At 38.8% G+C, this 72,089-nt stretch overlaps 2 non-coding genes across 2 annotated transcripts; one reads left to right on the plus strand and one right to left on the minus strand.

The window, feature by feature from the left end:
- The first annotated feature begins 15,034 nt into the window (after positions 1 to 15,034).
- LOC112793348 (small nucleolar RNA R71) lies at positions 15,035 to 15,142 on the plus strand. The gene has a single exon (XR_003198045.1). It is a non-coding gene; the product is annotated as a small nucleolar RNA R71 (small nucleolar RNA).
- A 24,277-nt stretch (positions 15,143 to 39,419) lies between these two features.
- On the minus strand, positions 39,420 to 39,523 carry LOC112793093 (small nucleolar RNA R71). The gene has a single exon (XR_003197802.1). It is a non-coding gene; the product is annotated as a small nucleolar RNA R71 (small nucleolar RNA).
- Positions 39,524 to 72,089: the final 32,566 nt, after the last annotated feature.

A 72,089-nucleotide genomic window follows, 5' to 3' on the forward strand; every position in this document is an offset into this window, starting at 1 on the left:
ATGTGGGCACCTTAAGCATACTGATAACCCCCGGTTTTCATCCCATACAATATTGTTGTTTTTCAGATGCAAGTTGAGAAGCACCACTATGTATTCTGGAGACGCTGATGAAGCGAAGAACTCTTAGGACTCAGGGTCGTATTGATGATTAGATTTTTGACAGTTTAGAATTTCACAAATGAAATCTCGTTGCAAGTATAGTTTCCAAACCAATCACTAATCCTTTCATACAAAAATTTGTTTGTCACAAGTACAAACCCCTAAAATCTATAAACCGAAGTATTTAAACCTCGGGTCGTTCTCCCTAGGAATTGTAATGAAGTGTCTTATTATTGGTTAGAAATGTGTTTTGGGGTTTTGGATAAAAAGCATGAAAAATAAATGGCAATGAAAATAAACTAACAACTATAAAAGGCTCTTGGCAAGGTATGAAAATTAGAAGTCCTATCCTAGTTATCCTTCTCAATTGTGATGAGAATTGTTCATTGCTACCACTTAGTTAACCCTTACTAAATAAAGGAAAGTCAAGTGGATGAATTGACTTGAGCCACAAGTCCTAGCCAACTCCCAAGGAAAGACTAGCTTTAGTGCACTCCAAACCAATTAGCAATCTCTCTAATTACCAATCAACAAAGGAATTAGATAACTCAAGTGTCACTAATTACTCTACCTAGGCCAAGAGGAACAAAATCTATACTATATCTATAAGAGACATTTCAACAAACACATAAAGTGCAATAGAAGTAATCATTATTAAATGCAAGAATTAAAGGAATCTACAACTACAAAAACAAGAGATCAACAATAGAAAAGCAAAGAAGATACATTTAGTATGAATTACCTCTTATTGAATTGGAAGAATGTAGAAGGAACAATACTAGATCTACAACAAAATATAAGAACAACATAATGGGAATTACAACAAAAGAGTAGAAGAAGATGAATGTAGCAACAAAGAATTGAGAGGTAGAAGTGGAAGAAAGCAAAGATTAAAACCTAGATCTAAGAACTAATCCTAATCCTAATCCTAGAGAGAAGTGAGAGCTTCTCTCTCTAGAATCTAACTCTAACTACTAAACTATGACTAATGGTAACTAGCTTCTAAAGCATGAAAGTATCTTCATTCCCCCTTCAATCCTTGGCTTAAATAGCATCAGAAATGAGTTGGATTGGGCCCACAAGACTTCTAAAATCGCTGGCCACGTTTTGCTTTAAGTGAACTAGGTGGCAGCAACGGCGCGTGTGCGTACTATGCGCGTGCGTGCCACCATACGTGTAGCAACTATGGCAAATCTTATATTGTTTTGAACCCCCGGATGTTAGCTTTCCAACCTAACTAGAACCGCATCATTTGGACCTCTATAGCTCAAGTTATGGTCGTTTAAGTGCGTAGAGGTTGGCTTGACAGCTTTCCGGTTCTTTCATTTCTTCATGAGTTCTCCAACTTTTCATGCTTCTTTCTTCATTCCCTTGATCCAATCTTTGCCTCCTAAACCTTAAATCACTTAACAAACATATCAAGGCATCTAATGGAATCAAAGAGAATTAGATTTAGCTATTTTAAGTCCTAAAAAGCATGTTTTCACTCTTAAGCACAATTAAGGGAGAAGTTATAAAACCATGCTATTTCATTGAATAAATGTGGGTAAAAGGTCATAAAATCCCTTAAATGAAGCATAAGATAAACCCTACAAATGGGGTTTATCACGTATCTTTGTTTATATTTATGTATGTATATAAGATCTCCACCTTGTATTTTATGTTTGTCCCTCTTAGAGGTTGACTCGAAGAAACAGGTTGTCAGTTTTCTATTTTGGTTTACTTTTGGGTTTATTTGTGTATATGTATATATGCTTTGGTCGGTTCTAGCTTTGCGAGCCGAGTCGAAAGCCTTGCTATATGTATCTTTGGAATTCTTCTTTCATAGTTAACGTTTACGCGAGTGATGCGATTTTCTGTTTAACGCTTTGCTTAACTCTTCATCACAGGCTTCTAGTTAAAATTTCTTTCAAATTACATACATATATTTTTACTTTTACAGGTCGTGATACCTTGCCACCTCAGCTTTATGACTTAAGCATAAGACTCTGTGTGGTAGGGTGTTACAGTTTTGACATTGGTTTGGAACATCTGATTTGTATGGTTTGGTTTTGAATTGATTTAGAAACTTTATTTGATTAATTCAATTTAAGAAAACAATGATTATTAAGGATTTCCAATGAACTTAAGAAAATGATATTGGTTTTGGTTTTAAAAGAAAAAGAACAGAAAAAGAGGATTATGTAAAAGGAATCTCTGCCATAAAAGAGCAGAGAACAAAGATTAAAAGAACCTAACGAATCTCTGCCACAGGAGAGTGGTGCACAGAAAAGAAAAGAATGTATTAACTAAAGGGATATCTGCCACAGGAGAGCAGATTTTTGACACAGGAGAGCAGAGGGCAAAGTTAAAGCTTTAAGAGATTGTTTGCCATAGGAGAGCATATGCGACTTTGTTTGGGCCTTAGTGCCAAATGTATAGTGGGGACGCCTACACACTGAGAACTGTTTTCCAGATATAAGCACATTGAAAAACATTTGAAAGTCACATTGTATGCGGCTGATGAATCCATATTTGACAATATATTTTGGTTTGATTTGAATGGGTTCCATCATATAAACCTACATTTATTCATCCAAATAGCATACTTTTGTGTTCTCTCCCTAAATTGAGCTTACTTGTAAAAACATGCTGTTTTGTGCCTAATTTAATCAATTTATCCCACTTTCATCCTATTCGATGCCTTGATGGTTTTGATGAGTGATTTCAGGTGTAATAGGTTGGAATGACTTGATAATGGTGGAAGAAAAGCATGGAATTGGGAGAAAACATGAAGAAAACAAAGGAGAAAAATATTTCAGCCTGTCACCACGCACAGAATGGAAATCAGCACCTGTGCCCACGCACAGGAGAAAAATTAGCATGTGTGCGTACGCACACACCTGTGTGTACACACAAGTCCTAGCGCGTGACTCACTTAATGCAAATCGCTGGGGGCGATTTCTGGGCCTCAAGAGCCCAATTTTGGGACTTTCTGAAGCTGATTATTGCTATATCAAAGAGGGCCTCTTTCTATGTGAAAGGGGGGAGCAATTAGGGTTAGTTTAGCATCATGTAGTTCATTTTCTAAAGGGAGAAGCTCCCCCTTCTCTCTAGAACCTAGGGTTTTTAGTTTAATTTCTTTGTAATTTCTACTTTTAATTCTTGTTTTCATCTAGTTTCTTCTACCTTTTCTTGTTCTATTGTCTTAATTTCCTTAGTTTATCTTGTTATTTTCTCATTTTGGTTACTTTTTATGTTAATGCACAGTCTTGTTATTTTAATTTACATTTAATGTAATTTATGTTTTCATGTTAATTTTTGCTTCCTTTAATTGTTATTGTTATTTTCTTGCTTTTGGTATCTTTAGAATTTATTTTCATTACATTTTAATTTGATTTTATTTTCATGCACACCAAGTGTTTGACAAAATGCTTGGCTTAGTATTTACTTAGTTTTTCTTCACTCTTGGCTTGGCATTGATGACTTTGGTGACCCTTGAGTCATTGATGTCTATTCTTGGTTGATATATTAGAGTAGTTAGTTAATTTGGTTTCCACTAACTCTAAGTCTTCCATTAATAGTGTTGACTAGGACTTGTGGATTGGAATTAACTTTGCATATTTGACTTATCCTCGATGTATGGTTGACTAAGTAGGATTAACTTTTCATAATAATCATATGTTTGTGGTCAATGGCTAGGATAGGTAACCTTAGCTCTCAATTACTTGCCAAGAGGTTTCTTAGCACTTAAGTCTTCCTTTCTCTTGATTAATTGTCTTGATTTTAATTACTTTTGATATTTAATCCCTTGCATGTTTATTTAATTTCTTGCTATTTACATTTCTTGCCCCTTTCCATCAACCCCTATTTTCCCTCAGAGCCAATAATTGATCACTTTAATTGCAACTCCTAGGGAAGACGACCCGGGAGTCTAAATACTATTGGTTAATTTGATTTAAATTGTGACATCTTTAGAATTAAAATTTGATTAGGGTCAATTGTTCGTTTGGAGCTATGCTTGCAACAAAAACCTATTTTGTGAAACTCCTAACTTACTTAGCCGTAAGACTTATAAGCACACTGTATGCATCTGGAAAACCATATCTGGGACATGTGCCTGGGTAATGTCGAGAGCGGGTAGACAACCGACACATGAGCTCATGGCCTGCATAGGACTAGACATGCATCATGCTTGTTTGTGCATATCTCTGTGCTATGTAATTCTGTGATTGTGTGTGTGCTGCATGACTGCTTGACTTTTGTGTTCTTCTATTATTTATGCTTATATGTGTTCTGCTATTAGTTTCGGTTGGTTAATAATAGCAAAATGAGCTTAACTTTTAACCCCGACCTACTAAGAACTCCCCAGTTCTTACCCCCTATCTCCACCCCTCTCAGCTATAGGTGCAAAGGTTTAGTGCAGAGCTACAGGAACATAGAAGATGATTTTTACAAGTTGATTGTTTAGAATTTATTTTTCCCTCGTCATTTATTATTTTTGTTTTTAGAGGGGTTAGACTTGTAATTGAGGCTCTTTGAAATATGTCTATGTATATAAAGCTATGTGAATATATATACTTTTGCGATTAAGTAGTTTAAAGTAATGTAAGGACCTTTCGTTTTCATGACTAAAGTTTCTGTTTGTATTCACAAAGGCTCAATATTAAATAAACATAGTATATAATTAAAGGAATAGAGATAAGTAGCGCTCGGACTTTTAGTACGATCATGAGGTGCTAAAAGTTAGGGTATTATATTATGGTATCAGAGCAGTTCATTCCTGTTAGAGCCTTGGAAATGGACTGACTATGCTTCACTGCATACTCTGAGTGTCTGTCATGCAATAGGACTTGTCCTAATAACAAGAGTTTGAGTTTTAGATGCATGATTGTCTATTGATTAATGCTATTAGTCGACCATTGGATTCCTCATTGTATTTGGTCTGGCCAACTTAATACTAATAATTCATGTATATGGAAACACTAATGGATTATCATAGACGAAATAGAAGCAGTAGGTAACACAAATCACGGAATTTGGGAACGTTAGAAGTTAAGATTTAAGGATACGTTTCGATGTATACTCTTTATTCGTGTTGTGTGACTTGGTGTCATCTCATCTTTCATTGTTTTCATTGAATTCTTTGTTTTGGATTTCGTCCTTAAAATATGATTTGGATGTTTCCTTCAGCCATTCCTTATCATTCATGTATATCTTTTCTTGATTGTGATCCTATCTGCTCACTTGAAATCTTTTCGAGTGTTCATCTTTGATGTTGCTGGTATTTTTCTCAAGAACCTAGTTTCTTTTTTGTAGAGTTCAAACTTATTTTATTGTATCAATTTTTGAGGGTGAAAATTTTTCTAAGGTCGGTAGAATGTAACGTTCCACATTTTTGAAAAAATCTAAATATAAATAAGTTATAATTTATTTAATTAATTGGAGTTCCTTATTTTTAGAAATTATTTTATTAAAAGTAATTAAATTAATTTTATAACTATTTGAGCTCAATTAAATTTAGATTCTTATATATATTTTTATTAGGAAAAAATATTTTACATAATTAAAAGTATAATTTTAGTAATTTATAAATAATGAAAATTATATATATATATATATTAATTTTAGTAATTGATATTTTGAATTTAAGAATAAAGTTTAGTTAATAATATTTTTATCGAGCTAGACATTCGCTGATATGAGTAAATATTGGTACTCTTCAGTGAACGTATCCTTGCTAATGCTTTACCATATATCTTTTATTATTATGTTGTTAATATCATTTATATTAGTAACTCATATACATTATTACTTTTGTTTTAATATATCCAATTTTCATAATTATCCGTTTTGGATATTTATAACTTGAATCGTTGACTCAATAGCTTGAAACCGTGACACCCAACCCCCCTCTAATGACATGTACCCCCTCTAACTCACTATATAATTATTATCATCAGCCATTAATCTTCCTTTTTCACCACTGAAAGGAAGGAAACAAGCAAAAGAGAGAGAGAACGTGAGAATTCCATTGCACCGTAAACTTCTGGCTTCGATTTTTTGAGATCCGTAACTACAATAAAAGTATTCGTATCCTCCTCCTCTACACGTTGGCATTACTTTTGTCCGGCGGAAGTTGACGGTGACGTAGCTCCCATTCCCTTTGAGTTCGGCCAATTGGAGTTCTAGGAGGCACAGACGATTTGTGACGTTTTCTTCTTCAGCAGCTCAATCAAAATGCTTCTCCAAAGTTTCCGTTATTTTGATTTTGTACAGAGGTAAGGTTTTGGTAACTTTATAATAACTAAATGTGAATTTGATATGTGATTGTTTGTTTCATTGATTATTGATGGAATTTGACTGAATTTATGTTGAATTTTTGTGATATATTGATATTTCTGATTAGTTTAGGGTTTGGTCAGTTTAAGTGCATCCAAGAACCGAATTATTTTGATGAATTCGGGACTGGAATGTTGTTGGTAATCAAGTGAAATTGGTGAGATTTGATGATGACATTGAGATTTAATAAGAAATAAATTGATGACATGCTTTGTGTAACACCCTTGATGCAGGTGGAAATTGTCTCTCAACAAATTTCCTTCGGCAAGTGTACCGAATTTTGTCGTCAAGTAAAAACTCACAATAGAGTGAGGTCGAATCCCACAGGGATTGATTGATCAAGCAACTTTGATTAGAAGATTGTTCTAGTTGAGCGAATTCAGAATTTGGGTTGAGAGTTGCAGAAAATAAAATGGCGGGAATGTAAATGACGGAAAAGTAAATGCTAGAATTAAAGAACTGGAAGTAAATGACTGAAATTAAATTGCAGAATTGTAAATGGGAATGGGGTGTTTGCTCATGAAAATAAATGCAAAAATTAAAGAGAATGGGTGAGATCAGAATTGGGGAGTTCATTGGGCACAGGAGATGTTGCAATTCTCCGGATCAAGTTCATTTTCATCTCTTCCTCAATCAATGCACTCATTGATCTCCTTGGCAATCTTAATTGATTGAATTACAATTTCTTGCAATTCAATCTCTCAAATCTTGATCAATAGCCAATTCCTTGGTCAATTGCTCATGAGAAGAGATGAAGTGTGGTCACTGATTATACCACATGCATTTCCCAAATCAAGTTTTGAGAGGATTATAGTCACATATCCATCCAAACCCAATTTGGTCCAGCATGAGAAAGCATTTCTAGCTTGATCTCTTCATTCCTCTTTCAAGGTTCAGAAGGGATCCAAATTTGAATAGTTTCTTTTCCAAGATAACTACCCAATGGGATGAAGATCGAAAGCTTTCAAGTAAAATCAAGAGAAAAGATAGAAGAAGAATGAAGAAAACTAGTATTGATCCATCAAATTACAACAGAGCTCCCTACCCAATGAAATGGGTTTAGTTGTTCATAGCTCTAAAAGATGAAAACAAAGATGGAGAATACATTCTGAACTCAAAGAGTAGAGAAAGTAAAATAGAGAGTAATGCTTTTTCCTTCAGAATCCTCCTCCCACTCTCCACTCTCCAAAAAACTCCTTAAATAATTCAAAGCTACTCTTATATATACTACTCTTCCATTCTTCTAGTTGATTCTTCAAGTCTTGGGCCTTTGGATCTTCAGTTTGGAGCAGTTCTCTTCTTCACTTGGGCTTGGTTTTACTTGCAGAGAGAAAGTGTGAAGTGGGCAGCGACTTTAGCTCAAGACGTTAGAGGTGTTAACATTCAGTGAGAAAATGGGTTCGAAAACGTTAGTGTCATTCAACTTTTTCACTAACGTTTCATACCCAAGTAAAGGCCACGTTAACTTCAACGTTAATGGCACAAACGTTGCCACTAACGTTGCCTCTTTGTCCTTCGCACACGTTGTTGGGATTCAACTTTCCCAATAACGTTGAGAGCCTCCCCTTTTCCCACGTTAGAGTCCACGTTAACTTAGTTAACGTGGCTCTTTTAACGTAGGCATGCCAATCTTTGAGAACGTTAATGACACTCAACATTGTCATTAACGTTCCAATATGCCCCTATTCACGTTAGAGTCCACGTTAACTAGGTTAACATGGCTTCTAACGTGGCTTTGCAAACCATTTCCAACGTTAGTGACAATGTTGAGTGTCACTAACGTTGGCTCATCTTTCACTCATTGCCGTTAGCTTCCATGTTAACTAAGTTAACGTAGAAGTTAACGTGGCTCCTTGGGGTTTTGTGGTTGCTTCCAATGTTAGTGACAATGTTGGGTGTTGCTAACGTTGTCGACCATTCTTGCCTCTCACGTTAGCTCCCACATTAACCAAGTTAACGTGGAAGTTAACGTGGTATATTGCACCTTAGGCCAACGTTAGTGACAATGTTGAATGTCACTAACGTTGGCTTCCTTCCCCTTGTTAACGTTAGAGGCCACGTTAACCAAGTTAACGTGGACTCTAACGTGGCCACTTATGATCATTGGCCAACGTTAGTGATAATGTTAAGTGTCATTAACGTTGGCTCAAAATCCTTTCTTTACGATAGAGCTCACGTTAACTTAGTTAACGTGACTCTTAACGTGGGCAATGATGGCTTCGAGAGCGTTATTGGCAATCACTTTTCTCATTAACTTTGCAAGTGGTTCCTCCTTGCTTCCTTTGGTCCTGAAATCAAGCAATAGAGTGCATCAAAGTTCTAGTCCAAGTCATGGGTAATGCAACATACAATTTGTCACTAAATTCATGCAAAATCCTCATGAAATCATGTAAAATGCACAATGTATGCTTGAATCAAGGTGTAAGTGAATATCTACCCAAAACTAGCTTATTTCCTAAGGAAATGCATGAAACAACCCTAAAAACAGTAAAGAAAAGGTCAGTGAAACTGGACAAGATGTCCTTGCATCACAACACCAAACTTAAAGCTTGCTTGTCCCTAAGCAAGTACTGGAACAAGAGAATGATGAATGGAATTCCAAGAGAAATGAGTCATTCTTGTGGAGTGGTGCACGAAATTGTGATCACTACTTTTCACAAATCAATTAATCCCCGGTAATGAATCCAAAAACTTGGTATTCAGTACCATGGCATAAACACAACTTCGCACAACTAACCAGCAAGTGTACTGGGTCGTCCAAGTAATAAACCTTACGCGAGTAAGGGTCGATCCCACAGAGATTGTTGGTATGAAGCAAGCTATGGTCACCTTGTAAATCTTAGTCAGGCAAACTCAAATGGGTATGGTGATATACGAATAAAACATAAAGATAAAGATAGAGATACTTATGTAATTCATTGGTAGAAACTTCAGATAAGCGTATGAAGATGCCTTCCCTTCCGTCTCTCTGCTTTCCTACTGTCTTCATCCAATCCTTCTTACTCCTTTCCATGGCAAGCTTAAGCAAGGGTTTCACCGTTGTCAGTGGCTACCTCCCATCCTCTCAGTGGAAATGTTCAACGCACCCTGTCACGGCACGGCTATCCATCTGTCGGTTCTCGATCAGGCCGGAATAGAATCCAGTGATTCTTTTGCGTCTGTCACTAACGCCCCGCCCTCAAGAGTTTGAAGCACGTCACAGTCATTCAATCATTGAATCCTACTCAGAATACCACAGACAAGGTTAGACCTTCCGGATTCTCTTGAATGCCGCCATCAGTTCTAGCCTATACCACGAAGACTCTGATCTCACAGAATGGCTGGCTCATTTGTCAGGCGAGCACTCAATTGTCAGGCGATCAACCATGCATCGTGTATCAGGAATCCAAGAGATATTCACCCAATCGAAGGTAGAACGGAGGTGGTTGTCAGTCACACGTTCATAGGTGAGAATGATGATGAGTGTCACGGATCATCACATTCATCAAGTTGAAGAACAAGTGATATCTTAGAACAAGAACAAGCGGAATTGAATAGAAGAACAATAGTAATTGCATTAATACTCGAGGTACAGCAGAGCTCCACACCTTAATCTATGGTGTGTAGAAACTCCACCGTTGAAAATACATAAGAACAAGGTCTAGGCATGGCCGTGAGGCCAGCCTCCCAATGATCTAAGAACTAGATGTCCAAAGATGATCTAGAGATCTAAAAGTGATCAAAAGATGAAAATACAATAGTAAAAGGTCCTATATATAGAGAACTAGTAGCCTAGGATGTACAGAGATGAGTAAATGACATAAAAATCCACTTCCGGGCCCACTTGGTGTGTGCTTGGGCTGAGCATTGAAGCATTTTCGTGTAGAGACTCTTCTTGGAGTTAAACGCCAGCTTTTATGCCAGTTTGGGCGTTTAACTCCCATTTTGGTGCCAGTTCCGGCGTTTAACGCTGGGATTTCTGAGGGTAACTTTGAACGCCGGTTTGGGCCATCAAATCTTGGGCAAAGTATGGACTATCATATATTGCTGGAAAGCCCAGGATGTCTACTTTCCAACGCCGTTGAGAGCGCGCCAATTGGGCTTCTGTAGCTCCAGAAAATCCACTTCGAGTGCAGGGAGGTCAGAATCCAACAGCATCTGCAGTCCTTTTTAGTCTCTGAATCAAATTTTTGCTCAGGTCCCTCAATTTCAGCCAGAAAATACCTGGAATCACAGAAAAACACACAAACTCATAGTAAAGCCCAGAAAAGTGAATTTTAACTAAAAACTTAATAAAAATATACTAAAAACTAACTAGATCATACTAAAAACATACTAAAAATAATGCCAAAAAGCGTATAAATTATCCGCTCATCACAACACCAAACTTAAATTGTTGCTTGTCCTCAAGCAACTGAAAATCAAACAAGATAAAAAAATAAGAGAATATGCAATGAATTCCAAAAACATCTATGAAGATCAGTATTAATTAGATGAGCGGGGCTTTTAGCTTTTTGCCTCTGAACAGTTTTGGCATCTCACTCTATCCTTTGAAATTCAGAATGATTGGCTTCTTTAGGAACTCAGAATCCAGATAGTGTTATTGATTCTCCTAGTTAAGTATGATGATTCTTGAACATAGCTACTTATTGAGTCTTGGCCGTGGCCCAAAGCACTCTGTCTTCCAGTATTACCACCGGATACATACATGCCACAGACACATAATTGGGTGAACCTTTTCAGATTGTGACTCAGCTTTGCTAGAGTCCCCAACTAGAGGTGTCCAGGGTTCTTAAGCACACTCTTTTTGCCTTGGATCACAACTTTATTTCTTTCTTTTCTCTATTTTTTTCGAATATTTTTTTTTTCTCGAAATTTTCTTTTTTTTTTCATTGATTTTTCTTGCTTCAAGAATCATTTTTATGATTTTTCAGATCCTCAGTAACATGTCTCCTTTTTCATCATTCTTTCAAGAGCCAACATTCATGAACCACAAATTCAAAAGACATATGCACTGTTTAAGCATACATTCAGAAAACAAAAGTATTGCCACCACATCAAAATAATTAAACTGTTATAAAATTTAAAATTCATGCAATTCTTCTCTTTTTCAATTAAGAACATTTATTATTATTTTTTTTAAGGGAGATGATGGATTCATAGGACATTCATAACTTTAAGGCATAGACACTAAGACACTAATGATCACAAGACACAACATAGATAAACATAAGCATAATTTTCGAAAAACAGAAAAATAAAGAACAAGGAAATTAAAGAACGGGTCCACCTTAGTGATGGCGGCTCTTTCTTCCTCTTGAAGATCCTATGGAGTGCTTGAGCTCCTCAATGTCTCTTCCTTGTCTTTGTTGCTCCTCTCTCATGATTCTTTGATCTTCTCTATTTTCATGGAGGATGATGGAGTGTTCTTGGTGCTCCACCCTTAGTTGTCCCATGTTGGAACTCAATTCTCCTAGGGAGGTGTTTAGTTGCTCCCAATAGTTTTGTGGAGGAAAGTGCATCCCTTGAGGAATCTCAGGGATCTCATGATGAGTGGGATCTCTTGTATGCTCCATCCTCTTCTTAGTGATGGGCTTGTCCTCATCAATAGGGATGTCTCCCTCTATGTCAACTCCAACTGAATAACAGAGGTGACAAATGAGATGAGGAAAGGCTAACCTTGCTAAGGTAGAGGACTTGTCCGCCACCTTATAGAGTTCTTGAGCTATAACCTCATGAACTTCTATTTCTTCTCCAATCATGATGCTATGGATCATGATAGCCCGGTCTATAGTAACTTCGGACCGGTTGCTAGTGGGAATGATTGAGCGTTGGATGAACTCCAACCATCCTCTAGCCACGGGTTTGAGGTCATGCCTTCTCAATTGAACCGGCTTCCCTCTTGAATCTCTCTTCCATTGGGCGCCCTCTTCACATATGACTGTGAGGACTTGGTCCAACCTTTGATCAAAGTTGACCCTTTTTGAGTTTGAAAGGGATCTTGGGGATCACCTTTTTCAAGGCCACAACTTCATAGAAGTGGTCTTGATGCACCCTTGAGATGAATCTCTCCATCTCCCATGACTCGGAAGTGGAAGCTTTTGCCTTTCCTTTCCTCTTTCTAGAGGTTTCTCCGGCCTTGGATGCCATAAATGGTTATGGAAAAACAAAAAGCAATGCTTTTACCACACCAAACTTAAAAGGTTTGCTCGTCCTCGAGCAAAAGAAGAAAGAAGAGAGTAGAAGAAGAAGAAATGAAGGGAAAAGGGAATGGCTTGTGTTCGGCCAAAAGGGGTAGAAGTGGTGTTTAGGTTGTGTGAAAATGAAGGAGTGAAGAAGGGTTTATATAGGAGTGGGGGGAGTCATGGTTCGGTCATGTATGGGTGGGTTTGGGAGGGAAAGTGGTTTGAATTTGAATGGTGAGGTAGGTGGGGTGATTGGTGAATGGGTGAAGAAGAGAGAGAGAGTGGTAGGGGAGGTGGGGATCCTGTGGGGTCCACAGATCCTGAGGTGTTAAGGAAAAGTCATCCCTGCACCAAATGGCAAGCAAAATTGCGTTTTTAGCCAATTCTGGCATTAAACACCGGGCTGGTGCCCATTTCTGGTGTTTAACGCCAGCTTCTTGCCCTTTTCTGGCGTTTAACGCCAGTTTGGTGCCCCTTTCTGGCGTTAAACGCCCAGAATGGTGCCAGACTGGGCGTTAAACGCCCAACAGCTAACCTTACTGGCGTTTAAACGCCAGCAGGTTCTTTCTCCAGGGTGTGCTATTTTTCTTTCTGTTTTTCATTCTGTTTTTGCTTTTTCCATTGATTTTGTGACTTCTCATGATCATCAACCTACAAAAGACATAAAATAACAAGGAAAATAGATAAAAATATAACATTGGGTTGCCTCCCAACAAGCGCTTCTTTAATGTCAGTAGCTTGACAGTGGGCTCTCATGGAGCCTCAGAAATGCTCAAAGCAATGTTGGAACCTCCCAACACCAAACTTAGAGTTTGAATGTGGGGGTTCAACACCAAACTTAGAGTTTGGTTGTGGCCTCCCAACACCAAACTTAGAGTTTGACTGTGGGGGCTCTGTTTGACTCTGTTTTGAGAGAAGCTCTTCATGCTTCCTCTCCATGGTGACAGAGGGGTATCCTTGGGCCTTAAACACCAAGGATTAAGATTCACTTGAATGATCAACTCTCCTCTGTCAACATCAATCACAGCCTTTGCTGTGGCTAGGAAGGGTCTGCCAAGGATGATGGATTCATCCATGCACTTCCCAGTCTCTAGGACTATGAAATCAGTAGGGATGTAGTGGTCTTCAACTTTTACCAGAACATCCTCTACAAGTCCATAAGCTTGTTTTCTTGAGTTGTCTGCCATCTCTAGTGAGATTTTTGCAGCTTGCACCTCAAAGATCCCTAGCTTCTCCATTACAGAGAGAGGCATGAGGTTTATACTTGACCCTAAGTCACACAAGGCCTTCTTGAAGGTCATGGTGCCTATGGTACAAGGTATTGAAAACTTCCCAGGATCCTGTCTCTTTTGAGGCAGTTTCTGCCTAGACAAGTCATCCAGTTCTTTGGTGAGCAAAGGAGGTTCATCCTCCCAAGTCTCATTTCCAAACAACTTGTCATTTAGCTTCATGATTGCTCCAAGGTATTTAGCAACTTGCTCTTCAGTGACATACTCATCCTCTTCAGAGGAAGAATACTCATCAGAGCTCATGAATGGCAGAAGTAAGTCCAATGGAATCTCTATAGTCTCATTTTGAGCTTCAGATTCCCATGGTTCCTCATTGGGGAACTCATTGGAGGCCAGTGGACGTCCATTGAGGCCTTCCTCAGTGGCGTTCACTGCCTCTCTTTCCTCTCCAAATTCGGCTATGTTGATGGCCTTGCACTCTCCTTTTGGATTTTCTTCTGTATTGCTTGGAAGAGTGCTAGGAGGGAGTTCAGTAATTCTCTTGCTCAGCTGACCCAGTTGTGCCTCCAAATTTCTAATGGAGGACCTTGTTTCAGTCATGAAACTTTGAGTGGTTTTGATTAGATCAGAGACCATGGTTGCTAAGTCAGAGTTATTCTGCTTAGAACTCTCTGTCTGTTGCTGAGAAGATGATGGAAAAGGCTTGCTATTGCTAAACCTGTTTCTTCCACCATTATTATTGTTGAAACCTTGTTGAGGTCTCTGTTGATCCTTCCATGAAAGATTTGGGTGATTTCTCCATGAAGAATTATAGGTGTTTCCATAGGGTTCTCCCATGTAATTCACCTCTTTCATTGAAGGGTTCTCAGGATCATAAGCTTCTTCCTCAGATGAAGCTTCCTTAGTACTGCTTGGTGCATTTTGCATTCCAGACAGACTTTGAGAAATCATATTGACTTGTTGAGTCAATATTTTGTTCTGAGCCAATATGGCATTCAGAGTGTCAATCTTAAGAACTCCTTTCTTCTGACTAGTCCCATTGTTCACAGGATTCCTTTCAGAAGTGTACATGAATTGGTTATTTGCAACCATTTCAATCAGCTCTTGAGCTTCTGTAGGCGTCTTCTTCAGATGAAGAGAGCCTCCAGCAGAGCTATCCAAAGACATCTTGGATAGTTCAGAGAGACCATCATAGAAAATACCTATGATGCTCCATTCAGAAAGCATATCAGAAGGACACTTTCTGATTAATTGTTTGTATCTTTCCCAAGCTTCATAGAGGGATTCTCCTTCCTTCTATCTGAAGGTTTGGACTTCCACTCTAAGCTTACTCAATTTTTGAGGTGGAAAGAACTTTGCCAAGAAGGCATTGACCAGCTTTTCCCAAGAGTCCAGGCTTTCTTTAGGTTGTGAGTCCAACCATGTCCTAGCTCTGTCTCTTACAGCAAAAGGGAATAGCACGAGTCTATAGACCTCAGGGTCAACCCCATTAGTCTTGACAGTGTCACAGATTTGCAAGAATTCAGCTAAAAACTGATGAGGATCTTCCAATGGAAGTCCATGGAACTTGCAATTCTGTTGCATTAGAGAAACTAATTGAGGCTTAAGCTCAAAGTTGTTTGCTCCAATGGCAGGGATAAAGATGCTTCTCCCATAGAAGTCGGGAGTAGGTGCAGTAAAGTCACCCAGCACCTTCCTTGCATTGTTGGCATTGTTGTTGTTTTCAGCTGCCATGTGTTCTTCTTCTTTGAGGATTTCTGTTAGGTCCTCTACAGAGAATTGTGCCTTAGCTTCTCTTAGCTTTCACTTCAAGGTCCTTTCAGGTTTAGGATCAGCCTCAACAAGAATGCTTTTGTCTTTGCTTCTGCTCATATGAAAGAGAAGAGAACAAGAAAATGTGGAATCCTCTATGTCACAGTATAGAGATTCCTTGAGGTGTCAGAGGAAAAGAAAATTAGAAGACAGAAGTAGAAAATTCGAACTTATCAAAGAAGATGGAGTTCGAATTTTGCATTAAGGAATAGTGTTAGTCCATAAATAGAAGGATGTGAGAAGAAGGGAAGTGATTTTCGAAAATTAAGTAAAAGATTTTGAAAACATTTTGAAAAACCTTAATTGATTTTCGAAAACTAAGAGTGAGAAAGAGGTAAAGTGACTTTTGAAAAAGATATTGAAATTAGAAATCAAAAAGATATGATTGAAAGCTATTTTGAAAAAGGTGTGGTTAAGAAGATATGATTATTTTAAAAAGATGTGATTGAGAAGATATGATTTGAAAAACATTTTAAAAAAGATTTGATTTTGAAAATTAATGACTTGGCTATCAAGAAAAGATATGATTCAAACATTAAACCTTTCTCAACAGAAAAGGCAATATACTTGAAATGTTGAATCAAATCATTAATTGATAGCAAGTATCCTTAAAAATGGAAAGAAATCAATTTTGAAAACATATGATTGAAAAGATATGATTTGAAAAAGATTTGATTTTGAAAAATTTTGAAAACTTGAAAAAAAAATTGCATTGAAAACAAAATCTTCCTTCTTGTGCCATCCTGGCGTTAAACGCCCAGAATGGTGCACATTCTGGTGTTTAACGTCCAAAATACTACCCTTTTGGGCGTTAAACGCCCAACCAGGTACCCTGGCTGGCGTTTAAACGCCAGTCTTTCCTTCTTCACTGGGCGTTTTGAACGCCCAGCTTTTCTGTGCAATTCCTCTGCAGTATGTTTTGAATCTTCAATTCTCTGTATTATTGACTTGAAAAGACGCAAATTAAAAATATTTTTGGATTTTTAATAATCAAAATGCAACTAAAATCAAATAACAATGCATGCAAGACACCAAACTTAGCAGTTTGTATACTACTGACACTAATGAGAATGCATATGAGACACATAAACACTCAAGTCAAGAGAATTCAAAGATCAGAGTAAGAAATCATCAAGAATTACTTGAAGATCCTTAAGACACATGAATGCATGCACTTGACACCAAACTTAAAATGAGACACTAGACTCAAACATGCAATATTTTTTGTTTTTATAATTTTGTAAAATTTTTTTGGATTTTCGAAAATTAAGTGGAAAAAGGTATCAAAATTCTTAATGAGAATTCCAGGAATCATGCAATGTTTAGTCTAAGACTCCGGTCCAGGAATTAGACATGGCTTCACAGCCAGCCAAGCTTTCAATGAAAGCTTCGGTCCAAAACACTAGACATGGCCAATGGCCAGCCAAGCCTTAGCAGATCACTGCTCCAAAAGCAAGATTGATAGAAATCAACAAGCTCTTGTGATGATAAGTTGAAACCTCGGTCCAATGAAATTAGACATGGCTTCACAGCCAGCCAGACTTCAACAAATCATCATGAAACTCTAGAATTCATCTTCAAGAATTCCGAAAAAAAATACCTAATCTAAGCAATAAGATGAACCTTCAGTTGTCCAAACTCAACAATCCCCGGCAATGGCGCCAAAAACTTGGTGCACGAAATTGTGATCACTACTTTTCACAAATCAATTAATCCCCGGTAATGAATCCAAAAACTTGGTATTCAGTACCATGGCATAAACACAACTTCGCACAACTAACCAGCAAGTGTACTGGGTCGTCCAAGTAATAAACCTTACGCGAGTAAGGGTCGATCCCACAGAGATTGTTGGTATGAAGCAAGCTATGGTCACCTTGTAAATCTTAGTCAGGCAAACTCAAATGGGTATGGTGATATACGAATAAAACATAAAGATAAAGATAGAGATACTTATGTAATTCATTGGTAGGAACTTCAGATAAGCGTATGAAGATGCCTTCCCTTCCGTCTCTCTGCTTTCCTACTGTCTTCATCCAATCCTTCTTACTCCTTTCCATGGCAAGCTTAAGCAAGGGTTTCACCGTTGTCAGTGGCTACCTCCCATCCTCTCAGTGGAAATGTTCAACGCACCCTGTCACGGCACGGCTATCCATCTGTCGGTTCTCGATCAGGCCGGAATAGAATCCAGTGATTCTTTTGCGTCTGTCACTAACGCCCCGCCCTCAAGAGTTTGAAGCACGTCACAGTCATTCAATCATTGAATCCTCAGAATACCACGGACAAGGTTAGACCTTCCGGATTCTCTTGAATGCCGCCATCAGTTCTAGCCTATACCACGAAGACTCTGATCTCACGGAATGGCTGGCTCGTTTGTCAGGCGAGCACTCGGTTGTCAGGCGATCAACCATGCATCGTGTATCAGGAATCCAAGAGATATTCACCCAATCGAAGGTAGAACGGAGGTGGTTGTCAGTCACACGTTCATAGGTGAGAATGATGATGAGTGTCACGGATCATCACATTCATCAAGTTGAAGAACAAGTGATATCTTAGAACAAGAACAAGCGGAATTGAATAGAAGAACAATAGTAATTGCATTAATACTCGAGGTACAGTAGAGCTCCACACCTTAATCTATGGTGTGTAGAAACTCCACCGTTGAAAATACATAAGAACAAGGTCTAGGCATGGCCGTGAGGCCAGCCTCCCAATGATCTAAGAACTAGATGTCCAGAGATGATCTAGAGATCTAAAAGTGATCAAAAGATGAAAATAAAATAGTAAAAGGTCCTATATATAGAGAACTAGTAGCCTAGGATGTACAGAGATGAGTAAATGACATAAAAATCCACTTCCGGGCCCACTTGGTGTGTGCTTGGGCTGAGCATTGAAGCATTTTCGTGTAGAGACTCTTCTTGGAGTTAAACGCCAGCTTTTATGCCAGTTTGGGCGTTTAACTCCCATTTTGGTGCCAGTTCCGGCGTTTAACGCTGGGATTTCTGAGGGTGACTTTGAACGCTGGTTTGGGCCATCAAATCTTGGGCAAAGTATGGACTATCATATATTGCTGGAAAGCCGATGATGTCTACTTTCCAGCGCCGTTGAGAGCGCGCCAATTGGGCTTTTGTAGCTCCAGAAAATCCACTTCGAGTGCAGAGAGGTCAGAATTCAACAGCATCTGCAGTCCTTTTTAGTCTCTGAATCAGATTTTTGCTCAGGTCCCTCAATTTCAGCCAGAAAATACCTGAAATCATAGAAAAACACACAAACTCATAGTAAAGCCCAGAAAAGTGAATTTTAACTAAAAACTTAATAAAAATATACTAAAAACTAACTAGATCATACTAAAAACATACTAAAAACAATGCCAAAAAGCGTATAAATTATCCGCTCATCATGGAGGTCTTGTTACTGATTTTATGGTGGTTTCATGCATAGCAACTTAGGTTCATTCCATTACTGGCTTTCAAACCTTTATCATGTTCTAAAACACTGGTTTTGCTTAAATACCATGAGACTTTTATTGATCCTTTTATTGTCATTTCAGGGCTTATTTGTGTTCTTCAGGCTAGGTGTCTGTAAGGGGGCAACTCTTTAAAATAAGCTTTCAGCCAACACTCCCGAACCAGTTGGTTCAAGGTGCTAGGTGTTGAAACACCCCTACGGACTTACTTCCTCAAGTCTCTCCCCTATACATACACACCACAGGCATGTGGTTTATTTATTTTCTTTTCTTGAGACCTTGGTGTCCAGCACCTCTTTGGGTTACTAAATGCTCTGTAGTGAGGGTTACTCTTGATAGTGGACTTTCAGCTGATAATCCTAAGTTAGTTAACCCAAGTTACCAAGTGATAAGGCACCCCTAAGAGCTTATTCATCCAAGTAGATCCCTCACACCGGAACACCATAGACACATGCCTCAAGATTACAACCATTGGTGCCTAGCCTTATTGCTTACTCTTTTTCTTTTGTTTTTCACTTTAAGTGTTCTTTCCCTTTCTCTTATTAGGATCTTGCTATTTACTTAGTCTCATGGGTGTATTCAAAGCATAGTATTCAGGACAGATAGTTGTCTAGCCACCTTATGGTTGAACCAACTTAGCTAACTTATGATCACACCAAAGATTCAAAAATTACTCCATATTATGAACTCCACTCTGGTCTTTTTAAAACACAATCATTCTCTTTTTCATTTGATTCAAAAGGACAAGCATACAATAAGTAATAGTATGATTCAGTAACCTAAAGAACCAGTAAACATAGACCTAAGCAATAAAAACTTAAAATGCAGAATTGAAAAGGTTTAAATCAACACATGACTATTAATTAACAGTGCATTCGGACTTCCAATTTTTAACAAGATGAGTAGATGGAATTAAGTAGCAATACAACCTTTGAGAGATGGTTTGCTACGCCAATCCAGTTTCCTTCTTGTTGTCATTGTCATAGTTCTTAATGCCTTACTTTCTTAGTTAAAGGTGCACCATCTCCTCATAAGCTTCCTGCAAGGTTATTGGAAGTTGCTTGTTTCCCAAGCAGTTGAGGAATAGTCAGTTCGCATGTATGCTTATGATTTCTGAACTTATTTTGGGTGTGTGAACACCAAACTTAGTTCCTTGCCTACTACAAAACCTCGCGTGCATGCGTAGAACCTCGTATCTTGTTGTTAGCAACCAATTAACTCAAGACTAATCTATATCCAAGTGGTTCCCTTAATTGGTTAGAGCTAGCAATGTGCTTTGAGAGTATAGTGTGATTCTAACTAGCATCCTCTGGTGGGACACCAAACTTAGAATCGTACTTTCACTCTTGAATTGTTTTGGTGTGGAACACCAAACTTAGCTCCTTGCAATGCAGGGGAAACAACTTGTGATCTTTATTGAAATGCAGCTGAAAAAGTAGTTACCTAAGGTTGGGTTGCCTTCCAACAAAGCGCTTCTTTAGCGTCACTAGCTTGACGTTTCTCCCTCATCAGGGTGGTTGGTAATGCTTGAAGTCCTCCCCTCTCGCTGTGGACTTGTATCCATTGGTTGTATCAATGATCTCTACATGTTCCAGGGAGAGAATTCTATTGATTGTGAAGACTTCAGGTAACTGAGATGGTACAGTAGGGAGATTAGGGGGGATATCTGGAAAGTAAGCTGAGATCACTCTATCTCCTGGAGAGAAGTCTTCTGTAGGGATCTTTTTGTTCCTCCACTTCCTTGGTACCTTCTTCCTTGTGTCCTTTGATATTGCCTTGTTCTTGATGACTTTTTTTTCTAAGGGATTTGTGATGTTGTCTTCACATGCCTCTAGAGGTTTAGGTTCTTCTAACTTCTCCTTGAGCTGTGGTAGTTGTTGTTTCCCTTGTTTATCAACCAAAGGAGTCTCCAGATAGGTTGGATGTGCTTCTGTGCTTGCTTCCTCCTTTAGCAACTCATCATGGTCTTTACTTGGTTCCTTGTGCTCTAGATCTACTTCTTGTGAGAGTTTGAGGACATTAAAGCTGAGCCGTTCATCATGGATCCTCAATATTAGCTCTCCTTTCTCCACATCTATGAGTGCTCTGGCCGTAGCTAGGAAGGGTCTTCCCAATATGATTGGGTGAGTGTGACTTTCTTCTATGTCCAAGATGACAAAGTCTGTTGGGAGAAAGTATTTCCCAACCTTTAGTAACACATTTTCCACCACTCCTATTGCTTGCTTTTGAGTCTTATCAGCTAGTCTGATGACCACATCTGTGGGCATTATCTCATTGATCTGCAGCCTTTTTGCTAGGGATAGGGGCAGTAAGTTGATGCTTGCCCCTAAATCACAGAGTGCTTTATCGAACATTATTTCCCCTATGGCACAGGGGATGTGAAAACTCCCTGGGTCTCTTCTTTTTGCAGGCAATTCAGGTTGAATCAGGGCACTACATTCCTTGTTTAACACTATAGTTTGGCCTCCTTTGAGTGAGCTTTTCCTGGGAAGAAGTTCCTTCATGTACTTGATGAATGCAGGCATTTGTTGTATAGCCTTGATGAATGGTATGTTCACATGCAGAGATGCAAACAAGTCTAGGAACCTTGAGTATATTCTCTTCCCCACAGCACCATTGAGCAGTTGGGGAAATGGTGCGTAGAGCTTCAGCAACTCTTATTGTGAGATTTCTGGTTCTTGGTGATCTCTATCCTCCTCCTCCTCTGTTGAGTTGTTTTCAGGTTGTTGGGAGAGGTTGCTTTTCTCGTCTTCATCCTCTTGATCACTTGTAGTGACCATTTTGCAATCTTCCCATCTTACTTTCTTTGCTTCTCCTCTTGGGTTTTTCTCCGTGTCACTTAGGAAGCCATCAGTAGGTTTGGGAATTTTCTCCGCTAAGCATCCCACTTGGAATTCCAGCTTTTTGATGGTCTCTCCTTGGTTCTTAATGTTGGCTCGCACCTCTTCTTTGAACACCTTATCTTCTTGAATCTCTTGGCATATTCCTTCAAGTAAGGTTTTAAGCTTAGAGAGTCTGTCATCAATTGATGGTGAATTGGGATTAGAGGTGAAATGATGAGAGGTGTTATTGTGGGGGTGTTGATATGTCCTCTGTGTGAATTGTTGATGAGCTGCATTGTTGTTGGAGTTGTAATGTCTCTGGTCTTGGCTTTGCTCTTGCTGATCCCCCACCCAAAGTTTGGGTGGTTCCTCCATCCAGAGTTGTATGTCTTGGAGTATGGATCATGGTTCTGTCTAGGTGAATTCCCAATGTAGTTGGCTTGCTCAAGGTCCTCTTCTTCAACTTTTTCTTGGGTTGTTGATGAGGTGGTGATTGCTGCTACTTGGTTTCTCTCCATCTTCTTGGTGAGGTCAGCTAACTGCTTGGTAATGAGCTTGTTCTGAGCCAGCAGAGCATCCACATTGTTTAGCTCCAGTACTCCCTTAGTGTTCCCTCTTTCGGAAGCATAGAAGTAGTCATTCTCAGCTACAGTTTCAAGGATCCTCCAGAGGAATGATCTACTGCCTTCTTTGATTCATATGACAAGCCTTCATAGAAGATATGCAACTGCACCCATTCATTAAACATATTTGGTGGACACCTTCTTGTTAGGTCTTTGAACCTTTTCCCAAGCTTCATAAAGTGTCTCCCCCTCTTGCTGTCTGAACGTCTGTACTTTAGTTCTCAGCCTATTGATCCTTTGCGGGGGGTAAAACCTTGCCAAAAACTTATTCACTACCTCCTCCCAATTTGTCAGGCTTTCTTTTGGGAAGGATTCGAGCCATTTGAATGCCTTGTCCCTGAGTGAGAAAGGGAACAAGAGTAGCCTATAGAAATCCTGATGGACTCCATTGGACTTCACTGTGTCACAAATCCTCAAGAAGATGGTCAAGTGTTGATTCGGATCTTCTTTAGCACCTCCTCCAAATGAGCAATTATTCTGCACAAGAGTGATGAGCTGAGGTTTTAGCTCAAAATTGTTGGCGTGTATGGTGGGCTTCTGAATGCTGCTCCCACAGTTGCCTGGGTTGGGGTTGATATAAGAGCTTAACACTCTTCTGTCCTCCCCAACATGATTTGCTCTACCTCCTCCCCTATGGTTATTAGCCTCTTCTTCATGTTGGTTTTCTATGTTGCCTTCCATGTTTAGTTCAAAGTGTTCCTCCTCCTCTTCAGCACCGATTGCACGTTTCCCTCTTGCTTCCCTCCTTAATCTAAGGAGGGTCCTCTCTGGTTCAGAATCGAAAGACGTTGAAGCCCTACTTCTTCTCCCTGTCATACAACCAACAAGTACAAGTAAGGAAAAACTATGTGCAGATAGTATTGTTGTCAATATTACTGTTAGTTGTGAGTGAAGTAATATATCAAACATTCAGTAGGTTAGTAAACTGAATTGTAAATAACAAAGAAACGAAAAAGTAGAAGGGGAAAGGGAAGAAGTTAACTAAGACAGAAAGTAAATTACTCAAACAGAAAGTTAATTCAACAAAACAAAAATGCTCAATCTAGTGATCTTCCAATCTAATAATTGTTGATGCACAATCAATCCCCGGCAACGGCGCCATAAACTTGATGCAGGTGGAAATTATCTCTCAACAAATTTCCTTCGGCAAGTGTACCGAATTTTGTCGTCAAGTAAAAACTCACAATAGAGTGAGGTCGAATCCCACAGGGATTGATTGATCAAGCAACTTTGATTAGAAGATTGTTCTAGTTGAGCGAATTCAGAATTTGGGTTGAGAGTTGTAGAAAATAAAATGGCGGGAATGTAAATGACAGAAAAGTAAATGCTAAAATTAAAGAACTGGATGTAAATGACTGAAATTAAATTGCAGAATTGTAAATGGGAATGAGGTGTTTGCTCATGAAAATAAATGCAGAAATTAAAGAGAATGGGTGAGATCAGAATTGGGGAGTTCATTGGGAACAAGAGATGTTGCAATTCTCCGGATCAAGTTCATTTTCATCTCTTCCTCAATCAATGCACTCATTGATCTCCTTGGCAATCTTAATTGATTGAATTACAATTTCTTGCAATTCAATCTCTCAAATCTTGATCAATAGCCAATTCCTTGGTCAATTGCTCATGAGAAGAGATGAAGTGTGGTCACTGATTATACCACATGCATTTCCCAAATCAAGTTTTGAGAGGATTATAGTCACATATCCATCCAAACCCAATTTGGTCCAGCATGAGAAAGCATTTCTAGCTTGATCTCTTCATTCCTCTTTCAAGGTTCAGAAGGGATCCAAATTTGAATAGTTTCTTTTCCAAGATAACTACCCAATGGGATGAAGATCGAAAGCTTTCAAGTAAAATCAAGAGAAAAGATAGAAGAAGAATGAAGAAAACTAGTATTGATCCATCAAATTACAACAGAGCTCCCTACCCAATGAAATGGGTTTAGTTGTTCATAGCTCTAAAAGATGAAAACAAAGATGGAGAATACATTCTGAACTCGAAGAGCAGAGAAAGTAAAATAGAGAGTAATGCTTTTTCCTTCAGAATCCTCCTCCCACTCTCCACTCTCCAAAAAACTCCTTAAATAATTCAAAGCTACTCCTATATATACTACTCTTCCATTCTTCTAGTTGATTCTTCAAGTCTTAGGCCTTTGGATCTTCAGTTTGGAGCAGTTTTCTTCTTCACTTGGGCTTGGTTTTACTTGCAGAGAGAAAGTGTGAAGTGGGCAGTGGTGCACGAAATTGTGATCTCTTCTTTTCACAACTCAAATAATCCCCGGTGATGAATCCAAAAACTTGGTGTTCAATACCATGGCATAAACACAACTTCGCACAACTAACCAGCAAGTGTACTGGGTCGTCCAAGTAATAAACCTTACGCGAGTAAGGGTCGATCCCACAGAGATTGTTGGTATGAAGCAAGCTATGGTCACCTTGTAAATCTTAGTCAGGCAAACTCAAATGATTATGAATGATGAATAAAACATAAAGATAAAGATAGAGATACTTATGCAATTCATTGGTGGGAATTTCAGATAAGCGTATGAAGATGCTTGGTCCCTTCCGTCTCTCTGCTTTCCTACTGTCTTCATCCAATCCTTCTTACTCCTTTCCATGGCAAGATGTATGTAGGGTTTCACCGTTGTCAGTGGCTACCTCCCATCCTCTCAGAGAAAATGTTCAACGCACCCTGTCACGGCACGGCTATTCAGCTGTCGGTTCTCGATCATGTCGGAATAGAATCCAGTGATTCTTTTGCGTCTGTCCCTAACGCCCCACAATCGCGAGTTTGAAGCTTGTCACAGTCATTTAATCATTGAATCCTACTCAGAATACCACAGACAAGGTTTAGACCTTCCAGATTCTCTTGAATGCCGCCATCAATTCTAGCTTATACCACGAAGATTCCGGTTAAAGAATCCAAGAGATATCCACCCAATCTAAGGTAGAACGGAGGTGGTTGTCAGGCACACGTTCATAGGTGAGAATGATGATGAGTGTCACGGATCATCACATTCATCAAGTTGAAGAACAAGTGATATCTTAGAACAAGAATAAGCTGAATTGAATAGAAGAACAATAGTAATTGCATTAATACTCGAGGTACAGCAGAGCTCCACACCTTAATCTATAGTGTGTAGAAACTCCACCGTTGAAAATACATAAGAACAAGGTCTAGGCATGGCCGTGAGGCCAGCATCCCAATGATCTAAGAACTAGATGTCCAAAGATGATCTAGAGATCTAAAAGTGATCAAAAGATGAAAATACAATAGTAAAAGGTCCTATATATAGAGAACTAGTAGCCTAGGATGTACAGAGATGAGTAAATGACATAAAAATCCACTTCCGGGCCCACTTGGTGTGTGCTTGGGCTGAGCATTGAAGCATTTTCATGTAGAGACTTCTCTTGGAGTTAAACGCCAGCTTTCATGCCAGTTTGGGCGTTTAACTCCCATTCTTGTGCCAGTTCCGGCGTTTAACACCGGGCAGTTTTGAGCTGATTTGGAACGCCGGTTTGGGCCATCAAATCTCGAGCAAAGTATAGACTATTATACATTTCTGGAAAGCCCAGGATGTCTACTTTCCAACGCCGTTGAGAGCGCGCCAATTGGGCTTCTCTAGCTCCAGAAAATCTACTTCGAGTGCAGGGAGGTCAGAATCCAACAGCATCTGCAGTCCTTTTTAGTCTCTGAATCAGATTTTTGCTCAAGTCCCTCAATTTCAGCCAGAAAATACCTAAAATCACAGAAAAACACACAAACTCATAGTAAAGTGCAGAAAAGTGAATTTTAACTAAAAACTAATAAAAATATACTAAAAACTAATTAGAACATACTAAAAACATACTAAAAACAATGCCAAAAAGCGTACAAATTATCCGCTCATCAGGCAGCGACTTTAGCTCAAGACGTTAGAGGTGTTAACATTCAGTGAGAAAATGGGTTCAAAAACGTTAGTGTCATTCAACTTTTTCACTAACGTTTCTTACCCAAGTAAAGGCCACGTTAACTTCAACGTTAATGGCACAAACGTTGCCACTAACGTTGCCTCTTTGTCCTTCGCACACGTTATTGGGATTCAACTTTCCCAATAACGTTGAGAGCCTCCCCTTTTCCCACGTTAGAGTCCACGTTAACCTAGTTAACGTGGCTCTTTTAACGTAGGCATGCCAATCTTCGAGAACGTTAATGACACTCAACATTGTCATTAACGTTCCAATATGCCCCTATTCACGTTAGAGTCCACGTTAACTAGGTTAACGTGGCTTCTAACGTGGCTTTGCAAACCATTTCCAACGTTAGTGACAATGTTGAGTGTCACTAATGTTGGCTCATCTTTCACTCATTGCCGTTAGCTTCCACGTTAACTAAGTTAACGTAGAAGTTAACGTGGCTCCTTGGGGTTTTGTGGTTGCTTCCAACGTTAGTGACAATGTTGGGTGTCACTAACGTTGTCGACCATTCTTGCCTCTCATGTTAGCTCCCACGTTAACCAAGTTAACGTGGAAGTTAACGTGGTATATTGCACCTTAGGCCAACGTTAGTGACAATGTTGAATGTCACTAACGTTGGCTTCCTTCCCCTTGTTAACGTTAGAGGCCACGTTAACCAAGTTAACGTGGACTCTAACGTGGCCACTTATGATCATTGGCCAACACTAGTGATAATGTTAAGTGTCACTAACGTTGGCTCGAAATCCTTTCTTTACGTTAGAGCTCACGTTAACTTAGTTAACGTGACTCTTAACGTGGGCAATGATGGCTTCAAAAGCGTTATTGGCAATCACTTTTCTCATTAACTTTGCAAGTGGTTCCTCCTTGCTTCCTTTGGTCCTGAAATCAAGCAATAGAGTGCATCAAAATTCTAGTCCAAGTCATGGGTAATGCAACATACAATTTGTCACTAAATTCATGCAAAATCCTCATGAAATCATGTAAAATGCACAATGTATGCTTGAATCAAGGTGTAAGTGAATATCTACCTAAAACTAGCTTATTTCCTAAGAAAATGCATGAAACTACCCTAAAAACAGTAAAGAAAAGGTCAGTGAAACTGGACAAGATGCCCTTGCATCACAACACCAAACTTAAAGCTTGCTTGTCCCTAAGCAAGTACTGGAACAAGAGAATGATGAATGGAATTCCAAGAGAAATGAGTCATTCTTGTGGAGGTCATGTTACTGATTTTATGGTGGTTTCATGCATAGCAACTTAGGTTCATTCCATTACTGGCTTTCAGACCTTTATCATGTTCTAAAACACTGGTTTTTCTTACATACCATGAGACTTTTATTGATCCTTTTATTGTCATTTCAAGGTTTATTTGTGTTCTTCAGGCTAGGTGCTCTGTAAGGGGGCAACTCTTTAAAATAAGCTTTCAGCCAACACTCCCGAACCAGTTGGTTCAAGGTGCTAGGTGTTGAAACACCTCTACGGACTTACTTCCTCAAATCTCTCCCCCATAAATACACACCACAGGCATGTGGTTTATTTATTTTCTTTTCTTGAGACCTTGGTGTCCAGCACCTCTTTGGGTTACTAAATGCTCTGTAGTGAGGGTTACTCTTGATAGTGGATTTTCAGCTGATAATCCCGAGTTAGTTAACCCAAGTTACCAAGTGATAAGGCACCCCTAAGAGCTTATTCATCCAAGTAGATCCCTCACACAGGAACACCACAGACACATGCCTCAAGATTACAACCATTGGTGCCTAGCCTTATTGCTTACTCTTTTTCTTTTGTTTTTCACTTTAAGTGTTCTTTCCCTTTCTCTTATTAGGATCTTGCTATTTACTTAGTCTCATGGGTGTATTCAAAGCATAGTATTCAGGACAGATAGTTATCTTCCCACCTTATGGTTGAACCAACTTAGCTAACTTATGATCACACCAAAGATTCAGAAAATTACTCCATATTATGAACTCCACTCTGGTCTTTTTAAAACACAATCATTCTCTTTTTCATTTGATTCAAAAGGACAAGCATACAATAAGTAATAGTATGATGCAGTAACCTAAAGAACCAGTAAACATAGACCTAAGCAATAAAAACTTAAAATGCAGAATTGAAAAGGTTCAAATCAACACATGACTATTAATTAACAGTGCATTCGGACTTCCAATTTTTAACAAGATGAGTAGATGGAATTAAGTAGCAATACAACCTTTGAGAGATGGTTTGCTACGCCAATCCAGTTTCCTTCTTGTTGTCATTGTCATAGGGTATAAACCTTTAAGAAGAAACCTAAAGATCATAGGTATAAATAGACAAAAAGAGAGAATAGAGAGTTAAGGATACAGAATAACTAGCTCCTAACTCAGCCTCCGAAGCAAAGGTTGGCCGGAGAATATTTACACACATATATACATCTCCCATCAACCTAAAATATAAAGATAAAACCTTACCTCTCCTTAAACTTCTAAGAGAAACAAAATAAACAAGTTATTTGGAGAGAAAGCTAAGTATATACACATGAACTATACAGTAAAAAGGAACCCAGAAACCACTCCGCTTCAGAAGTCCAGATGCTTACCGAGGAACCTCCCGACCTGCATCTGAAAAATAGCAACATAGAATGGGGGTGAGAACCAGAGTTTCTCAGCATGGTAAAGATGCCACGCGCATAGTACATAAGGTCCTAGGAATGCCAGAGGCAATCCTAGAACGCCGACACGCAGATTTTAAAGCTTAAGTTACTCAACAAAAACCATAAAAGGGTAGGTGTCTAGGGAATATCCAAACCCAACTTAAGTTTAATCTTGACAGTAGTCCTGCCCATGTTTCCTCCATTCCTCCATCACCAATAATTTAGTAAAGACAGACAAACAGACAATTTCAAGCACAAGTAGAAAGCAAGTAGTGCAAGTAACAAATATAGCAATTAACAAAATATATACAGTTAGGAACTCCCAAATAATGCATAGCAAACAAGAAAACATAATGCACATGATGTATGCATGTCCTATGGCTGATGAGGCTCATCTGTCGGTTATCAAGCCAACTCGATAAGTCCGAAACCCTTGGACCGTTCCTCGTCGCGCATCCCCATGAGTTATGCATAGCTTTTTCTCATTTCATTCATAATTCATACATTCATACATTCATATATAACTTACTTAATGAAGGATATCCATTTCTGGGAATTTATACATGCTTAGTCATCCTTACGACGTATGGTTAATAGAGTATCGAGTCTCAACTTGGAACACGTAGTGGCAAGCCACGATTCTGTACCCAGGGAGACTCGTATATTAGATAACATTAAATTCATAAGCCACATGAGTATTCATAATCATTCATATTCATTACATAATTGTTCATCATAGCCATGGCATCATATATCCTTCATGCATACACATTCTCCTCTGATGAGTTTGGAAAACTCTAATTTAATTTTGATGATGAACAAACATTATTGAAATAATAAATTACAAAATTATTAACTTGATTTTCATTTAACATATGTTAATTAATAATTTTGTGATGCAGGTTTTATAATGGCCCAAAAAGAAAAGAAAAATCCAGCAAGCCCAATAGAATATATTCAGCATTGATTCAAATTATTTTGATCCTTGTGGCTGAATTTTTGTTATGAAGTTGGACCAGATTTTAATCATTAGTAATAGCCCAAATTCATATTGAAAGAGATCTACTAGCTTGGTTCAAAATTGAAAAATGAGAAAGAGGGAAACATGCATGCTTCCACGGATGCCACTTCCTTTATTTAGTGGAATTCAAATTTTATCAAGTGGAATTAATGTAGACATTGGAAATAGGAAATAGAAAGTGAAAAAGTGATTTGATTGCCTTAAGTGTGTTACACGCTTCTAGGCATGGGCTTTGGAAACAATTAATTTATTTTCATTCTCTTTCTTACATCCACTAAAAGTGATTCAATTTCTCTCTTCTCTCTCTTCCTTCTTCAAGTTTCGGTCACTTCAACAGAAATTATGGAAGCCATGGAAGCTACATGGAGCTACTGAAAGGAAGGGAAAGCAAGCCTAAAGACCATCGAGTTGATGGCACGAAAAAGAAAAAGAAAAGTATGCTGTGGCTGAGATTCTTATCACTTGTGGAAAGATTTTATGATGAGATCTTGGCTTCTTCATACCAAAAATGGTAGAAGGAGATTCGGCCAGCATGGAGGAGATTCTTGGAGGCATGGCTTGTCTCTGATTCTGCTCAACCACCACAGGAAGTAGCTAGAGTTGCGAAGTGATGGAGGAGGCAGAGATTGGAGCAGATGAAGCCATCATCATCATGAAGCATCAAGGGCCAGAAATCCATCTTGGAGAGGAAGCCAAGGATGGAGCGCTCGAATTGATGAAGAGTGATGACCAAGGAAGGACGAGAGGTATTTGCATGTTGGTTTATGCGTGAGTTACCTCTTCTCTCTTTCTGGCCGAACCGGTTTTTGTTCTTGGAGAAGAAGAAGTTGGCTTGGTTTTTGGCTTCAAAGGTGGAGGCTTCCCTCTTCTATAAAAAGAGAGAACAGCCACGGGTTGAAGCAAGGAGAAAATTTGAGAGTGCAAGGCACAGAGTTCTCAGAGCTACCTGAGCTAATAGTTTTCTCTTCTCCTTCAATGTATTCCATTTTGTAATTTTTCTGTTTAATTTTGTCATGTATTGAGTCTCATGAAAAAAGGCAAATAGTGAGGTTTGAATGAAAAAGCCATAGAGCGGAAAAAGGTAGAGAGTGCAAAATTAAAAGAAAAAGCCATAGATGTCCTTAGAGTTCCTTTGTACATCTATGTTGTGTTCCATGATTCTGTGGGAATCCCCTTGTAAGTTGGGTTAGCACTTTACAGTTGAAAGCTTGGCAGTGACCAAGTCAAGTTCAGGATTGGGTTTAGAATTCTGGACTTGTCCCAGATAGGAAGGGTAGTTCCTAGGGAGAATTGGTGTATGTAATCAAAGTTGATTATAGTGAAATTCCATCATTGTTGTGATGGAGACTGGATGTAGGCTGCACTGCACTTAGCAGCTGAACCAGGATATATCTTGGTGTACTATTTCTTCCTCTTCTACTTAAATTCTGTTTCTGCTGCCCAAGAGATAAAGCTGAAAAATATTTCGTGACGAGTGACGAGACAAAACGAAAAAGTCTCGTGGCTTGGGACGAGACAAAAATCAAAAAGTCTCCTGAAGTTGTTACAAAGACCAACAAGTGTAATTGAAAGAAAAAGGGGCTAAGATTCAACCCCTCATTCTCTTAACCTCTGAAAACCATCAATTGGTATCAGAGCTTGGTCTCAAAGAGATCAAGCTTTGCAGCTTGGAGAAATGATCCTCATGACAGAAAGCAGTGGCTCAAATCTGGTATTGTACAATCTCACAGAAGGGCAATCAAGCAACAGACCTCCTCTTTTGAATGGGAAAAATTATACCTATTGGAAGGAGAGGATGAAGATATTTTTACATGCAGTGGATTATAGACTTTGGAAGATTATCCTAGAAGGGCCTCAATTTCCAACCACCACAAGTGCTGAAGGAGTAGTCACTTTCAAACCAGAAACAAGATGGACAGAGGAAGATAGGAAGAAGGTATAATTAAATGCCAAGGCAGTAAACCTGCTCAACTGTGCTATCAGCTTTGAGGAATACCGATGGGTATCACGATGCACAATGGCAAAGGAAATCTAGGACAAGCTACAATTCACTCATGAAGGAACTACCATTGTAAAGAAGACTCGGACAGACATGTTGAACAGGGAATATGAAATGTTTGCAATGAAGGAAGGAGAGTCCATTGATGAACTGTTCGAACGGTTCAACACCATCATTGTTGGCTTAGATGCTCTGGGAATTACACATTCTGAATCTGTGCTAGTGAGAATAGTGTTGAGATGTCTTACAAAAATATTTCGTGACGAGTGACGAGACAAAACGAAAAAGTCTCGTGGCTTGGGATGAGACAAAAATCAAAAAGTCTCCTAAAGTTGTTACAAAGACCAGCAAGTGTAATTGAAAGAAAAAGGGGCTAAGATTCAACCCCCCTTCTCTTAGCCACTGAAAACCATCATCCTCATATACTCATCACTTTTAACCTTTACTTCATCCTCAAGTTACCTCTATTACCTAGCCCAATGTTATTACTAGACCTACCTAATAAACCCCAATTTTGTGGTTTATCTTGTGCTTAATTAAGGAGATTTTATCAACTTTTCCCATATTTATTCAATGAAATAGCATGGTTTTGAAATTCTCCCTTAATTTGCGCTTAAGTGTAAAAACATGCTTTTTAGGCCTTTAATTTGATAATTTTAATCTACCTTTGATTTCACTAGATGCTTTGATATGTTTGTTAGTGAATTCATGATGAAAAGAGCTAGGAATGGATTAAAGGAATGAAGAGAAAAACATGCAAAGTAGAGAATTCATGGGAAATCAAGGATTTGGAGTGCATACATCGACGCGCACGTGTGATAGACGCGCGTGCGTGGATATGAAGTCGCATGGCAACGCGTACGCATAACAGACGCGTACGCATGGAAAGAAAATCCCAAGCGGCATGTACGTGTGACCCATGTGTACGCGTCGTTGCTTGCACGTGACCTCATTAAAGTGAAAACGATGGGGGCGATTTTTGAGCTTCCCAGGCTCAAATCCAACTGATTCCAGAGACTATTTCATGCAGAATTTAAGATGGGTCAAGGGGGGAGAGCACATAGTTGAGTTTTCATCATGCTTTAGTTTGTTTCTAGAGAAAGAAGCTCTTTCTTCTCTCTAGAATTAGGTTAGATGTAGATTAGGATTTCTTTAGATCTAGGTTTAATTCATGCTTTGATTTACTTTTCCTTTCTAATTTCTTGTTCCTTTACCGTTGCTTTCCTAGTTTAGTATTTTACTCGTTGTATTTGTTTACTTTGTTGTTGATGCACTCTTGTTTCTTCTATTTTTCTTTAATGTAATTTACGTTTGATTTCTTTTATTGATTAATTACTTTGTTGTTGTTAATTTCTTGCAATTGGTAGTTGTAGATTTATATTTCTTGCAATCTTATTTTGCCTTCCTTTTATGCCTTCCAAGTGTTTGACAAATGGAAGGATGTTAGAGTAGATTTTTGTGTTCTTGCCTTGGGATGGTAACTGGTGCACAAAATTGTGATCACTACTTTTCACAAATCAATTAATCCCCGGTAATGAATCCAAAAACTTGGTATTCAGTACCATGGCATAAACACAACTTCGCACAACTAACCAGCAAGAGTACTGGGTCGTCCAAGTAATAAACCTTACGCGAGTAAGGGTCGATCCCACAGAGATTGTTGATATGAAGCAAGCTATGGTCACCTTGTAAATCTTAGTCAGGTAAACTCAAATGGATATGGAGTGATATACGAATAAAACATAAAGATAAAGATAGAGATACTTATGTAATTCATTGGTAGGAACTTCAGATAAGCGTATGAAGATGCCTTCCCTTCCGTCTCTCTGCTTTCCTACTGTCTTCATCCAATCCTTCTTACTCCTTTCCATGGCAAGCTTAAGCAAGGGTTTCACCGTTGTCAGTGGCTACCTCCCATCCTCTCAGTGGAAATGTTCAACGCACCCAGTCACGGCACGGCTATCCATCTGTCGGTTCTCGATCAGGCCGGAATAGAATCCAGTGATTCTTTTGCGTCTGTCACTAACGCCCCGCCCTCAGGAGTTTGAAGCACGTCACAGTCATTCAATCATTGAATCCTACTCAGAATACCACAGACAAGGTTAGACCTTCCGGATTCTCTTGAATGCCGCCATCAGTTCTAGCCTATACCACGAAGACTCTGATCTCACGGAATGGCTGGCTCGTTTGTCAGGCGAGCTCTCGGTTGTCAGGCGATCAACCATGCATCGTGTATCAGGAACCCAAGAGATATTCACCCAATCGAAGGTAGAACGGAGGTGGTTGTCAGTCACACGTTCATAGGTGAGAATGATGATGAGTGTCACGGATCATCACATTCATCAAGTTGAAGAACAAGTGATATCTTAGAACAAGAACAAGCGGAATTGAATAGAAGAACAATAGTAATTGCATTAATACTCGAGGTACAGCAGAGCTCCACACCTTAATCTATGGTGTGTAGAAACTCCACCGTTGAAAATACATAAGAACAAGGTCTAGGCATGGCCGTGAGGCCAGCCTCCCAATGATCTAACAACTAGATGTCCAAAGATGATCTAGAGATCTAAAAGTGATCAAAAGATGAAAATACAATAGTAAAAGGTCCTATATATAGAGAACTAGTAGCCTAGGGTGTACAGAGATGAGTAAATGACATAAAAATCCACTTCCGGGCCCACTTGGTGTGTGCTTGGGCTGAGCATTGAAGCATTTTCGTGTAGAGACTCTTCTTGGAGTTAAACGCCAGCTTTTATGCCAGTTTGGGCGTTTAACTCCCATTTTGGTGCCAGTTCCGGCGTTTAACGCTGGAAATCTTGAGGGTGACTTTGAACGCCGGTTTGGGCCATCAAATCTTGGGCAAAGTATGGACTATCATATATTGCTGGAAAGCCCAGGATGTCTACTTTCCAACGCCGTTGAGAGCGCGCCAATTGGGCTTCTGTAGCTCCAGAAAATCCACTTCGAGTGCAGGGAGGTCAGAATCCAACAGCATCTGCAGTCCTTTTTAGTCTCTGAATTAGATTTTTGCTCAGGTCCCTCAATTTCAGCCAGAAAATACCTGAAATCACAGAAAAACACACAAACTCATAGTAAAGTCCAGAAAAGTGAATTTTAACTAAAAACTAATAAAAATATACTAAAAACTAACTAGATCATACTAAAAACATACTAAAAACAATGCCAAAAAGCGTATAAATTATCCGCTCATCAGTAACTTAGGTGAACTTGAGTTGCTAATGTCCAAGTGATTGATGATTGGTGTCCATTGACTCTAGCTTCCATTAAGTTAATTAGTGAAGCGGCTAGGACTTATGGATTAGGATTAATGTAGCTCATTTGACTTTTCTTCACTTGTTAGAGGATGACGTAATGAGATTGATCCTTGCAATTATCATTTTGTGGTTAGTAACAAGTGATGAGCGGATAATTTATACGCTTTTTGGCATTGTTTTTAGATAGTTTTTAGTAAGTTTAAGCTACTTTTAGGGATGTTTTCATTAGTTTTTATGTTAAATTCACATTTCTGGACTTTACTATGAGTTTGTGTGTTTTTCTGTGATTTCAGGTAAATTCTGGCTGAAATTGAGGGACTTGAGCAAAACTCTGAAAAAGGCTGACAAAAGGACTGCTGATGCTGTTGGAATCTGACCTCCCTGCTGATGCTGTTGGAATCTGAACTCCAATTGGCGCGCTCTCAACGGCTTTGGAAAGTAGACATCCAGAGCTTTCCAGCAATATATAATAGTCCATACTTTATTCGGAAATTGACGACGTAACTTGGCGTTGAATGCCAAGTACATGCTGCTGTCTGGAGTTAAACGCCAGAAAAACATCATGATCCGGAGTTGAACGCCCAAAACACGTCATAACTTGGAGTTCAACTCCAAAAAAAGCCTCAGCTCGTGGATAGATCAAGCTCAGCCCAAGCATACACCAAGTGGGCCCCGGAAGTGGATTTATGCATCAATTACCTACTCATGTAAACCCTAGTAACTAGTCTAGTATAAATAGGATAAGTTACTATTGTATTAGACATCTTTGGTCTCAGTTTTGTTTTATTCTTCATCTTAGGAGACTATTGATCACATTCAGGGGGCTGGCCATTCGGCCATGCCTGAACCTTTTACTTATGTATTTTCAACGGTAGAGTTTCTGCACACCATAGATTAAGGGTGTGGAGCTCTACTGTACCTCAAGTATTAATGCAATTCTATTTTCTTTTATTCAAATCTCTCTTATTCTTATTCCAAGAAATTCATTCGTACCCAAGAACATGATGAATGTGATGATTATGTGACGCTCATTATCATTCTCACTTATGAACGCACGTGATTGACAACCACTTCCGTTCTACATGCAACAAAGCTTGAATGTGTATCTCTTAGATTCCCCAACAGAATCTTCGTGGTATAAGCTAGATAGATGGCGGCATTTATGAGGATCCGGAAAGTCTCACCTTGTCTGTGGTATTCCGAGTAGGATCCTGGGAATCCGGAAAGTCTAACCTTGTCTGTGGTATTCCGAGTAGGATTACGGTAATGAATGACTGTGACGTGCTTCAGACTCGCAAGTGCTGGGCATTAGTGACAGACGCAAAAGAATCAAGGGATTCTATTGCAGTAGGAGCGGGAACCAACCAGTGATTAGCCGTGCTGTGACAGAGCGCGTGAGCGTAGTTTTCACTGCGAGGATGGGATGTAGCCTTCGGCCAGTGTGATGCCTCCAGACGATTAGCCATGCGAGTGACAGCCGCAGAGGACCATTTTCCCGAGAGGATTCAAAGTAGCCATCGTCGAATGGTGAACCCCTATACACAGCTTGCCATGGAAAGGAGTAAGAAGGATTGAGTTGAAGCAGTAGGAAAGTAAGCGTCCGTGAGCCATACAGTATCTCCATATGCTTATCTGAAATTCCCACCAATGAATCTGCATAAGTATCCCTTTTATTATTTCTTTTTATTATTTGATTTTCTAAATTCCATAATTTTATCTGCCTAACTGAGATTTACAAGGTGACCATAGCTTGCTTCATACCAACAATCTCTGTGGGATCAACCCTTACTCGCGTAAGGTTTATTACTTGGACGACCCAGTACACTTGCTGGTTAGTTGAACGGAGTTGTGTCCACTCGTGCCAATTTCAAATTCCATAAAAGTACAACTTAAAGAATAGTGATCACAATTTCGTCCACCAAGTTTTTGGCGCCGTTGCCGGGGATTGTTCGAGTATGGACAACTGACGGTTCATCTTGTTGCTCAGATTAGGTAATTTTCTTTGCAAAAATCTTTTTCAAAATTTTTCTTTTCTTTTTCATTTTTCTAACCATGTTTTTCGAAAAAATTAAAATAAAAATACAAAAAAAAAATTAGAAAATCATAAAATCAAAAATATTTTGTGTTTCTTGTTTGAGTCTTGTGTCAATTTTTAAGTTTGGTGTCAATTGCATGCTTTTAAAATTTTTCTTGCATTTTTTTCGAAAATTCCATGCATTCATAGTGTTCTTCATGATCTTCAAGTTGTTCTTGACAAGTCTTCTTGTTTGATCTTGATGATTTCTTGTTTTGTGTCTTTTGTTGTTTTTCATGTGCATTTTTGCATTCATATTTTTCTTGCATTAAAGATTTCTAAGTTTGGTGTCTTGCATATTTTCTTTGCATTAAAAATTTTTCAAAAATATGTTCTTGATGTTCATCATGATCTTCAAAGTATTCTTGGTGTTCATCTTGACATTCATAGCATTCTTGCATGCATTCATTGTTTTGATCTAAAAATTTCATGCATTGAGTATTTTTGTTGTTTTTCTCTCTCATAATTAAAAAAAAATTCAAAAATAAAAAATATCTTTTCCTTATTTCCCTCCAAATTTTCAAAATTTTGGGTTGACTTAGTCAAAAAATTTTAAAATTAGTTATTTCTTACAAGTCAAGTCAAAATTTCAATTTTAAAAATCTTATCTTTTCAAAATCTTTTTCAAAAATAATATCTTTTTCATTTTTTTATTATTTTCAAAAATTTTAAAAATTAATTTTCAAAAATCTTTTTCTTATCTCTTATATCTAATTTTCGAAATTAGCTAACAATTAATGTGATTGGTTCAAAAATTTGAAGTTTGTTACTTTCTTGTTAAGAAAGGTTCAATCTTTAAGTTCTAGAATCTTATCTTGTACTTTCTTGTTAGTTAAGTCATTTTAAAAATTAAATCTTTTTCAAAATATCTTTTTCTTAAAACTTTTATTTTATCTTTTATCTTATCTTTTTCAAAATTTTATCTTTTTCAAAATTTGATTTCAAAATATCTTATCTAACTTCTTATCTTCTTATCTTTTTCAAAATTTGATTTCAAATCTTTTTCAATCAACTAACCAACTTTTTGTTTGTTTCTTATCTTTTTCAAAACCACCTAACTACTTTTCCCTCTCTAATTTTCGAAAATATCTCATCCCTTTTTCAAAAACTCTTTTTGTTTTAAATTTTAATTTTAAACTTATCTTATCTTTAATTTTCGAAAATTACTAACCCCTTTTTCAAAAATTATTTTCGAAATTTCTCTTCTCTTCTCTTATTCTATTTAATTAATTAATTACTAACACTTCTCTTCACCTCTCTTCATCTAAGAATCCGAACTTCTTATATCCCTTGTATTTGGATTCTTCTACCCCTTTCTTCTTCTACTAACATAAAGGAATCTCTATACTGTGACATAGAGGATTCCTCTTTCTCTTCTTGTTTTCTTCTCTTTCATATGAGCAGGAACAGGGAAAAAGGCACTCTTGTTGAAATCGATCCAGAACCTGAAAGGACTCTGAAGAGAAAATTAAGAGAAGCTAAATTACAACAATCCAGAAACAACCTTTCAGAAATTTTCGAACAAGAGAAGGAGATGGCAGCCGAAAATAATAATAATGCAAGGAGAATGCTTGGTGACTTCACAAAGCCAACGTCCAAGTTTGATGGAAGAAGCATTTCCATTCCTGCCATTGGAGCCAATAACTTTGAGCTGAAACCTCAGCTAGTTGCATTAATGCAACAAAACTGCAAGTTTTATGGACTTCCATTTGAAGATCCTTATCAGTTTTTAACTGAGTTCTTGCAGATCTGTGAGACTGTAAAGACGAATGGAGTTGATCCTGAAGTCTACAGACTCATGCTTTTCCCTTTTGCTGTAAGAGACAGAGCTAGAATATGGTTGGATTCACAACCTAAGGATAGCCTGGACTCCTGGATAAGCTGGTCACTGCCTTCTTGGATAAATTCTTTCCTCCTCAAAAGCTGAGCAAGCTGAGAATGGATGTTCAAACCTTCAAACAAAAAGATGGTGAATCCCTCTATGAAGCTTGGGAAAGATACAAGCAGCTGACCAAAAGATGTCCATCTGACATGTTTTCAGAATGGACCATATTAGATATATTCTATTATGGTCTCTCTGAATTTTCGAAAATGTCACTGGACCATTCTGCAGGTGGATCTATTCACCTGAAGAAAACGCCTGAAGAGGCTCAAGAACTCATTGACATGGTTGCAAACAACCAGTTCATGTATACCTCTGAGAGGAATTCCGTGAATAATGGGATACCTCAGAAGAAAGGAGTTATTGAAATTGATGCTCTGAATGCCATATTGGCTCAGAACAAAGTGTTGACTCAACAGGTCAACATGATCTCTCAAAATCTGAATGGATTGCAACATGCATCCAACAGTACTAGAGAGGCAGCTTCTGAAGAAGCTTATGATCCTAAGAACCCTGCCATGGCAGAGGTTAATTACATGGGTGAACCATATGGAAACACCTATAACCCATCATGGAGAAATCATCCAAATTTCTCCTAGAAGGATCAACAAAAGCCTCAACAAGGCTTTAACAATGGTGGACGCAATAGGCTGAGCAATGGCAAGCCATATCCATCATCTTCTCAGCAACAGACAGAGAATTCTGAACAAAACACTTCTAATCTAGCCAATATAGTCTCTGATCTGTCAAAGGCCACTTTCAGTTTCATGAATGAAACAAGATCCTCCATTAGAAATTTGGAGGCACAAGTGGGCCAGCTGAGTAAGAAAGTCATTGAAACTCCTCCCAGTATTCTCCCAAGCAATACAGAAGAGAATCCAAAAGGAGAGTGTAAGGCCATTGATGTGATCAATGTGGCCGAATGCACAAGGGAGGAAGAGGACGAAAATCCTAGTGAGGAAGACCTCCTGGGACGTCCCTCAAGCAAAAAGGAGTTTCCTATTAAGGATCCAAAGGAATCTGAGGCTCATATAGAGACTATAGAAATTCCATTAAATCTCCTTCTGCCATTCATGAGCTCTGAAGACTATTCTTCCTCTGAAGAGGATGAAGATGTGACTGGAGAGCAAGTTGCTTAATATTTAGGAGCTATCATGAAGCTGAATGCCAAGTTGTTTGGTAATGAGACTTGGGAAAGTGAACTTCCCTTGCTCATTAGTGAACTAGATACTTGGATTCAGAAAACTCTACCTCAAAAGAAACAAGATCCTGGCAAGTTCTTAATACCTTGTACCATTGGCACCATGAGCTTTGAAAAAGCTCTATGTGATCTAGGGTCAGGGATAAATCTTATGCCACTCTCTGTAATGGAGAAGCTAGGGGTCATTGAGGTACAACCTGCCTTGTTCTCATTACAATTGGCAGATAAGTCATTGAGACAAGCTTATGGAATAGTAGAGGACGTGTTAGTAAAGGTTGAAGGCCTTTACATCCCTACTGATTTCATAATCTTAGACACTAGGAAGGAAGAGGATGATTGCATCATCCTTGGAAGACCTTTCCTAGCCACAGCAGGAGCTGTGATAGATGTCAACAGGGGTGAATTAGTCCTTCAATTGAATGGGGACTACCTTGTGTTTAAGGCACATGGCCATCCCTCTGTGACAGAAGAGAGTAAGCATGAAAAGGCTCTCTCAATTCAGAGTCAAGAAGAGCCCACACAGTCAAATTCTAAGTTTGGTGTTGTGAGGCCACAACCAAACTCTAAGTTTGGTGTTAAGACCCCATATCCAAACTCTAAGTTTGGTGTTGGGACTACACTAACATTGACCTGATCACCTTGTGGCTCCATGAGAGCCACTATCAAGCTATTGACATTAAAGAAGCGCTTGTTGGGAGGCAACCCAATTTTAATTATCTAATTTTTATTTTATTGTTATTTTGTGTCTAATTAGGTACATGATCATGAGAAGTCACGAAAAAATCAAAAAAATTAAAAACAGAGTCAAAAACAGAAGAAAAAAATTTCCACACCCTGGAGGACGCACAGGCTGGCGTTCAACGCCAGTAAGATGCATCTGGCCGGCGTTCAACGCCAGAACAGAGCACCATTCTGGCGCTGAACGCCAGAAACAAGCAACATCCTGGCACTGAACGCCAGGAATGTGCCCAGAGAAGAAAAGCTGGCGCTGAACGCCAGCAACATGCATGAAATTGGCGTTCAACGGCAGAAACATGCTTTACATGGGCGTTGAACGCCCAGAACGTGCACCAACGGGCGTTTAAACGCCAGAATGGTGTACAAAGGCATTTTACATGCCTATTTGGTGCAGGGATGGAATTCCTTGACACCTCAGGATCCTGTGGACCCCACAGGATCACCTTAGGATCTGTGGACCCCACATGATCCCCACCTACTATATTCCCACCTTACCTCCTAATCCTATTTTTGTGATTTGTATTCCCCATATCACAATTCCCAACATTCTTCACCAATCACCTCAATTCCTCTTCCCAATTGCCCCATTCACCACTCACATCAACCCACTCTTCCCCATAAACCCCACCTACCTTTACAATTCAACTTCTCTTTCCCACCCAATCCCACCCATATAGCCGAATCCATCTTCCCTCACTCACCTCCATTTTCTTCTTCTTCTTCCTCTCTTCTTTCTTCTCTTGCTCGAGGGCGAGCAATATTTTAAGTTTGGTGTGGTAAAAGCATAGCTTTTTTTGCTTCTCCATTACCATTAATGGCACATAAGGCCAGAGAAACCTCAAAGGGAAGACAAAAGCTTCCACCTCTGAGTCTTGGGAGATGGAAAGAGTCATATAAAACCGTCATAGCTCAGTGGTAGAATATGTGGCTGCAAATCAAGAGATCCCTGAGATACCTCAGGGGATAAGTTATCCTCCACACAAATATTGGAAGCAACTAAGGGTAGAAACACCAAAATTACTAGGAATCATTCAACAGAAGCAAGGAAGAGACATAGAGGAGCTCAAAAAGCACCATTGGACCTTCAAGAAGGCGCCACCCTCACTCAGGTGGATTCATTCCTTGTTCTTATTTCTTTCTGCTTTTCGGTTTTTAATGTTGTGTTTATCTATGTTTTGTGTCTCTACTTCATGATCATTAGTATGTAACCATGCCTCAAAGCTATGAATAAAATCCATTAATCCTTCACCTCTCTTAAATGAAAAATGTTTTAATTCAAAAGAACAAGAAGTACATGAATTTCGAATTCATCCTTGAATTTAATTTAATTATATTGATGTGGTGACAATACTTTTTGTTTTCTGAATGAATGATTGAACAGTGCATATGTCTTTTGATATTGTTGTTTATGAGTGTTAAAATTGTTGGCTCTTGAAAGAATGATGAACAAAGAGAAATGTTATTGAGGATCTGAAAAATCATGAAATTGATTCTTGAAGCAAGAAAAAGCAGTGAAAAAGAAAGCTTGCGAAAGAAAAAAAATATGGCGAAAAAAAAATTTAGAAAAAAAGGAAAAGAAGGAGCAGTAGAAAAAGCCAATAGCCCTTAAAACCAAAAGGCAAGGGTAAAAAGGATCCAAGGCTTTGAGCATCAATGGATAGGAGGGCCCAAGGAAATTAAATCCAGGCCTAAGCGGCTAAATCAAGCTGTCCCTAACCATGTGCTTGTGTCATGAAGGTCCAAGTGAAAAGCTTGAGACTGAGTGGTTAAAGTCGTGATCCAAAGCAAAAGAGTGTGCTTAAGAGCTCTGGACACCACTAACTGGGGACTCTAGCAAAGCTGAGTCACAATCTGAAAAGGTTCACCCAGTTATGTGTCTGTGGCATTTGTGTATCCGGTGGTAATACTGGAAAACAAAGTGCTTAGGGCCATGGCCAAGACTCATAAGTAGCTGTGTTCAAGAATCAACATGCTTAACTAGGAAAGTCAATAACACTATCCAAAATTCTAAGTTCCCAGAGACGCCAATCACTCTAAACTTCAAAGGAAAAAGTGAGATGCCAAAACTATTCAGAAGCAAAAAGCTACAAGTCCCGCTCATCTAATTATAATTAATGTTCATTGATATTCTGGAATTTATAGTATATTCTCTTCTTTTATCCTATTTGATTTTCAGTTGCTTGGGGACAAGCAACAATTTAAGTTTGGTGTTGTGATGAGCGGATAATTTATACGCTTTTTGGCATTGTTTTTAGATAGTTTTTAGTAAGTTTAAGCTACTTTTAGGGATGTTTTCATTAGTTTTTATGTTAAATTCACATTTCTGGACTTTACTATGAGTTTGTGTGTTTTTCTGTGATTTCAGGTAAATTCTGGCTGAAATTGAGGGACTTGAGCAAAACTCTGAAAAAGGCTGACAAAAGGACTGCTGATGCTGTTGGAATCTGACCTCCCTGCACTCGAAATAGATTTTCTGGAGCCCCAGAACTCCAATTGGCGCAAACTCAACGGCGTTGGAAAGTAGACATCCAGAGCTTTCCAGCAATATACAATAGTCCATACTTTATTCGGAAATTGACGACGTAACTTGGCGTTGAACGCCAAGTACATGCTGCTGTCTGGAGTTAAACGCCAGAAAAACGTCATGATCCGGAGTTGAACGCCCAAAACACGTCATAACTTGGAGTTCAACTCCAAGAAAAGCCTCAGCTCGTGGATAGATCAAGCTCAGCCCAAGCATACACCAAGTGGGCCCCGAAAGTGGATTTATGCATCAATTACCTACTCATGTAAACCCAAGTAGCTAGTCTAGTATAAATAGGATAAGTTACTATTGTATTAGACATCTTTGGTCTCAGTTTTGTTTTATTCTTCATCTTAGGAGACTATTGATCACATTCAGGGGGCTGGCCATTCGGCCATGCCTGAACCTTTTACTTATGTATTTTCAACGGTAGAGTTTCTGCACACCATAGATTAAGGGTGTGGAGCTCTACTGTACCTCAAGTATTAATGCAATTCTATTTTCTTTTATTCAAATCTCTCTTATTCTTATTCCAAGATATTCATTCGTACCCAAGAACATGATGAATGTGATGATTATGTGACGCTCATTATCATTCTCACTTATGAACGCACGTGATTGACAACCACTTCCGTTCTACATGCAACAGAGCTTGAATGTGTATCTCTTAGATTCCCCAACAGAATCTTCGTGGTATAAGCTAGATAGATGGTGGCATTTATGAGGATCCGAAAAGTTTCACCTTGTCTGTGGTATTCCGAGTAGGATCCTGGGAATCCGGAAAGTCTAACCTTGTCTGTTGTATTCCGAGTAGGATTCCGGTAATGAATGACTGTGACGTGCTTCAGACTCGCAAGTGCTGGGCGTTAGTGACAGACGCAAAAGAATCAAGGGATTCTATTCCAGTAGGAGCGGGAACCAACCAGTGATTAGCCGTGCTGTGACAGAGCGCGTGAGCGTAGTTTTCACTGCGAGGATGGGATGTAGCCTTCGGCCAGTGTGATGCCTCCAGACGATTAGCCATGCGAGTGACAGCCGCAGAGGACCATTTTCTCGAGAGGATTCAAAGTAGCCATCGTCGAATGGTGAACCCCTATACACAGCTTGCCATGGAAAGGAGTAAGAAGGATTGAGTTGAAGCAGTAGGAAAGTAAGCGTCCGTGAGCCATACAGTATCTCCATATGCTTATCTGAAATTCCCACCAATGAATCTGCATAAGTATCCCTTTTATTATTTCTTTTTATTATTTGATTTTCTAAATTCCATAATTTTATCTGCCTAACTGAGATTTACAAGGTGACCATAGCTTGCTTCATACCAACAATCTCTGTGGGATCGACCCTTACTCGCGTAAGGTTTATTACTTGGACGACCCAGTACACTTGCTGGTTAGTTGAACGGAGTTGTGTCCACACGTGCCAATTTCAAATTCCATAAAAGTACAACTTAAAGAATAGTGATCACAATTTCGTCCACCAACAAGGATAAAGATCCTTGACCATCAACCCTTGCCAAGACCTTTTTATTATTTGAGTTTCCTTTACTTTATTGCCATTTATTTTTCTTGTCCCTTATTCAAAACCCCAAAAACATTGTGCCATAACCAATAATAGAACACTTCCCTGCAATTCCTTGAGAGACGACTGGAGGTTTAAATACTTCAGTTATTTTATTGGGGTTTGTACTTGTGACAAACTAAATTTTGATTGAGGATTGTTTGTTGGTTTAGAACTATACTTGCAACGAGAATTCATTGAGAAATTCTATACCGACAAATTATCTTCTCATCAAACGGCACCGTTGCCCGGGAATTGCAAATGTGTGCCTTGTTATTGGTTATTGTATATATGTGAATATTGTGAATATGGTTAACTTTTGTTTCTTTGTTAATTTTTGTTAGTTTTAGGACTTTGTTGATAACCTTTTGTTAATTCTTATTTTTATTTTCTTTTGCTATCATGATTCTCACCCTTTTGGCTTTGAGTGTGGTTACAATTATGTTGTAGGAAAGAGGAATTTCAATGAGAATGTGCATCAAGGATGGGACAACCAAAGGTAGGAGGAGCCTCAAGCTTATGGACAACCTTCTTGGCAACAACCTCCTCCAGTCTCCTATAGGTATAATTCCACTCCTAATGCATATCTATCTAATGTATGTGATAATCCTCATTGTGGTTGTCAACAACCACTACCATATGCCCATGAACCTCATCCTCAACATAGCCCTCAACCATACTCACAAGCCCCTTTTTACCAAATACCTTCTTATGATACACCCCCATCATATAACCAAGCACCCTTTCCTCATCCTTGTGACCATTATGAGAGAAAACCTATAGAACCACCCACATTCCAATACAATTACTCCCAAAGACCACAAATTCCATACATGCCACTTCCATACCCTTACCAAGAAGAACCACTTTCCTATCATGAACCCTTCCTTCAAAATAATGAACCCACCTATCAACCCTAATCTCCAATAGATGAAACCCTTTGTCTTATTCTTCAAGAGCAAGAAGAGATGAAAAGGTAGGTACTAGAATTCATGGCCGCCTTGACCGAAGAAGTAAACTGATTAGCCTCCCAATGCTTGAACACTCAAAGCACTCCCATGGCCACATGTGGAGAATCAATTGAAGAGCATAGCATGAAAGATAGATTGGAAATTCTGGTGGAAAATGAGAAATGTTACTTTGTGTTAGAACAATTGGAGGAAGCTATGATTGTTGAAGAAGAGGAAGAAGTGGTTAAATATTTAGGAGATGCGGAACCTCCAAGGGAATCTAAAGTCATAGAAAATTCTTCCAAGAAGATTGAATTTGATGTTGAGGAAGAGAGTGCACAACCTCCAAAACAATTTCTGAATGAAGACTTGGAGGGAATGAAGCAAGAATTGAGTTCCCTTGGTGATGAAGATCATGCATCAAACCTTCTTGGTGGTGAATCCTTTGAACTTGAAGAACCTTCTTCCGGTGAGATAGAAAGCAATGTGGAGGTAGATTTCTCTCATCCTCCCATTTATGATATGAGTGATGGAAAAGAGTTACATGAATTTGATGAGCAAAGGATTGAAATTAAAAAATCATGTGAAGAGGTGGAGGTCCTTAGAAGAAGGATGGGAGTCGAATACGCTTTGTCAAGATCCTTGGAAGTGTTTTTGCTTAGGTTGTCATCTATTCCTTCATTTGAGTGGGTAAAACTCATCTCTATTAGCTTTATTGTCCCACTTGAGTATGGCTTACTTGAAACGGATGGTCAACTTAGGGCGCTTTGTGGGATGAAGCGTAAGAGAAGGATGTTTAGTGGTTGGCGTTGCAAATCAAGGCTCATTATGGTTAATACTTCAAGGATTAGATGCAAGGATTGGGCTAGTACTCAATTGGATTGGTCTAGAAGGAGAGTTTGGTATTACATTGAGAATTCCTCTTGCTTGCCACCCGGATGGATTAATGGTGATTAACTTGAAGACAGGTGTAGAAATAAGGTTTGGGACCCCGGCATACATGAGGATCAATTTTGGGAGCCCTTAGCTTGTGTGGAACTTCATCAAAGCTTGGTGATATTAATTTTGAAGAATGGAGCTTGATGAATCCATATTTGACGATATATTTTGGTTTGATTTGAGTGGATTTCATCACATAAACCCACATTTATCCATGTAAATAGTATGCTTTTGTGTTTTCTCTCTAAATTGTGCCTAATTATGAAAACATGCTATTTTGAGCTTAAATTAGTGATTTTAATCCCACTTTTATGCCATTCGATGCCATGACATGTTTTTTGAGTGATTTTAGGTCCTAGAGGCAAGTTTGGGAAGGCAAAAGTGGAAGGAAGCATGTACAAAGGGAGAAAACATGAAGAAAACAACAAAGAAGCACACATTGGAGTGTGCATGCGCATAACAACCTGTGTGTACGCACAAGAGCCACAAAACCATGTGTGCGTATGTACGACAGCCTGTGCGTACGCACAAGAGGAAAATCATCATGTGTGCGTGCACACACACCTGTGCGTACTGATGAGCGGATAATTTATACACTTTTTGGCATTGTTTTTAGGTAGTTTTTAGTATGATTTAGTTAGTTTTTAGTATATAATTATTAGTTTTTATGCAAAAATTACATTTCTAGACTTTACTATGAGTTTGTGTGTTTTTCTGTGATTTCAGGTATTTTCTGGCTGAAATTGAGGGACCTGAGCAAAAATCTGATTCAGAGGCTGAAAAAGGACTGAAGATGTTGCTGAATTCTGACCTCCCTACACTCGAAATAAATTTTCTGGAGCTACAGAAGCCCAATTGGCACGCTCTCAATTGCGTTGGAAAGTAGACATCTTGGGCTTTACAGAAATGTATAATAGTACATACTTTATCCGAGATTTGATGGCCCAAATTGGCATCAAAACGCCGGTCAGAGACCCTTTTCTGGCATTAAACGCCAGAATTGGCATAAAAGCTGGAGTTAAACGCCCAAACTGGCACCAGAGTTGGCGTTTAACTCCAAGAAAAGCCTATGCACGTGAAAGCTTCAATGCTCAGTCCAACCACACACCAAGTGGGCCCCAGAAGTGGATTTCTGCGTCATTTACTTATTTTTGTAAACCCTAGGTTACTAGTTCACTATAAATAGGACCTTTTACTATTGTATCTTCATCTTTTGATCATCTTTGATCTTGGGATCAGGTCTTTGAACCCTTTTTCATTTCTTTCATCTATTTGGGAGGCATGGCCGAATGGCTACGCCTAGACCTAGTTCTTATGTATTTTCAACGGTGGAGTTTCTACACATCATAGATTAAGGTGTGGAGCTTTGCTATTCCTCATGAATTAATGCAATTACTATTGTTTTCTATTCAATTCAAGCTTATTCTTGTTCTAAGATATTCACTCGTACTTTAACCTGATGGATGTGATGATCCGTGACACTCATCATCATCCTCCCTTATGAACGCGTGCTTGACAACCACTTCCGTTCTATCTGTGAGAGCTTGAATGTGTATCTCTTGGCCTACTGGTTCACGACGCATGGTTGCCTCTTCTGACAATAGAGCTTTCATTCCATGCGATCAGAGTCTTCATGGTATAAGCTAGAATTAATTGGTAGCATTCTTGAGATCCAGAAAGTCTAAACCTTGTCTGTGGTATTCCGAGTAGGATCTGGGATGGGATGACTGTGATGAGCTTCAAACTCGCGACTGTGGGGAAAAGTGACAGTGCATAAAAGGATCAATGGATCTTATTCTGACACGATCGAGAACCGATAGATGATTAGCCATGCGAGAACCGTAGATGACCATTTTCACTGACAGGATGGATGGTAGCCATTGACAACGGTGATCCACCTACATACAGCTTGCCATGGAAAGGAGTATGAATGATTGGATGAAGGCAATAGAAAAGCAGAGGCTCAAAGGGAACAAAGCATCTTCATACGCTTATCTGAAATTCCCACCAATGAATTGCATAAGTATCTCTATCCTGTTTTATGTTTTATTTCTTTTTTAATTATCAAAACTTCATAACCATTTGAATCCGCCTGACTGAGATTTACAAGATGACCTTAGCTTTCTTCAAGCCGACAATCTCTGTGGAATCGACCCTTACTCACGTAAGGTATTACTTGGACGACCTAGTGCACTTGCTGGTCAGCTGTACGAAGTTGTGTATCACGATTTCGTGTACCACGTATGCACAGGTCTCAGCGCGTGACTCATTTAATAGAAATCGCTGGGCCGATTTCTGGGCCTCTAGAGCCCAGTTTTTGGACTTTCTGAAGCTGATTCTTCTTATATCTAAGAGGGCCTCGCTCCATGTGAAAGCGGGGGGGGGGGGGGGAGGGGGGGAGAAATTAGGGTTAGTTTAGCATTATGTAGGTTATTTTTTTAGAGAGAGAAGCTCCCCCTTCTCTCTAGAAATTAGGGTTCTTAGTTTATTTTCTTTGTAATTTCTATTTTTAATTCTTGCTTTCATCTAGTTTCATTTATGTTTCTATGCTCTCTTGTCCTTATCTTCTTCATTTCTTTTGTCATTTTCTCTTTTATGTCATTTTCCATTTTATGAACACTCTTGTTATTTTAATTTCAATTAATGCAAATTTATGTTTCATGTCATTTATTGCTTTCTTTAATTGTTATTGTCATTTTCTTGCGTTTGGTAGTTAGCATTTATTTTTAATGCAATTTAATATTATTTTATTTTCATACACACCAAGTATTTGATAAAATGCTTGGCTTAGTTTTCACTTAGTTTTTCTACACTCTTGGCTTGGAATTGTTGACTTTGGTGTCCCTTAAGTCATTGATGTCCATTCTTGTTTGATATATTAGAGTAGTTAGTTAATTTGGTTTTCCTTGACTTTATGTGACCCCTAGTGTTGACAGAGGACTTAGGGATTGAAATTAATTATGCCTATTTGACTTATCCTTGATGTTATGGTTGACTAAGTAGGATTAACTCTTCACAATCATCATGTGGTTGTGGTCAATGTCTAGGATAGGTAACCTTAGCTCTCAATTACTTGCCAAGAGGTTTCTTGCATTTGAAGTTTCCTTTCCTTGCATTTTATTGCTTTAACCTTTATTTCTTGCATGTTTAATTTCTTGCATGTTTAGTTTTCACACTCTTGGTTGAGAAATTGGGTGTTTGGGTGGAATTGAGTTGTGGATGTCCATTCCGCATTGTGTGGAAATGGCTAATTGGTTTGGTCTCTATTGAAGCTAGTCTTTCACTAAGTAATTAGTGAGTTGATTAGGACTTATGGATTGAGACCAATTATGCCCTTTTGACTAATTCTCAAGTAGGATTGACTAATTTGGATTGATTCAACACAATTGCCATGTTTGTGGTCCATAACTAGGATAGGAATCCTTAACTCCCTAATTATCACCAAGAGTCATTTTTAGCATTTAAGTTACATTTTTCCATTTTCATTGCCTTTACTTGATTTCTCTTTTAATTTCCTTGCATGTTTATTTGCTTCCTTGGTATTTACATTTCTTGCTTTCTTGCTTTTCCAATTCCCCATGCTCTCTCTCATAGCCAATAACTGTACACTTCATTGTAACTCCTAGGGAGAACAACCCGAGGTTTAAATACTCTCGGTTAATTAGAATTTGTAAACATTTGATTAAGAGAATTCATTGTTGGTTTGGACTATGCTACCAATGAATTGATTCTTGTTTTGATTGATTCCAAACTATACAAAAAAATTCTCTTGTCAGAGCTTATCGGAAGTCCAAGCATTGGTGGATGTTCAAGGAGGAATACAAGCACAAGCCACCTTGATGAGGATCTCCCCATAAGTCCAACTTAAGAACATTAAATAAAAGTGCTAGGTGGGAAATAGCCCACAATGGTAAAATCTTTTCATTTTTTCCTTTTATAAATATTGCTATAAATAGGTTTAATTTATGTTTAGCTTAGTTTGTTGAGTTTATTTGGTAGTTTAGTATTTTAAATAAGGTTTTATAGTGTTTTGGTAGCTGTTTGGAAGTTTGAAATGCTTGATTTGGTGCAGGAACTTAGAAAAATTTTGAAAAACAGAGTACCATGCCACGCATACGCGTTAGTTTTTTGACCACCCACGCATACGCATGGATCCAAAATTTTCACCACCCATACAAAAACCCGAGAGTTGTGCGAGTTTTGGGCTGGAATTGTGCCTTTAGCACAAGACCAACCCACGTGTATGCGTCGCCCCTCTAAATAACCCATCATGCGTACGCGTGATCCATGCGTACACGTCGCGTCCATTTCATCTATCCATGCTTACGTGTCTATCCACGTGTACGCGTGGGTTGCCCTTTTTCACCCACCTTATTTTTTTCTCTTCTTTCCATTTCTTTCCTTCTTCTCTCTTCTTCTCTCTCCTCTTCTTTTGTTTCCCTTCTTCAACCATCATCCAACACTACCAATCACCATCTAAAACCATTTCTTTTAGTTAGATGGTTAGTTAGTTGTTTAGTTAGTTTAATTTTTCATTTAATTTTCTATTTTTTATTATAAGTGTTGGATTATTAATCTTGTACACTATTTATTGCTATTGATTATTGATAAGATGTTGTTTTAACATCATTTTTGCTAATTCCAATTGTTGGATTTCATTATTAAGGTTATATTTTGTTACTTGGTTTTAAATTTCTATGTTGAACATTTGTGAACACCAAGTACATGGGAATCGCCCTTAAGCTCTTAAATCTTTTTGAATTGCATGTTGTAGCTAGACAACATGTGATTGGAATCCTTTTCTCTGATTAGGAAATTTCTTAATGGATGTTGTGCATTTATCTCAATGCATTGTGTTTCTTAATCATATGTATCCATATGTTATGCTTATGCCTTAATGACATGATTGACCATTATTTGTTTACTTGTGTGCTCTACACATATTTGAAACTAGTCATTTTGTCATCATGTTTCTTTTGTGAAATTAGATTGGAAGCTCACCTAGGGATATCTTTTTGAAATTCTCAAGCTATATGGACTATGCTTGCTATGTGATTAACTTCTCACCTCTAGTTCTCTTTTACTACATTGCATAATAACCATGTTTCCCATCGTATGTTCGCTAGTTGATGTGAACTGAAATTCAAAGTGTGTCATTAATTGATGTGTAAGTTTCATATATCATTTGGTCCATTAAGTTCTCTTGCACATCAATCAATATCCATTCATTATCCAATTCATAATTGCTTGATTTTTGCTTGAATGCTTTCATGCTTCTTTATCGCTTTTTTGGTTGTCTTAACCTACGAGTTTAGAATATTTCAAGCACACTAGAATGAGTGAGGTGCATTCTTCTTGTGTGTAAATTGTGACAAAGCTTTTTATGCTAGTGTGCGTGTGTTCTAAACCGTGCGCAATTTAGAACTCACACACCTATTTTGCATCAATGTCACACTAATTCACTCACTTAATTCTAGTGATTTACCTCATTCCAACATTGCATGCTTCCTTTCCTTTGCATTTACTTTTCTCACTATCCTGCCTTCTGGTGCTCGGAATTATGATTCATACTTTTTACAACTCTGGTGCCACTAACCAGCAAGTGCACTGGGTCATCCAAGTAATACCTTACGTGAGTAAGGGTTGATCCCACAGAGATTGTCGGCTTGAAGCAATCTATGGTTATCTTGTAAACCTTAGTCAGGAGATTAATAATGAGGAGAGTTTTGTTTGTAAAAAGTAAAAGAACATGAAATAAATACTTGTTATGCAGTAATGGAGAATGGGTTGGAGTTTTGGAGATGCTCTGTCTTTTGAATCTCTGCTTTTCTACTGTCTTCTTCTTCACGCACGCAAGGCTCCTTCCATGGCAAGTTGTATGTTGGTGGATCACCGTTGTCAATGGCTACCATCTGTTCTCTCAGTGAAAAAGGTCCATGTACATGGCTAATCATCTATCGGTTCTCACTTGTGCTGGAATGGGATCTAGTTATCCTTTTGTGTCTGTCACTACACCCAACGTTCGTGAGTTTGAAGCTCTTCACAGTCATCCCATCCCAGATCCTACTCGGAATACCATAGACAAGGTTTATACTTTCTGGATCTCAATAATACTACCAATTAATTCTAGCTTATACCACGAAGACTCTGGTCTCACAGATTGAATGCTCCATTGTCAGGAGAAGCAGTCAAACTCGTGAACCAGGAACCCAAGAGATAAACACTCAATCTAAGGTAGAACGGAAGTGGTTGTCAGGCACATGTTCATAGGTTGAGAATGGTGATGAGTGTCACGGATCATCACATTCATCATGTTTAAGTGCGAGTGAATATCTTAGAATAGAATCAAGCGTGATTGAACAGAAAACAGAAGTAATTGTATTAATCCATCGAGATACAGCAGAGCTCCTCACCCCCAACCATGGGGTTTAGAGACTCATGCCATAAAAGATACAAATTCAGATGTAAAATGTCATGAGGTGCAAAATAAATCTCTAAAAGTAGTTTTTATACTAAACTAGTAACATAGGTTTACAGAAAATGAGTAAACTAAGATAGATAGTGCAGAAATCCACTTCTGGGGCCCACTTGGTGTGTGTTTGGGCTGAGCATTGAAGCTTTCACGTGTAGAGGCTATTCCTGGTGTTTAACTCAAGCTTTTGTGTTAGTTTGGGCGTTTGACTCCAGCTTGTATCCTGTTTCTGGCATTTAACGCCAGAATAGGGTAGAAAGTTGGCGTTAAACGCCAGTTTGCGTCATTAAAACTCGGGCGAAGTATGGACTATTATATATTGCCGAAAATCCCTAGATGTCTACTTTCCAACGTAATTGAGAGCGCGCCAATTGGACTTCTGTAGCTCTAGAAAATCCATTTCGAGTGCAGGGAGGTCAGAATCCAACAGCATCTGCAGTCCTTTTTCAGCCTTTGAATAAGATCTTTGCTCAGGTCCCTCAATTTCAGCCAAAAAATACCTGAAATCATAGAAAAACACACAAACTCATAGTAAAGTCCAGAAATGTGATTTTTGCATAAAAACTAATAAAAATATACTAAAAAGTAGCTAGATCCTAGTAAAAACTATATGAAAATACCCCCAAAAAGCGTATAAAATATCCGTTCATCACAACACCAAACTTAAACTATTGCTTGTCCTCAAGCAACTAGATAAATAAAATAGGATAAAAAGAAGATCAAGAGGTAATACATCTCAGAGTTTTTAGAGAAGCTCATATTCTAAATAGATGAGCAAGGCTAGTAGCTTTTTGCTCCTGAACAGTTTTGGCATCTCAATTCATCCTTTGAAGCTCAGAATGATTGGCATCTATAGGAACTCAGAATTTTAGATAGTGTTATTGATTCTCCTAGTTCAGTATGTTGATTTTTGCACATAGCTACTTTATGAGTCTTGGCCGTGACCCTAAGCACTTTGTCTTCCAATATTACCACTGGATACATAAATGCCACAGACCATAACTGGGTAAATCTTTTTAGATTGTGACTCAACTTTGCTAAAGTCCCCAATTAGAGGTGTCCAGAGTTCTTAAGCACACTCTTTTTGCTTTGGATCATGACTTTAACCACTTAGTCTCAAGCTTTTCACTTGGACCTTCATGCCACAAGCACATGGTTAGGGACAGCTTGATTTAGCCGCTTAGGCCAGAATTTTATTCCTTTGGGGCCCTCCTATCCATTAATGCTCAAAGCCTTGGATCCTTTTTACCATTGCCTTTTGGTTTAAAGGGCTATTGGCTTTTTCTGCTTGCTTTTTCTTTTTCTTTCTTTCTCTTTTTCGCCTTCTCTCTTTTTCTTTCACTGCTTTTTCTTGCTTCAAGAATCAATTTCATAATTTTTCAGATTAGCAATAACATTTCTTTGTTCATCATTCTTTCAAGAGCCAACAATTTTAACATTCATAAATTTCACTATAAAAAATATGCACTGTTCAAGCATTCATTCAGAAGACAAAAAGTGTTGCCACAACATAAAAATAATTAGAATTTTCCTTATTGAAAACTTGAAATAATTGCCTCCTTACTCTAAAGAGAATCTACTATTTATTCATGTTTAGTGATGATGAAAGGAACAAAGTATAGCTTACTTGGAGATTAAAAAAATAAAAATAAAAATAAAGACCCTAATTGCTAATACTCATATAATTCTTAAGATAGGTTTCTAATAATAAAAGTTATCACAGATTTAAGATTAGGACTCAACAACCTTTTAGTTTGGGAGATGGATGCTCCTTCAATCTGTGGGGTGTCTGGTCCCTCAAGGGAGAGCTTTTGGCGCTTTAGCTCCTGTAGCTCACGCCCTTGATTTTCTTGTTCCTTAAGCAGTTTGCAAAGCATGCTATTTTGATTTTGCTGTTCTTCCTTAAGTTGATCCATAGTTTCTTGCAGCTTGGTGACAAATGCTTCCAGGCGGGTCCAGTAGTCAATCTGCGGGATTTCTGGGAGGAACTCCTGTGCCCTCCTTTTGATGGAGTTATCCTTCCAATAACTTTTTGGTGATTGGGTGCTCGACTGAGATATACTCATCCACTCCCATCTTTACCCCAGCATCATTACATAGCAAGAAGATTAAGCTTGGGTAAGCCAATTTGGCATCAGTGGAGTTCTTGTTTGCAATTGCGTAAAGCTCATGATGAGCGGAAAATTTGTACGCTTTTTGGCATTGTTTTTAGTATGTTTTTAGTATGATCTAGTTAGTTTTTAGTATATTTTTATTAGTTTTTAGTTAAAATTCACTTTTCTGGACTTTACTATGAGTTTGTGTGTTTTTCTGTGATTTCAGGTATTTTCTGGCTGAAATTGAGGGACCTGAGCAAAAATCTGATTCAAAGACTAAAAAGGACTGCAGATGCTGTTGGATTCTGACCTCCCTTCACTCGAAGTTGATTTTCGGGAGCTACAGAAGCCCAATTGGCGCGCTCTCAACGGCGTTGGAAAGTAGACATCCTGGGCTTTCCAACAATATATGATAGTCCATACTTTGCCCAAGATTTGATGGCCCAAACCGGCGTTCAAAGTCACCATCAGAATTCCCAGCGTTAAACGCCGGAACTGGCACAAGGATGGGAGTTAAACGCCCAAACTGGCACCAAAGCTGGCGTTTAACTCCAAGAAGAGTCTCTACACGAAAATGCTTCAATGCTCAGCCCAAGCACACACCAAGTGGGCCTGGAAGTGGAATTTTATGTCATTTACTCATCTCTGTAAACCCTAGGCTACTAGTTCTCTATAAGTAGGACCTTTTACTATTGTATTTTCATCTTCTGATCTTTGGAATCTTTTGATCTTTAGATCTTTTGATCCTTGGGAGGCTGGCCATTCGGCCATACCTAGACCTTGTTCTTATGTATTTTCAACGGTGGAGTTTCTACACACCATAGATTAAGGTGTGGAGCTCTGCTGCACCTCGAGTATTAATGCAATTACTATTGTTCTTCTATTCAATTCCGCTTGTTCTTGTTCTAAGATATCACTTGTTCTTCAACTTGATGAATGTGATGATCCGTGACACTCATCATCATTCTCACCTATGAACGTGTGCCTGACAACCACCTCCGTTTTACCTTAGATTGGGTGGATATCTCTTGGATTCTTTAATCGGAATCTTCGTGGTATAAGCTAGAACTGATGGCGGCATTCAAGAGAATCCGGAAGTTCTAAACGTTGTCTGTGGTATTCTGAGTAGGATTCAATGATTGAATGATTGTGACGAGCTTCAAACTCGCGATTGTGGGGCGTTAGTGACAGACGCAAAAGAATCACTGGATTCTATTCTGACATGATCGAGAACCGACAGCTGGATAGACGTGCCGTGACAGGGTGCGTTGAACATTTCCACTGAGAGGATGGGAGGTAGCCACTGACAACGGTGAAACCCTTGCATACAGCTTGCCATGGAAAGGAGTAAGAAGGATTGGATGAAGACAGTAGGAAAGCAGAGAGACGGAAGGGACAAAGCATCTTCATACGCTTATCTGAAATTCCCACCAATGAATTACATAAGTATCTCTATCTTTATCTTTATGTTTTATTCATCATCCATAACCATTTGAGTTTGCCTGACTAAGATTTACAAGGTGACCATAGCTTGCTTCATACCAACAATCTCTGTGGGATCGACCCTTACTCGCGTAAGGTTTATTACTTGGACGACCCAGTACACTTGCTGGTTAGTTGTGCGAAGTTGTGTTTATGCCATGGTATTGAACACCAAGTTTTTGGGTTCATCACCGGGGATTATTTGAGTTGTAGTGATCACAATTTCGTCCACCAAGTTTTTGGCGCCGTTGCCGGGGATTGTTCGAGTATGGACAACTGACGGTTCATCTTGTTGCTTAGATTAGGTATTTTTTCTTCAGAGTTCTTAAGAATGAATTCTAGTGTTTCAAGGTGATGTTCTTATCATCACCAAAGCTGATTGATTTTCATCAATTTAGCTCTTGAATGCAATGTCCTGCTGAAGCTTGTTCAGCCATGTCTAATTTCTTTAGACTGAAGCTTTAGACTAACATTGCATGATTCCTGGAATTCTCATTAAGAATTTTGATACCTTTATTTTCTTTTTCCACTTAATTTTCGAAAAATCCAAAAATATTACAAAATCATAAAAACCAAAAATATTTTATGTTTCTTGTTGAGTCTAGTGTCTCATGTTAAGTTTGGTGTCAATTGCATGTTTCTGTTCTTCTTGCATTCATGCATGTGTCTTCATTAATCTTCAAGTTGTTCTTGATGGTTTCATTGCTCTGATTTTTAAATTCTCTTGACTTGAGTGTTTATGTGTCTCATATGCATTCTCATTTTGTTAGTGTCAGTAGTATACAAACTGCTAAGTTTGGTGTCTTGCATGCATTGTTATTTGATTTCAGTTGCATTTTTTATTATTCCTCATTATTAAAAATCCAAAAAATTTTTAATTTGTGTCTTTTCAAGTCAATAATACAGAGGATTGAAGATTCAGAACATACAGCAGAGGAACTACACAGAAAAAGCTAGGCGTTCAAAATGCCCAGTGAAGAAGACAGACTGGCGTTTAAACGCAAGCCAGGGTGCCTGGCTGGGCGTTTAACGCCCAAAAGGGTAGTAGTTTGGGCGTTAAACGCCAGAATGTGCACCATTCTGGGCGTTTAACGCCAGGATGGCACAAGAGGGAAGATTCTGTTTTCAATGCAAATTTTTTTTCAAGTTTTCAGATTTTTTTAAAATCAAATCTTTTTTAAATCAAATCTTTTCAATCAAATCTTTTTCAAAATCAATTTCTTTCTATTTTCAAGGATACTTGCTATCAATTAATGATTTGATTCAACATTCCAAGTATGTTGCCTTTTCTGTTGAGAAAGGTTTAATGTTTGAATCATATCTTTTCTTGATAGCCAAGTCATTAATTTTCAAAATCAAATCTTTTTTATTTCTAATTTCAAAATCTTTTTCAAAAATCACTTGATTTCTTTCCTACTTTTTTTTCGAAAATCAATTAGTGTTTTTCAAAATGTTTTCAAAATCTTTTACTTAATTTTCGAAAATTACTTCCCCTCTTCTCACATCCTTCTATTTATGGACTAACACTATTCCTCAATGAATAATTCGAACCCTATCTCTCTTGATAAGTTCGAATTCTTCTACTTCTACCTTCCATTTTTCTTTTCCTCTGACACCTCAAGGAATCTCTATACTGTGACATAGAGGATTCCACATATTTCCTTGTTTTCTTCTCTTTCATATGAGCAGAAGCAAAGACAAAAGCATTCTTGTTGAGGCTGATCCTGAACCTGAAAGGACCTTGAAGCGAAAGCTAAGAGAAGCTAAGGCACAATTCGCTGTAGAGGACCTAACAGAAATCTTCAAAGAAGAAGAACTCATGGCAGCCGAAAACAACAACAATGCCAACAATGCAAGGAAGGTGCTGGGTGACTTTACTGCACCTACTCCCGACTTCTATGGGAGAAGCATCTCTATCCCTGCCATTGGAGCAAACAACTTTGAGCTTAAGCCTCAATTAGTTTCTCTAATGCAACAGAATTGCAAGTTCCATGGACTTCCATTGGAAGATCCTCATCAGTTTTTAGCTGAATTCTTGCAAATCTGTGACACTGTCAAGACTAATGGGGTTGACCCTGAGGTCTACAGACTTATGCTATTCCCTTTTGCTGTAAGAGACAGAGCTAGGATATGGTTGGACTCACAACCTAAAGAAAGCCTGAACTCTTGGGAAAAGCTAGTCAATGCCTTCTTGGTAAAGTTCTTTCCACCTCAGAAATTGAGTAAGCTTAGAGTGGAAGTCCAAACCTTTAGACAGAAGGAAGGAGAATCCCTCTATGAAGCTTGGGAAAGATACAAACAATTAATCAGAAAGTGTCCCTCTGACATGCTTTCTGAATGGAGCATCATAGGTATTTTCTATGATGGTCTGTCTGAACTGTCCAAGATGTCTTTGGATAGCTCTGCTGGAGGATCTCTTCATCTGAAGAAGACGCCTACAGAAGCTCAAGAACTAATTGAAATGGTTGCAAATAACCAATTCATGTACACTTCTGAAAGGAATCTTGTGAACAATGGGACAAATCAGAAGAAAGGAGTTCTTGAGATTGATACTCTGAATGCCATATTGGCTCAGAACAAAATATTGACCCAACAAGTCAATATGATTTCTCAAAGTCTGTCTGGAATGCAAAATGCACCAGGCAGTACTAAGGAAGCTTCGTCTGAAGAAGAAGCTTATGATCCTGAGAACCCTTCAATGGAAGAGGTGAATTACATGGGAGAACCCTATGGAAACACCTATAATCCTTCATGGAGAAATCATCCAAATCTTTCATGGAAGGATCAACAGAGACCTCAACAAGGTTTCAACAACAATAATGGTGGAAGAAACAGGTTTAGCAATGGCAAGCCTTTTCCATCATCTTCTCAGCAACAGACAGAGAGTTCTAAGCAGAACACCTCTGACTTAGCAACCATGGTCTCTGATCTAATCAAAACCACTCAAAGTTTCATGACTGAAACAAGGTCCTCCATTAGAAATTTGGAGGCACAAGTGGGTCAGTTGAGTAAGAAAATTACTGAACTCCCTCCTAGTACTCTCCCAAGCAATACAGAAGAAAATCCAAAAGGAGAGTGCAAAGCCATCAACATGGCCGAATTAGGAGATGAGGAAGAGGCAGTGAACGCCACTGAGGAAGACCTCAATGGATGTCCACTGGCCTCCAATGAGTTTCCCAATGAGGAACCATGGGAATCTGAGGCTCAAAATGAGACCATAGAGATTCCATTGAACTTACTTCTGCCATTCATGAGCTCTGATGAGTATTCTTCCTCTGAAGAGGATGAATATGTCACTAAAGAGCAAGTTGCTAAATACCTTGGAGCAATCATGAAGCTAAATGACAAGTTATTTGGTAATGAGACTTGGGAGGATGAACCCCCTTTGCTCACCAAAGAACTGGATGACTTGTCTAGGCAGAAACTGTCTCAAAAGAGACAGGATCTTGGGAAGTTTTCAATACCTTGTACCATAGGCACCATGACCTTCAAGAAGGCCTTGTGTGACCTAGGGTCAAGTGTAAACCTCATGCCTCTCTCTGTAATGGAGAAGCTAGGGATCTTTGAGGTGCAAGCTGCAAAAATCTCACTAGAGATGGCAGACAACTCAAGAAAACAAGCTTATGGACTTGTAGAGGATGTTCTGGTAAAAGTTGAAGACCATTACATCCCTGCTGATTTCATAGTCCTAGAGACTGGGAAGTGCATAGATGAATCCATCATCCTTGGCAGACCCTTCCTAGCCACAGCAAAGGCTGTGATTGATGTTGATAGAGGAGAATTGATCATTCAAGTGAATGAAGAATCCTTTGTGTTTAAGGCTCAAGGATATCCCTCTGTCACCATGGAGAGGAAGCATGAAGAGCTTCTCTCAAAACAGAGCCCCCACAGTCAAACTCTAAGTTTGGTGTTGGGAGGCCACAACCAACTTCTAAGTTTGGTGTTGAACCCCACATTCAAACTCTAAGTTTGGTGTTGGGAGGTTCCAACATTGCTCTGAGCATCTGTGAGGCTCCATGAGAGCCCTCTGTCAAGCTACTGACATTAAAGAAGCGCTTGTTGGGAGGCAACCCAATGTTATATTTTATCTATTTTCCTTTGTTATTTTATGTTTTCTGTAGGTTGATGATCATGAGAAGCCACAAAATCAATTGAAAAAGCAAAAACAGAAAGTAAAACAGAAAGAAAAACAGCACACCCTAGAGGAAGAACCTGCTGGCGTTTAAACGCCAGTAAGGCTAGCAGCTGGGCGTTTAACGCCCAGTCTGGCACCATTCTGGGCGTTTAACGCCAGAAAGAGGCACCAGACTGGCGTTAAACGCCAGAGAAGGGCAAGAACTTGGCGTTAAACGCCAGAAATGGGCACCAGCTCGGCGTTTAACGCCAGAATTGGCACAGGGAGCAATTTTGCTCGCCACTTGGTGCAGGGATGACTTTTCCTTGACACCTCAGGATCTGTGGACCCCACAGGATCCCCACCTACCCCACCACTCTCCCTCTTCCCCAAAAACCCTTCACCTATCAAATCCCATCTCTTCATCACTCACATCCATCCTTCATAAAACCCCACCTACCCCACCATTCAAATTCAAACCACTTCTCCACCCGAACCCACCCTCCCATAGCCGAACCATAACCCTCTCCCCACCCCTATATAAACCCATCTTCACTCCTTCATTTTCACACAACCTAAACACTACTTCTCCCCCTTTGGCCGAACCACAAAGCCATCTCCATCTCCTCTATTTCTTCTTCTTCTACTCTCTTATTTCTTCTTTTGCTCGAGGACGAGCAAACCTTTTAAGCCATCTTCTTTTTGTTTTTCCATAACCATTTATGGCATCCAAGGCTGGAGAAACCTCTAGAAAGAGGAAAGGGAAGTCAAAGGCTTCCACCTCCGAGTCAGGGGAGATGGAGAGATTCATCTCAAGGGTGCATCAAGACCACTTCTATGAAGTTGTGGCCTTGAAGAAGGTGATCCCCGAGGTCCCTTTTAAACTCAAAAAGAGTGAATATCCGGAGATCCGACATGAGATCCGAAGAAGAGGTTGGGAAGTTCTTACCAACCCCATTCAACAAGTCGGAATCTTAATGGTTCAAGAGTTCTATGCCAATGCATGGATCACCAAGAACCATGATCAAAGTGTGAACCCGGACCCAAAGAATTGGCTTACAATGGTTCAGGGGAAATACTTGGATTTTAGTCCGGAAAATGTAAGGTTGGCATTCAACTTGCCCATGATGCAAGGAGATGAACATCCTTACACTAGAAGGGTCAACTTTGATCAAAGGTTGGACCAAGTCCTCACATGCATTTGTGAAGAGGGCACCCAATGGAAGAGAGATTCAAGAGGAAAGCCGGTTCAATTGAGAAGGCATGACCTCAAACCCGTGGCTAGAGGATGGTTGGAGTTTATCCAACGCTCAATCATTCCAACTAGCAACCGGTCCGAAGTTACTACAGACCGGGATATCATGATTCATAGCATCATGATTGGAGAAGAAATAGAAGTTCATGAGGTTATAGCTCAAGAACTTTATAAGGTGGCGGACAAGTCCTCTACCTTGGCAAGGTTAGCCTTTCCTCATCTCATTTGTCACCTCTGTTATTCAGTTGGAGTTGACATAGAGGGAGACATCCCCATTGATGAGGACAAGCCCATTACTAAGAAGAGGATGGAGCAAACAAGAGACCCCTCTCATCATCAAATCCCTGAGATGCCTCAAGGGATGCACTTTCCTCCACAAAACTATTGGGAGCAACTAAACACCTCCCTAGGAGAATTGAGTTCCAACATGGGACAACTAAGGGTGGAGCACCAAGAACATTCCATCCTCCTCCATGAAATTAGAGAAGATCAAAGAATTATGAGAGAGGAGCAACAAAGAAAGGAAGAGACATTGAGGAGCTCAAGCACTCCATAGGATCTTCAAGAGGAAGAACAAGCCGCCATCACTAAAGTGGACCCGTTCTTTAATTTCCTTGTTCTTTATTTTCTCTTTTTTTCGAAAATTATGCTTATGTTTATCTATGTTTGTGTCTTGTGATCATTAGTATCTTAGTGTCTATGCCTTAAAGTTATGAATGTCCTATGAATCCATCACCTCTCTTAAATGAAAAATGTTCTTAATTGAAAAAAGAGAAGAATTGCATGAATTTTGAATTTTATACAGATTAATTATTTTGATGTGGTGGCAATACTTTTGTTTTCTGAATGTATGCTTAAACAGTGCATATGTCTTTTGAATTTGTGATTCATGAATGTTGGCTCTTGAAAGAATGATGAAAAAGGAGAAATGTTACTGAGGATCTGAAAAATCATAAAAATGATTCTTGAAGCAAGAAAAAGCAGTGAATACAAAAAAAAATTCGAAAAAAAAAGAAGAAAGAGAAAAAGAAAGAAAAAGAAAGAAAAAGAAAGAAATAAAGTTGTGATCCAAGGCAAAAAGAGTGTGCTTAAGAACCTTGGACACCTCTAGTTGGGGACTTTAGCAAAGCTGAGTCACAATCTGAAAAGGTTCACCCAATTATGTGTCTGTGGCATGTATGTATCCGGTGGTAATACTGGAAGACAGAGTGCTTTGGGCCACGGCCAAGACTCAATAAGTAGCTGTGTTCAAGAATCATCATACTTAACTAGGAGAATCAATAACACTATCTGGATTCTGAGTTCCTAAAGAAGCCAATCATTCTGAATTTCAAAGGATAGAGTGAGATGCCAAAACTGTTCAGAGGCAAAAAGCTAAAAGCCCCGCTCATCTAATTAATACTGATCTTCATAGATGTTTTTGGAATTCATTGCATTTTCTCTTCTTTTTATCTTATTTGATTTTCAGTTGCTTGAGGACAAGCAACAATTTAAGTTTGGTGTTGTGATGAGCGGATAATTTGTACGCTTTTTGGCATTGTTTTTAGTATGTTTTTAGTATGATCTAGTTAGTTTTTAGTATATTTTTATTAGTTTTTAGTTAAAATTCACTTTTCTGGACTTTACTATGATTTTGTGTGTTTTTCTGTGATTTTAGGTATTTTCTGGCTGAAATTGAGGGACCTGAGCAAAAATCTGATTCAGAGACTAAAAAGGACTGCAGATGCTGTTGGATTCTGACCTCCCTGCACTTGAAGTGGATTTTCTGGAGCTACAGAAGCCCAATTGGTGCGCTCTCAATGGCGTTGGAAAGTAGACATCCTGGGCTTTCCAGAAATATATAGTAGTCTATAATTTGCCCAAGATTTGATGGCCCAAACCGGCGTTCAAAGTCACCATCAGAATTCCCAGCATTAAACGCCGGAACTGGCACAAGGATGGGAGTTAAACGCCCAAACTGGCACCAAAGCTGGCGTTTAACTCCAAGAAGAGTCTCTACACGAAAATGCTTCAATGCTCAGCCCAAGCACACACCAAGTGGGCCCGGAAGTGGATTTTTATGTCATTTACTCATCTCTGTAAACCCTAGGCTACTAGTTCTCTATAAGTAGGACCTTTTACTATTGTATTTTCATCTTCTGATCTTTGGAATCTTTTGATCTTTAGATCTTTTGATCCTTGGGAGGCTGGCCATTCGGCCATACCTAGACCTTGTTCTTATGTATTTTCAACGGTGGAGTTTCTACACACCATAGATTAAGGTGTGGAGCTCTGCTGCACCTCGAGTATTAATGCAATTACTATTGTTCTTCTATTCAATTCCGCTTGTTCTTGTTCTAAGATATCACTTGTTCTTCAACTTGATGAATGTGATGATCCGTGACACTCATCATCATTCTCACCTATGAACGTGTGCCTGACAACCACCTCCGTTCTACCTTAGATTGGGTGGATATCTCTTGGATTCTTTAATCAGAATCTTCGTGGTATAAGCTAGAACTGATAGCGGCATTCAAGAGAATCCGGAAGGTCTAAACCTTGTCTATGGTATTCTGAGTAGGATTCAATGATTGAATGACTGTGACGAGCTTCAAACTCGCGATTGTGGGGCGTTAGTGACAGACGCAAAAGAATCACTAGATTCTATTCCGACATGATCGAGAACCGACAGCTGGATAGCCGTGCCGTGACAGGGTGCGTTGAACATTTCCACTGAGAGGATGGGAGGTAGCCACTGACAACGGTGAAACCCTTGCATACAGCTTGCCATGGAAAGGAGTAAGAAGGATTGGATGAAGACAGTAGGAAAGCAGAGAGACGGAAGGGACAAAGCATCTTCATACGCTTATCTGAAATTCCCACCAATGAATTACATAAGTATCTCTATCTTTATCTTTATGTTTTATTCATCATCCATAACCATTTGAGTTTGCCTGACTAAGATTTACAAGGTGACCATAGCTTGCTTCATACCAACAATCTCTGTGGGATCGACCCTTACTTGCGTAAGGTTTATTACTTGGACGACCCAGTACACTTGCTGGTTAGTTGTGCGAAGTTGTGTTTATGCCATGGTATTGAACACCAAGTTTTTGGGTTCATCACCGGGGATTATTTGAGTTGTAGTGATCACAATTTCGTCCACTAGCTCACAAGAAATCATATGATGAATCTTTACTTCATTTCCCAGCATAATGCAATGGATCATCACTACTCTTTTGACAATGACTTCAGAGCGGTTGCTGGTGGGTAGTATAGAATGCCCAATGAAGTCCTGCCAGCCCCTAGCGACTGGTTTGAGATCTTCTCTCTTGAGTTGGTTTAGGACACCCTTTGTGTTGGTTATCCACTTGGTTCCAGGGAGGCATATGTCATCTAGAACTTGGTCCAAGCACTTATCTAATCTCACCATTCTCCTATTAAATGATTCTGGATCATCTTGTAGTTGATGCAACTTGAAGACCTCTCTTATTCTATCCGGGTTGAAGTAAATAATCTTCCCTCTGACCATAGTTCGAAAGGTATAGAAGGCGGTTCCAGTCATTCTCTGCTTATCTGTTTGCCACAGATTTGAGTGGAATTCCTGAACCATGTTTCTACCTACCTTTGTCTCAGGATTAGCTAGAATTTCCTATCTTCTGTTTCGAATCTGCTCTTGGATCTCTGGATATTCGTCTTCTTTTAGATCGAATTTAACTTTCGAGATCACTGACCTTAGACCCATTATTTTATGGTAATTGTATGTATGTTCTTTGGTTAAGAACCTCTCTTTATTCCAAAGTGGTTTTGGAGTGTTTTCTTTCTTGCCTCTTAGAGTGGTTTGTTTTCCCTTAGGAGCCATGATCTTGGTGAATGTTAGCCCAGTGATCACAAAAAACACACCAAACTTAGAGGTTTGCTTGTCCTCAAGCAAAAGAAAAGAAAGGAGAGGAATAGGAGGAGAGTCAAATACAAGTGATGGAGGAGAGGGGGAGGCCGAATGTGAATTTAAAAGGGAAGGGTGGGCGAAAATTTTGAAAAAAGATATGATAGAAGATATGATTTAGAAAAGATAAGTATGATATGCAAAAGATGTAATTTTAAAATTGAAAAGATATGATAGAGTTTTGAAAAAGATAAATCTAAATTTGAAAAGATAGTATGATGAGTTTGAAAAAGATTTGAAAAGATATTAGAAAGATAGATGAGTTTTGAAAAAGATTTGAAAAGAAATTAAAAAGATATATGAATTTTGAAAAAGATTTGAAAAGAAGTTGAAGAAAGATTTTTAGGGTTAAGATTTTTTTTTTTGAAATTGAAATTGAAAAATGAGAATTTGTAACATGTTCATGCAAGAAAGTATGGCTGAAAACATGAAAATTTGAAAAAAAAATTGAGTTGGAAACAAAACTTCCTCCCCTCCGCATTCCTGGTGTTAAACCCCCAAAATGGCATCCATTCTGGCATTTAACGCCCAATTGTTGCTTGTTTTGGGCGTTTAATGCCCAGCCAGATACCCTGGCTGGCGTTAAATGCCAGAAAGCCTTTATCACTGGGCATTTTTCTAAATGCCCAAGATGCTGTAATTCTAGTGTTAAACGCCCAGAATGGTACCCATTCTGGCGTTTAACGCCCAGACAGGTATCTTTACTGGCATTAAATGCCCAGAATGGTGACCATTCTGGCGTTTAACGCCCAAAAATGCCTCTTACTGGTGTTTTTGTGCCAGTGAGCTCCTTTTCTCTGCTTTCTGCTCTAAATTTTTTTGTAACTCTGTGAACTTCTGTAATTGAGAATCAATGTTGAAGATAATTTATATCAAACTCCTATAATTATTATTTAAATAACTGATAAACCCTACTAATGGCTGGGTTGCCTCCCAGCAAGCGCTTCTTTATTGTCTTTAGCTGGACCTTACTGAGCTTAAATATAGTGTCAGTTTTGAGCATTCTTGCTCAACATTGCTTTCAAGATAATGTTTGACTCTTTGTCCATTAATAATGAACTTTTTGTCAGAATAGATATCCTGAAGCTCAATATATCCATATGGTGACACACTTGTAATCACATATGGTCCTCTCCATCGGGATTTCAGTTTCCCGGGAAATAATCTGAGCCTAGAATTAAACAGCAGAACTTTCTACCCTGGCTCAAAGACTCTGGATGATAGTTTCTTATCATGCCACCTTTTTGCTTTCTCTTTGTAAATTTTTGCATTTTCGAAAGCATTGAGTCTGAATTCCTCTAGCTCATTCAGCTGGAGCAATCTTTTCTCTCCAGCTAATTTGGCATCAAGGTTTAGGAATCTAGTTGCCCAGTAGGCTTTATGCTCCAGTTCCACATACACAAGCTGGTATGGAGAAGTTCCTATAGGGGTCTTGAATGCTGTTCTGTATGTCCATAGAGCATTATCCAAGCTCCTTTCCCAATCCTTTCTACGGGCAATTATAATCCGTTCCAAGATTCTTTTTAGTTATCTATTAGAGACTTCTGCTTGCCCATTTGTCTATGGATGATATGGAGTTGCCACTGATAAACCACTATTTTATGGTTTACAATGTGTTTAATTGTGTGGTTTTATCATGGTCTTTACCCACTTATTCATATAATTAGCATGCATTTATATTTCCTTCCTAAAATTATTACATGATTGAAAACATGCTTCTTTGGTCTTAATTTAGCTAATCTTAATCCTCTCTTATTACCATTCCATGCCTTGATCTGTGTGTTAAGTGTTTCAGGCTTTATAGGGCATGAATGAGTGAGAGATTGGGAAGGAAGCTTGCAAAAATGGAAGGAACACAAGAAATTGAGAAGATGACCAGTGAGAAGTGACGCGTACGCGTCAGCGAGGCGACTGTGCAGAAGAAAGAAATTCGCAGTGACGCGGCCGCATGAATGACGCGGACGCACAGATTGGAAAAGCAGAAGCGACCCGGAAGCATGGACGACGCGAACGCGTGGCAGAAAAAACGAGAATGACGCGTCCGCATGGGTGACGCGATCGCGTGACGTGCGCGATCTGCAGAATTACAAAAGTCACTGGCAGAGATTCTGGGCCGCATTTCAACCCAGTTTTCGGCCCAGAAACATAGATTAAAGTCAGAGAACATGCAGAGACTCAAGGTGCATTCATAATTCACTTTTCATGTTTTAGATGTAGTTTTTAGAGAGAGAGGTTCTCTCCTCTCTCTTAGGATTTAGGTAGGATTTTTAGAAATTAAGATTTAGGACTTCTCTTAGTTTTAGGAGTGACTCTCGATCCCAGGTTCAATGCTCTTTTGCTTTATATTTATCTCTTATTTTCAGATACCATTAATGCTTGCTTGTATTAGTTATGTTGCCTATTTGGCTTATGCTACATTCATGTCATGATTTTCTTATTTAATATTACTTGAGATATTTCAGTTCAATATTGCTCTTTTTATTCATGTTATTGATCATTCCCAATCTGAAGATATTCTTATTCCGGTAGATTTAATTTCCTTCCCGTTTGGTCTTGGTTAAGAAATCAGTAACTCAGGAGTTATCTTAGCTCAATATAATTGATAACTGTTATCTTGCTAATTGAACTGAACTTCAATAATCCCAACCTTTTCTTAGGAAATAAATAGGATTCAAAGGTCAAACTAATTAGTCCCTTGACTTTCCTTAGCTTTAGCAAAGGTCAACTGATGAGCGGATAATTTATACGCTTTTTGGCATTGTTTTTAGGTAGTCTTTAGTAAGTTCAAGCTACTTTTAGGGATGTTTTCACTAGTTTTTATGTTAAATTCATATTTCTGGATTTTACTATGAGTTTGTGTGTTTTTCTGTAATTTCAGGTAATTTCTGGCTAAAATTGAGGGAGTTGAGCAAAACTCTGAAAAGGAGGCTGACAAAGGACTGCTGATGCTGTTGGAATCTGACCTCTCTACACTCAAAATAGATTTTCTGGAGCTACCAAACTCCAAATGGCGCGCTCTCAACGGCGTTGGAAAGTAGACATCCAGGGCTTTCCAGCAATATATAATAGTCCATACTTTATTCGGGATTTGACGACGTAAAGTGGCGCTCAACGCGAAGTACATGCTGCTGTCTGGAGTTAAACGCCAGAAACACGTCACGACCCGGAGTTGAACGCCAGAAACACGCTATAACTTGGCGTTCAACTCCAATAAACGCCTCAGCTCGTGGATAGATCAAGCTCAGCCCAAACATACACCAAGTGGGCCCCGGAAGTGGATTTATGCATCAATTACTTACTCATGTAAACCCTAGTAGCTAGTCTAGTATAAATAGGATAAGTTACTATTGTATTAGTTGTCTTTTGACCACGTTTCATCTTTGGTCTCAGTTTTGTTTTATTCTTCATCTTAAGAGGCTATTGATCACGTTTTAGAGGGCTGGCCATTCGGCCATGCCTGAACCTTTCACTTATGTATTTTCAACGGTGGAGTTTCTGTACACCATAGATTAAGGGTGTGGAGCTCTGCTGTACCTCAAGTTTCAATACAATTACTATTACTTTCTATTCAATTCTCTTTTATTCTTATTCCAAGATATACGTTGCACAACACTTTGATGAATGTGATGATCCGTGACACTCATCATCATTCTCACCTATGAACGCACGTGACTGACAACCACTTCCGTTCTACCTTAGGCCGGGCGCATATCTCTTAGATTTCCCAACAGAATCTTCGTGGTATAAGCTAGATAGATGGCGGCATTCATGGGGATCCGGAAAGTCTAACCTTGTCTGTGGTATTCCGAGTAGGATCCCGGGAATCCGGAAAGTCTAACCTTGTCTGTGGTATTCCGAGTAGGATTCCAGTATTGAATGACTGTGACGAGCTTCAAACTCCTGAAGGCTGGGCGTGATGACAAACGCAAAAGAATCAATGGATTCTACTCCAACCTGATTGAGAACTGACATATGATTAGCCGTGCTGTAACAGAGCATTTGGACCATTTTCACTGAGAGGATGGGATGTAGCTATCAACAAGGGTGATGCCTCCAGACGATTAGCCGTGCAGTGACAGCGCATAGGACCATTTTCCCGAGAGGATTGAAAGTAGCCATTGATGATGGTGATGCCCTACATACAGCTTGCCATGGAAAGGAGTAGGAAGGATTGGATGAATGTAATAAGAAAATAGAGATTCGAGAGGAGCACAGTATCTCCATACGCCTATCTGAAGTTCCCACTATTGATTTACATAAGTATTTCTATCCCTTTTTATTTTCTATTTATTATTAATTTTTGAAACCCATAACCATTTAATCTGCCTAACTGAGATTTACAAGGTGACCATAGCTTGCTTCATACCAACAATCTCTGTGGGATCAACCCTTACTCACGTAAGGTATTACTTGGATGACCCAGTACACTTGCTGGTTAAGTTGAACGGAGTTGTGAGCTTCTCTAACAGTGCCTGGAACTCTTTTATCAAAATTTCGTCCACCAAGTTTTTGGCGCCGTTGCCGGGGATTGTTCGAGTATGGACAACTGATGGTTCATCCTGTTGCTCAGATTATGTAATTTTCTTTTTATTTTCTTTTCAAAAAGTTTCCAAAATTTTTCTCTTATTTTCGTTTTTCTAAAGAATATTTTCGAAAAAAAATTAATAAAAATACAAAAAAATTAGAAAATCATAAAAACCAAAAATATTTTGTGTTTCTTGTTTGAGTCTTGAGTCAATTTTTAAGTTTGGTGTCAATTGCATGCCTTAAAAATTTTTCTTGCATTTTTCGAAAATTCATGCATTCATGGTGTTCTTCATGATCTTCAAGTTGTTCTTGACAAGTCTTCTTGTTTGATCTTGATGATTTCTTGTTTTGTGTTGTTTGTTGTTTTTCATATGCATTTTTCGTTTGTTAGAGTCCATGCATTAAAGATTTCTATGTTTGGTGTCTTGCATGTTTTCTTTGCATCAAAAATTTTTTAAAATTATGTTCTTGATGTTCATCATGATCTTCAAAGTGTTCTTGGTGTTCATCTTGACATTCATAGTGTTCTTGCATGCATCTTGTGTTTTGATCCAAAATTTTCATGTTTTGGGTCATTTTTGTGTTTTTCTCTCTCATCATAAAAAAAAATTCAAAAATCAAAAAAATATCTTTTCCTTTTTTATCTCCTAATTTTCGAAAATTTGAGTTGACTTAGTCAAAAATTTTAAAAATTAGTTGTTTCTTACAAGTCAAGTCAAATTTTCAATTTTAAAAATCTTATATTTTCAAAACTTTTTCAAAAATTAAATCTTTTCCTTTTTTTTCTTATTAATTTTTGAATTTTTTTTTAAAATATTTTTCAAAATCTTTTTCTTATCTTTTACATCATATTTTCGAAAATTAGCTAACAAGTAATGTGATTGATTCAAAAATTTGAAGTTTGTTACTTTCTTGTTAAGAAAGGATCAATCTTTAA

Source organism: Arachis hypogaea, chromosome 3 (assembly GCF_003086295.3).
Source record: "Arachis hypogaea cultivar Tifrunner chromosome 3, arahy.Tifrunner.gnm2.J5K5, whole genome shotgun sequence".
NCBI classification, from domain to species: Eukaryota; Viridiplantae; Streptophyta; class Magnoliopsida; order Fabales; family Fabaceae; genus Arachis; species Arachis hypogaea.